A 72,089-nucleotide genomic window follows, 5' to 3' on the forward strand; every position below is an offset into this window, starting at 1 on the left:
CTTTGACCGTAGTGTAAGGGTAGCTTTTGCAATCCCTAAACTTGTGACGGCTATTCCATGTGATATAGGAACCTGTACCTGAATTTCATACAGTTGTGGCTTACCTAAAAGTAACCACAGCCCATAAGACATGACATTAGTTGTGGCAGTGCAATCTATCTCTGCTGTAAAGTTGAATTTCAGTTTCTCATACACATCCAACGAGAATTTAATCTTCTTGTTGGCTGCCAAGTAGGTGATTTCTTTGTTGCTTTCGGTACTTTTCTTGGACTTTTGTGCCTTGAAGGCTTTGTCATCCTCTTGTATGTTGAACTTCTTTGTCATTTGACTGGTTGTAGCATGTTCCAAGTGCTTACTATCTTCTGCTGTAGCTGCTTGTTGGTGTTCATTGCTAGTTTCTGACTATGAAGCCTTGATTCTTGATTCTAGAAGCTCTTTGTCACTATTTACTTCTTCTAGCACTTGAAGGTCATTCAATGGTGACTTTTCTTCTTGGAAATGTTTTGAAGCTTGTGTAGCAGGATGTTGAGGTTGACTCTCTTCTTCTGATGCAATGGTCGCCGTGGCCTTTGGTTTCCATTGTTCCATAGGTTTTTGTAGAGTCTCTTCTCGAAAATATTCATTCATATCCTGTATTGCTTGTCCTTGGTAGTCAATCTTGGACTCAGTCATTTCCTGTTCTTCTGTGCATTCTATGTCTTCAGTTACATCTTCTTTTAGCTTCTCATACTCTTTGATTTGTTCAATCACCAATGAAGAGTCCACAGTAGAGAATTTATTTGGTAGACTTTCAGCTTCATCCATTGATTCTATTTGCATGTCTTCCACTTGTGACGTGGCACTAAGATTTTTTGTTACCTCTGCCACCTCTTCTTGTGTTGGCTCACTATCGTCAGAATCTTGGCTTCTTTTGCTCTCGAACCTTGAACTACGAGCTTCATCTTCATCACCTTGTGGATGCTTTGACTTGTCCTCATTGAGGTTCCTTAAACGATCTTGAATCAGCTGATTCAATTGATCTTTTTTGAAAGCTTGATTCTCTATGATAATGTCGTTGACACCCTTGACTTCAAGAAACTGTGTCTTGAGCCTATCTTTTGTGCTCTGCGACAAGATCTGCTTCTTTTCTAGAGATCTTGTTGGGGATTCTTTCTTCCGCTCGCTTGTTGTCACTGTCTGAACTTTGCTTTTGGCTTGTTGCTTCTTCTTTTCCATGTAGAGCTTTGCTGGGCAGTCCTTCACTAAATGACCGATGGCACATTGGTCGCAATATGTTGTTATCTCAACATGTGCACCCTTTGGACGAGGCAGATCTCCATAATACTGCTGATCATGGTTTCCTGTGGTATCTAGATACAGATATGACCTCTTCTTTGCATGCATGAACCTGTAGATTACGACTGACTTAGGTGTATCCACTGGCTTTGTCTCTTTATCCTTCATCGTCTTGTCCTTGAGAAGCTGAAAATAGCTTCCATTATTGCTTGCATACAAAATCAAATCACTATCCATGCTTTCTAGCAGTTGTAATGCTAATTCTTCCATCAGTATACGGTCTTTGACGTGGGGCTTCTGCATAGCCTTAGGGCTATGTTTCCGAGTGGATTTTGGCGAGTTCTGCACCGAGGGTGAAGATTGAACCGAATCTTTGTTTTTCGTTTCCCTTGATGGTGCTTTTGGACGGGGTCCAAGTATGTGACTTATAGGTTGCCCACAATTGCTAAACTCATCCATATTTTTCACATCGGCTATTTCATAGTGCCTATCGTATTTGTCGACCACAATGACATCTTGAACTGACCTTCTACATTGGGCATTGTGAATTTCCAGTGGTCTCGCCTCCGGCTGGGCATCTTCCAATGCTTCTTGAAATTCCACTTGGGCTCCTGAAAAGGACACTGCTTCTTGTAAAGCTGGACTTCTTAATCCCACTCTTGAAGAGATAGGGTCTCTTTGTTGAGCTTGAACCCCCCCCATCTGAGAGGGTTCCATATCCGATGTTGGCATCTGTTTAATGCCTGATGATATGACTTCTTGTGCTCTATTAAGTAGCTCTTGAGACCGAGCTAGTTCTTTTTGAATTTGTGCTATCTTCATAGCTGGTACTTCCGGTGTATTCCCTGTTTGCAATTTGGTGTGTTTGTGCTTTGTCTTGTGCTGGTGCGGTGCACGAGACTTGTACCGTGTCTTTCCATGTTGTGCCTTGTTGTGTGTCATGTGGTGTGTCACTCATTTGTGTAGTGACAGCTATAGGTGTCAATTCTTCCAGGTGCGTAGTTAGAGGTAAACCCATGACGAGATGGTATACATTACCACCTTTAGACATGTAGTCTTCTCCTCTTGAGCCAAATGCTTCTGCTGCAAAATAATGATTGTTTTCTACAGGAACTTCATGACTTGTGATAGCCCTGTAGTATTGACCGTCTTCGTCTCCATAGAGGGTACCAATTTTCCGTTTTCCATCTTGTGCTTTGTACAGAAAAATACTTGGAGGATATGCGTAGAGTTCTGTAAGTTGATCCTTGTACAACATTTCTATCTCATTGTCAATGTATGTTCCGTGCCTCATGTAAATTGATCCCAGACAGTCTTCCATGAAATCTGGATGTGGGTGTAGTACATTCTTCGCTGTTTCAACTTCCACATATTGAGATGTCCGAGTTTCCTCTATATCTTTCTTTGTCTTGATGTACAAATTCCGATTGACATCCTCATAGCATGGCAGTCCTTTGTAGTGGCCAATCAGATAGATCCAAATTTGCTCGCTTGTAATTTCTGTGGATGTACTTGAAGCTTCATTTCGGCTGGTCTGATTCCTTTGAGACGCCATTGCTTTCGTCTTGACTCCCTTGTTGTATCTGTTGAGTGATAGCTCTAATTGCTTGCCTCAATGCTAATAAAAATTATTACCACCCTTGTGTCGGTCTTTTTCGCTTGAGGTCCTTCAGCTTTTGTGGATGCCTTAATCTCAGAGTTTTCTGAACTAGGCTTTGCTTGAAATTCTTGAACTTCTTAGCTCCCTTGCTTGCCAAGACTGATACTGACTTGTCTGCCTGCTTGCTTTGCCTAGAGCTTTTTAGCAGGCCTCGATCTAGTGGAAGCACTGTGATAAGTTATGCAACTTACCACTATACTACAACGAATGCTCCCTTCGTAGCGATTCTTGATTCGAGCTAACCTGTGTTTACTTTAGCACACAATCTGCAAAATTCTATTCAGCTGGCAAACTTTTTCACAATGAATGCAAAAATTCTTGATGTACCTTTGACGGCCACACTTGTTCCTTGAGCTCGGAAGTGACTTTCAAGTTTGCTTTTAGCTGAACTAAACTTAAGCTAGCACAAGAGAATTATGCACAAGTCACAGTGATTTGCTAGCAAAAATCTTGTGTTAAAGTTCTCCAAAACTTGCGACTGTTGTTGCAAAATCAAGAGTCCTTGTGTATGGTCTTACTGCTACCAGATTTGTGTATGGACACTCAAATTTTACACTAGGCCGTAGTTAACTTTTACACCTTCCCGCGGGTGACCAATGGTTTTCCCAAAAGATAATTTCAATCTACTAACTTAGCAGTCTTCAAAACCGTGACCGTTTTCTCACAATTCTTTCGAACTGTCGGTTTTAGACACTCCTGACTTCTGGATGCATTTTGAGGCCTTAAACGATGTTTTTTTCAAAGTTGAACTAAATGGTTGTCGTAGGCATACATTTAGTTCAAGTTTTGCTCTAAGATCTGTAGAGTCGCTCTCAGGCTACGTTTTGATATAAAAACTTTTTCGATCCGATACTGTTTGTGAAAGTTATGGCCAAAATAGTGAAATGCAGTTTAGAATGGTCAAAATGAGTCCAAATTCAATTTTAAAAGAAGATTTGGGATCTCTGTGACACTGTGAACACTCTTGTATGGTCAAAATTACAGTTGGACCCTAAAACTGGCCTAGAGACATCCTACGCGTAGGATGTCTATATGCTCAGAATTTAACAAAATTTGGTCCAGAGACTCCCCTTAAGTCTGGCAACACAATGGTATGCTCAGAATTTTTTTTGGACCTAAAAATGGCCTTGAGACATCTTGCGCGTAGGATGTCTTTTTGCTCAGAATGACTTGAAAATTTCACCCCAGCTTCTCCTTGATGTGCTGATCACAGTGGTGTGCTCATAAGTTGGTTTGGAGTCCTAAATCAAGCTGGAGACATCCTACTAGCTGCTCAGATTTTGTCCAAACTTGATCCCAAGATTCTCCTAGTGCTCAACAACCCAATGGTATGCTTAGAATTGAATTTGGATGCCAATAGGTCAAGATTTGGGCTGCATAAGCTTCTAGTACACTCCAAGAATAGGATGTCTGACAATTCTTGTCTTTGCTTGGTAAATAGGCCAAACAAGGTCCAAATTCACTTTTGAAAAAAGTTCTAGAATCCTTGAGGCACTTAGAACCTCCCTATATGGCTACAATAGAAATTTGACCACTTTATGACCCTGGAGACATCCTACGCGTAGGATGTCTTTCTGCTCTGTTTCAGCTCAAACTTGCACTATGGCTTCCCCTTGATGTGCTAAACTCACAGCTACTTTTACTTTTTGATTCTGACACCTATAGGTTTGTCAAATGATCAAGAATCTGCTCCAGAAGCCTGATGTCTGTTCTGATGAATTCCCAAGTCAAATCAACTCCAAATTGGACCAAATTTGCCTACGAGGCTTATCTAAGGCTATATGACAGCATGGTATGGTCACATTAGAATTTTGGTCTCAAAATCATGCAGGAGACATCCTACGCGTAGGATGTCTTTTTGCTCAGAATGAACCCAAACTTGGACCAAAGATTCCCCTAGTCTTCAGCAACCCACTAGTATGCTTAGATTTGAGTTTGGATGTCAAAAGACCCCAAAACTAGCTATTCTTTCCTTTTTCAGTCAAAAATGCTAAAGTCTGTTCAATCTTCCTTTCACTGACCCAAATGAGATGAAATTTATCACATGCACTCAATACAACATTTAGAACATGCCTGTGGAGTCATCCTATGGTTTGGTCTCAAAATTAGGCCTTGGACACAATTTGGGTAGGATGTCTGGCAATTCTCATCTTTTGGCTTTAATCTGTCAAAATTTGGTCAAATTTCCACTTTCCAGGTGAAAATAGGGTAGAACCTACCTTCTAAACACATTGGTAACCTCAGATTTTCCAAAAAGTGCCCATATCACCCTGTAGACATCCTACGCGTAGGATGTCTACTGCTTATTTTTTCAAACTGAAGTGTCCCTGATGCTTCCTTATGCTCTCAGCAAGTGCAAGTATGCTTCACAATTGCAAAAACATGCAAAAATCACTCAATTTAAGCCTTTTCTGAAATTTTACGTTTTCTGACTCTGCCTTTTGGCTTTTGGTCAACAAAAATAGGAAAAAACCTCAGTTTTCCCAAATTCCCTGCCAAAAGTGCCTTGGAGACATCCTATGCGTAGGATGTCTACTGTCTTAAAATGCAATTTTTTTTGGCAATAGTATTCCCTATGCTCTGTAGAGCTCTTAGCAATAATCACAGAAAATTTTGGACTTCAAATCAGCTTCCAAACACAATTTACCGTCTTTCCTACTTAGCGTTTTCCACTTCTCTGATGAGCCTAATAGCAAATAAGACATGCATAAAGTACTCTAGATCAAAAATCAAGATATCCTACTTATGCTACTCCTACTCATCAATGTGAGACGGTGATTTTAATGTCTTGGTTGCTTCCTAGCCTCACACGGACTCTCAAGTCAACCTACCACCACAGCTACCACTCCAACTCCTACTCTCCTACCTAATACTACCTAAGTCGAAGGATCTAGGCCAGACACACGCTCCCTAGACTCCTCCTAAGACCTAGAGAGTCCACCACCCTCTGATCCTATCTAAATGTAAAATAGTACTCTGGCAAGCCAGAGAGACCTCTATCCTCAAGGACTAGTCTCGGTCACCTACTTAGGGCCCTCGTCCCCGGCAGGGCGCCAACGTTGGACGGATACGCCGCGATGGACGTCAGCATAGCGAGAACTCACCTAACATATAATGTCAACTGAGGACGGAGCTCGACCCGCAGGCACGTGGAAGCAAGCAAAGGCTGTCAATCTCTACTTGACCGACTAATGACTACAGAGATATCAAATCTACATGCCATCGGTTCTGTGAATGTGAGAGTCTCCTATGATGCTACCGCAAGCCAAAAGCCCATTAGACGTTCTCGAAACGTTACAAAACTTGAGGGATATCCTATCAACACCAATAGGCCACCCTCCTTAAGGTCCGTGACCAAAAAAACCTACCCAATACCCTCCGTGCAGAAAACGCAAAGGATGTCTGGCCGATTTTTACAGGTCGACGTTTCCAAAAACTAAACTGCCTAATGTGTAGCTCTACTCGCTCTGATCGCGTGGATATGCTGAAATGCAAAAACGGACAACAGTTACTCACCAAAACTCCAAAAGTAGCTCGCGGGTGAATCTGCCAAAACACAGACGAACGCGCGTGATGTAAGCATCAACGCGTAGCTCTCCTCGTGGGCAACACGCTGCTGCTCTCCATTTGCGATTCCGACCACCGTAGCTCCTGTAGCACACACACACACTCTCTCACTCTTTCGCAGTCTTCCAACGGCAGAGAAGATCAGATTATTAGAAGTCTCTTTACAAAGCTTTAGGTTTTGGTTTATATACTAAACCTTAGAAAACCTAATGTCCGACCAAAATGACCTGATTTGTCCCTAGGCTTCTATAGAGCTTAATTACAACACCGTGAGTTGGCTTTGCTCATCCAACAAGCATCTGTGGCCTAAATACAATTGCCGACTTAAAATATGAAGTTCCCGTAAACATTACAAAAGTGGTAGTAATGGCTCAAAATAATAATAACGGGATATTCGATGATGTCCATGAGCTTGTATCTTCACATTACAGCATCCATCTTCGTCATCATCATCTTTATTTGGAATCTTTAGAGAATCTTTGAGGAATCTTTATGGAATCTTTGTGGAAGCGTTGTAGAAAGGTTGACCTTTCAACATAAGCATACTCCACTAGAGGTAAAAATTGAATCCATCAGTTAGGCTCCCTACTATAATAAGCTTTGAGGATATCTTTGATGACTTACTTAACTTGCTATGTTTGTCCATATGATTGAAAATGATACGTAATACTAGAGTTTATTTCTTTTCCAATCACCTTGAAGAGTGAGGTCCAAAAATTTGAAGTGTACTTCACATCTTCATTGCTTAGTATTCATCTGGGAAATCCATACAATCTAAAAATCTCTTTAACAAATAGTTGTACAAAGTCTGAGGCGGTAAAGGTTGTCTTGATTGTTATGAGATGTGCAACCTTGATGATTATGTCAACGATCATCATAAGTGAATTGTATCCTCCTTGTATTGTAGGTAATCCAATGACAAAGTCCATACTCATACATTCCCACTTCATTTGGGGTATGTCAAGTGGTTGAAGTTTATCGAGAAGTTTCACTCTCTCTGCCTTAATCCTTTGACATGTCAAGCATTGGTGAATATAGCATAGCACATTTGCCTTTTTCCCAATCCAATAGAAGGTCTTGTGTATCGCGTTGAGGGTCTTTGCATACCTTTGGTGTCCTAAAGTAGGACTATCATGGGCCTCAACCAAGATAGCCTTTTTGAAGCTAGGATCCTTTGATATACATAACCTATCTCTGTAATAGAGACAAGGTTTACCACATGAGAATTCCTTGATTCTCCTAATCAAATGAGGTTAAGTTGCCTTAGATAGTTTGGATTAGATGATGAAACTTCCTTAGTCCTTTAATGATCGGGTTGCTAGGTATAGATATGAGGCTCAAACAGGGTTTTTGACTGCATAAATACGCAACCATGTTTTCTTTTCTAGCGCGATAAGTAGTGTCAAAGTCACATTCTTGCAAAAGTTCTATCAATCACCTTTGTTGCATATTCAAGGTTGCTTGGGTGAAGATCCACTTTAAGCTCTTATGGTCGATAATATGTCAAAACTTCCTTCCCAATAAGTGATGTCTCCATAGTTTCAGAGCGTAAATGACTATCAATAGCTCAAGGTCATGAGATCAGTAGTTATTTTTATGAACCTTAATCTTATGTGAGGAAAGCTATTGGTCTACCTTCTTGAACTAATACTCTTCCAATTGCTATACTAGTAGTATCAAATGTTCGGTTGAAATTTGGTAGCTTTAGGCACGATGTTGTAGTCACATATTGCTTAAATTTTTCAAACCTTTCTTGGTGTAAAGATTCCCAATTTATCCTTCATACCTTTCTTTAGAAGGCTAGTCGAGGGTGAAGCAATCATCACATAATCTTTTATAAAGATTCTATACCAGTTTGTGATTCCCAAGAATCCTCTAAGCTTCCTTACATTAGATGGCTCGGGCCATTCAAAAATGTCTTGAACTTTAGTAGGGTCCATTGAGATTCCTTCATGCAAAACAATAAATCCCAAATATTCAATCCTTGGAGAGAAGAATGAACACTTACTCGTCTTTGCATATAGCTTGTGTTGTCAAAGAATATTTAGCACCTTCCTTAGGTGGGCTTTATGTTCTTCTTTAACCTTTAAGTAGATTATAATATCATCTAAGAAGACAAGGACAAAATAATCTATGTTGGGTCTAAAGATATCCTACATCAGTCTATTGAATGTAGCTAGAGCATTATTCAGACCCAATGACATTACTATAAATTCAAAATGACCATATTGGGTATTGAAAATTGTCTTTGGGATATATTATTCCTTTATTTTGATTTGATAGTAACCAGATCCATCAATCCATGGTATAGAATAGTTTTTCTTAATTGTAACTTGGTTTAGTCCTCTATAGTTAATGCAAAGTTACAGAGTCCCATATTTCTTTTTTGGGAAGAGTAATGGTGCTCCCCAACTTGATTTGCTTGGTTTAATAAATCCTTGTTCTAGAAGTTGACAAAGCTTCTCCTTTGATTCAATGGCCTCTAGTAGTGTCATTTTATAAGGTCTTTTTGATACGGGTTCATTTCCTAGAAGAATCTCTGTCTCATGGTCAATTTCTTGATTATGAGAAGCAGTGGTGAGTTCTTCAAGAAAGACATCTGAATATTCATGAAACCAAGAGGGTATTGTATTTCTTGATTTTGGATCAACCTTATTCAACTTGACCACAAATATTTGTTCTCCAACTCGTATACCCTTGAGTAGATGGTTTACCTTAAATAAATGAATCTTTGGAATCCCATTCTTCCCTTGCACTTCAACTTGCCTTGCTTGATTATGTCTAAAGTTCAAACTACCTTGGCCACAGTGAATGCAAGCTTGATTTTTGGATAACTGATCCATCCCAAGAATCCCATCATACATCCCAACTGGCAAGGTTGTAAAGAAAGCCGATGTAGCATGCCCTCCTAATTCAAAATCAAGGGTTCCCACAGAATGTCAAGATACCATGATTTTTCCATTAGCCAATTCTACTATCATAGGTTTAGCTTGGATTTTATCTAGGTTCAACTTTTGCAAACATTTTGGGGATAGAAAGAATGAGTACTACCACAATGGATGAGTCGAGTAAAACATTTACCTTGATAGGTGGTTAAAGTTTTTGAATAACAATAAATTGTCTTTGAGCTCTCGGGTTGTCAATAGTTGCATAAATAATTTATCTCTCTTCTCCTTCCTCACCAAGAGTAGGCTCTTCTATAGCCGCATGTACATGGGGGTCCTTACCTTGACCTCTTCCAAAGGCCCTAACTGCTCTTTCTCATCCTCCTCTACCTCCTCCACCATTTCCTCCATTGTGATGTCGAAAAGGGTGGTGTGTTTGGTGTGCCTCACTTGCTAGTATTGCTCTATTAGCTAGATGTGAGCATTTATTCTGGTAATGTCCCAACCCACATTCAAAGCATTGAACATCCAATCATGGAGCATTTTGGCCATTAGAGGCATAAGCTATTTGTGGTTGTTTATCATCGAAAAATCTTCTTGGTTGCCCGGCACCATTGAAACTCTGATTCTATTCGACTCTCCTTCTAATCCCCTGCTCCTTCATTAAGGGCTTAACTCAGAGTAATGCATCTTGTACTATTGGGGTGTGTGACACATCCGCACCACCACAAGTCAGAACACTCTCTAGTTTGGAAGCCTACACATTTGACATAACTGATTAAGTCATAAGATGCCCTCTCTCAAGTCTATAAAAGAATAAGCTACACTTTGTATCCAAATTCCGTCCATGCACTTACCATCACTCTAACCTACTTTATACCCATTTGCATATTAATCTACTTATGATTTGCTACTTGTATTAGTATCAATCTCTCTCTAATCTCTCTTGTAATTAACACTCTAATCATATCATGAATATCTTGCTAATGTTTTTGCCATAACGCCATTCCCAACATGTGGTATCAGAGTCGATGGTTCACACCTAGGCCTACTTATTTCTCCATTATCATCTTTCAAGTTCTAACTAGCACCTAGTTAACTAGTGTGGGCACGTTGGTGGAGCCAAAGTTGGTCCGTGCTAGGAAGTGTGCTATGCAGTGTTATGTATGCTGACATGTGCATGGTAAAGGGCTAAATCTAGTGTGGGAGACTTGGGCAGGACATTGGCAGTGAAAATGTATGCTTAAGGTGGTTTTTTTAGGTCAAGAAGGCCTTGCAAAGTGGGCTAATTGGAATAGCAAGTCAAAGTGCTAGAGATGCTAAGTTACTGCTCTAGAATTTGGTCTCCAAGATGCTCTAGGAGCCCCTCCAGATGGCTCATCACAAACGGAGCCACGATGTGCGAGATATGCCTTAGAAGGTCTTGTAGATTCCCCACGGGCAAGGCAGATGGGGACATGTAGCTCGAGTTGGAACATGCAAGTAGGTGTGTAAAGCTTGAGTTGTGGAGCATGCCGGTCTTTCTGGATCATCAATTGTAGCTCCAAAGGGAACGATATGGCCAGTTGAATGTTTGATGGGGGACTAGTTATGGGCCAACAACTTGCCAGCACTGTAAGGCATGCCAACTGGGAAGCTTTGGGCCTTGACCAGATTCCAAGATGTCATATGCACTATGTGGGATTATTTACAACGGACGGTATGTCAAACGGAGCCGAGACCATGGGGATATTAAGGATTTAAGTTTGCGCCATATCACGGCAGTGTAGTGCCAAGTAATTCTTTCCAGTTCTGGTTGTAGCAGAGGAAGGGCTTGGAGAAGTCGAGATACGATGAAGTTCTCACAGTTTGGAACCGATAGGATGGAGTTTCGATGTGGCTTGACGCAATGGGTACTCGGCAAATTGACATGGAAGCATTGACAACATGGGAAATGGATGCTAAGGAACCCCTTAATTACAAATGGAAAAGGAAGTGGTGGTTGGGGTTTGGAAAAGGAAAGGGAAAAAAAGAAGCCACCATTTACGGAAAAAAAAAGGGAGAAGAAGGGGAGCAACGACGCCCCCCTTCGGAGTAAAGAAATAAAAAGGGTGCATGTGTGCAAAAAGAGAGCGGAGGGCTTCCTATTTTTGCAAGGCGAGAGCTTCTTGATCTTTTTTGGATTGCTTTGTTGAGGGTGAAGCGAGCCCAAGGAGGGGCTTGGTCTTTTGGCCGACGAGAGCTCAAAGGAAGGGAGAGCTCGGATGCGTGTGTGCTTCTGTGACGAGGTCAAGAGGAAAGCTCCATCATCAAAACGACGCCAACGAGGGCTATCGAAGTTCATTTTTCATGCCCGTTCAGTTCATGCCGATGGAGCCATTTGTATTTGGTTGTCTTGAATAAAGAAAAGAAAGATTTCCCTAGTCTGGCATCGTTTCCTCTTTCCTCGCTCTGTTCTACTCTCATGTGTCCGCGGTGTCAGGTGTGTGTGTAGGCAAGTGTGTCCCCATTGAACTGGCAATGCCTTGTTGCAAAGAGAGAGAAAGAGGATCTTGGTGCGTGTGAAAAGCTATTGAATGTTTTGTGTGAAGGTTGTGTGTTAAACGGTGGTCTGGTACAGTGTGGTTGAGTTGAGAGGTGTGTAGGCAGTGATCTACTAGCAGGTATGTGTCTTTTGAAGATGTTTTCCAAGAGGACAGGGGTGATGTGAATACATTGAGATGTATAGGGGCATTTGTTTGTGTGCTAAGCGTGTTCCCCATTCCCCCTCTCCAACATTCTTGAGTTGGTCTCTTGAGCCAATACCCATGTAGTTAATTAGGAGCTGAATTAGAATTTAGCATTCTCCTAATAAGCTCACTAAGTGAGCACATTTGATTTGCATTAGTGTGTTTGGCATTTTAGTCGCGTTAATAATCATTTGGCTTTGGTTTTGCCTTTCAATTTAAGATTAGAGTAAACATATGCATGAATGCTTATTTACTATAAATCTTCTAGTGTGCATAAGAGTTCTCAATCATAGCTCTCCATTGAGTCCACTTGAAGCCAATTTGGACCTCATTTGAGCTAAGTAAGCCAAGGCCTACTGCTTTAGCAAGATCAACTACTGCAGAAGTCGCATTGGTGACAAGCAAGCAAATTTGTTGGAGTGGTTACAAGCCACACACCTAAATTTTGGTATTAGGGGTCACGGGGCCAGCCCTTGCATACCAATTTTGAGCATGGATCCTAGGTGAACTTCATATTGGTGCTCAACTACAACCTAAAGTGTCGATCAAGTCCGTAAGCTAGGCATACCACATGCTTGAGACGTGCTTGCAGATCAATTGGGGCACACCTGGATGTGACTTTGTGCTTTCACCCACTGGGGGACAATCCCACATGCCGCTTTGAGCCAATCAACATCCACTCCACAAAGGTCCCTTCCCACCACAAGCCTCGACATTGGGCTTTGTCCACTTGGTGGTCTTTCCCATAGCAAAACCTTCTACTCAATATTCTCAAACTGTCACGATCTACAAAAGATTATTGTCAAGGCCAAACAAAGCAGTTCATGATTTCATCCGGACACCAAAAAACTTCAAACTTTTTTTGTAGGGGAGGGTTTTGCCCAAAACATAATGACATGTAGAAAAAAAATTAACTCTCAGATTAACAAAGGCCCACAAGCCTCACACCATGCATTTGCACACACATTTTTGCATTTTACACAAACATAAATCACAATCAATTGGCTTCCTAAGAACAAACTTGCATAAGACTTAGACACTACGCAACATCGGGTAAGACCATCCTCACACACATTTGCATGTCATGCCCCCATCGGCATTCCGTATCACTTTGAAGACATATTTGGAGGGGAGGAGAAGAATCAATAGACATGACAACGATAATTTGCAATCGATATTGGCAACAAAGCACTTTGAATATTTGCAGTAGCACTTCACCTTTGACAAAGCCCTCTTTGTATTTTGATTTGGCCTACCACCTAGTTGCTTACAATTCTCTAGGAGAGGTACACATTTGGTCCTACACCTAGTTGATAATTCTCTGGGGAGGATGTTTTAATCTTTGGTCTTACACCTAGTTGACAGTTCTTCGAGGAGGACACCTTTGTAGTTTTGGGTGCTACTATATCACACACAAGGAGTCTTGTTGGGGTGTGTGACACATCCGCACCACCACAAGTGAGAACAATCTCTAGTTTGGAAGCCTACACATTTAACATCACTTGGTTAGGTCATCAGATGTCCTCTCTCAAGTCTATAAAATAAGCCTAAGCTACACTTTGTATCCAACTTCTAGCCATGCACTTACCATCGCATCCTACTTTATATCCATTTTCATAAAAAATCTACTTATGATTTGCTACTTGTATTAGTGTCAATCTCTCTATAGTTTCTCTCATAATTAACTCTCTAATTGCTTTATGAACAACTCGCTAATGTTTCTTCCATAACGCAATTCCCAACATGTACAGTGGCAAGTTTCATGATTTCCAATTGTGAGCTAATTGGTTCCCTTAAGCCTTGGTAGAAGCGAGCTACTTGCTTTTCTATGGTCATCGGCGGTGCTTAATGTTGGGGGTCCCATCGTTGTATCAATCCGGAGGGATGAGCTACCTGGCTAGGGCATGGAAACACTCACACAATTAGTGAGCTAATCATGGCAACATGAATGGTTAACTCTACGAGGTGAGCTTCTTGGCCTATGGAGGAGCTAAGCCACAATGAAGGGCAATCTCCACATCCACTTCTCTTCACCTCCAATCAACCCAATCACACACACTACGATTGCAAGATGCACACAACACTAATCCTATCATGCAACACACTAATCGCAAGCACACACACATAGATCTATCGAGCACCACACTCCAATTAAACCTACATGCACACACAAGCAAAAGAGGGAAATCACACAAGATTAAAGAATGATTAACCACTAATTAGTTAAGTTCTAGTTAATCTAGGCATCATAGACAAGCATAAGAAGCATGAGAGAGGCATAGTAAAAGAGAATGAATCATTGATTAGTGTTAATCAAATCTCATGAGCAAGGAGAAGCTCAAGGACTCCATAGACACACACCTCAAGAGCTCTCACCAAAGAGTGATCGCAACAAATGAGCTTGAGAACCCTAATTTCTTGTACACATTGCCTTATATACCTAGGGTAAAAATATGCAATGTCTGGGCACCCAAGGCCTTTAGGGTTCCACCACTTATTGAATCTGCAACCTAGGCACAACAACTGACCTATTCTTTACAGCTTTGAACTCTCATTGAGCCCATAACACATTAGAAGTATTACAATGGCTTGAAATAAATCAGGAATTTACAATACGTGACCATTTTGGGAAAATGTGGAAAATCATCAGGAAGGGAATGGGGTCTAAGGGGTCCTCTTTATTTGCCATGGGATTAAAAAGGAGATTATGGAAGGGGCAAATGGGTGGATGCCATGTGGACTGAAATGGTGGGTATGGCAGGGCCTAAAAGTAAGTGGTCAAACTTGTACTCTTTTATAAAATAAATAGAGAAAATCTCTTATAAATTCAAAAAAATGAACTTTTCTCTGAAAAGTTGAGTAAAAACCAATCCTTTCTCTCTCTACTGGCTGCCAGTTTCTCCCCCCCCTCTCCTAAAAGAGGTCCCCTCCAAAAACGTGTTGATCATTCCCTCCCTCTCTCTCTACTGTACCATCTCTCACTTCTCTTCACTTCACCTTGTTTCTCTTTCTTTCCTTTCAGTTTTCCCTCCCAAAAGCTCTGCAGCAAAAGTTTGAACCTCCTTTCCCTCCTCAAGCTTACTGCATTCTTGAGGGCTGCATTCTCCTCAGACTGAAGTTCTCCATTACTCCATGGGCTTCACTAAACACCTTTAGCTAAAGCTAAATTCTACAGCATATCCTTCTGCTACATCATCCCTCTTTCTGTCCTCAACATGTTTCTTGCTCCTTCTCCATTAAGCTCTCTAGAGAGGATCTACTTCCCTCTCAACCTTGCAACATTTCTTCCACATTAAGACAACAAGTAGGTGGAACAGTATAGAAGTAAGTGGCATCCTTCACCTTTGTGTACCATCAAGATTCTTGCTGTTTATACAGCTGAGAACATGGATGTTCAATGTCTAATCATAAGTGTTTGTGTGCAGATTGTGCCACTATTTCCCATGGCATCATCAGGTACTCGATGACCTAGGAGTGTCATTGTCTCCATTTCATGCAGCAATGTACAAGACGACAATGGATATTGGGTGACGATGGAGTTAAAACGAATGATGTGGGTGACAATGCAGCCCAAATCAAGAGGTGCACACAAGGTCTCAAGGAGACACATGGCTTCTCGAGCACACCATTGGAAGGGAAGAATCATGGAGTTCAAGCAAACACAAGACGGCAAGAGGCTTGAGAAGGTGCAACATGTGTATGTTGCTTCACAACTGAAGCTAGAGACAGTAGTGGCTCCATCGAGGTTTCTTGCAAATTGTAATTTTCATTCCTCTTGCAAGTTTTTCGGTTATCTATTTAGTATTTCTGCCTTGTATGTTGCTTTTGATGACTGTAAGATTTCCATTGCTTTTTGTTCATGTTTACAGATGTTTTCCATCCGATTTTGTAGAGTGGTAGCCAATAGAGTCCTTCACTGGAACTTTTGAGGCCATCCACACTGAGCTTGACATATTGCTCTATGTTGGTTGTCAGTCCTCTGAGCTTGCCACGTGACATTTTTTTATATGATCGTACTTATGTCACACCTAGGTGAAAGACCTCTTGTGACCATTGTGGAGGAATCAAATGAAGTTATCAAAGAGATAGATGAGGAGGCCAAAGCATCTATGAGATTCGTACTCATGCAAGATCCCAACGCCACTGAGGAGGAAGATCGAATGATAGAGGGAGATGAGGTGTTGGAAGAGATCCCGGACCTCCAAATTCTCACTTTGCATCCAGTGGTGGTGGATGATCGTCAGTTTTTGTTCCTTGACGACATTGCCAAAACGTTAGGACTCAGAGAAGATGAGTCACTTGCAGTGCTTGCTATCTATGCGGTGTTAACCCTCACGGCTCACGAACACCCTATCACCTACGACGGACGTTGTAACCTACGGCGGACATTGTATTATTTACTTGTAGAGTCAGGTACCGGGCTTGTCGGTCCAATAGGAAAAGGGTAAGAGTGATCGTCGATGAGAGGCGCACTCTAACTGAAACATTCAACGGATTAGTTGGCTAAGCATGGGCGCCCAAGTGTGAATGGGGCGAGCTCATATAAAAGTCAACTAAACCTAAAATTCACGCATTCTCTCCTTTGTGCAATAGAAGAGTGCTCTTGCTCCATCTCCATCTCCATCTCCATCTCCATCTCCATCTCTATCTCCATCTCCTTCTTCTTCACCTCCTTGTGTGTGTGTGTATGTGTGTGTGTGTGAGAGAGAGAGTGTGTGTGGGCGATCGAGCATTACGAAGGCACGACGGCGGTGAAGCGGTTGAGCGCGGCGTAGCGGCGTCTCCTTCTTCTTCGCGGCAAGGAATCCTCCATGAAGCAAGCGTAGAGCGGTGAGTGACACACCATCGCCTTCTTTGAGCTTACTAGTTTAGGCTTGTTGTGTGCTTGGAGCCATATGTGGCTCGCACACGGTGTATCGGCAAGTTCCTTGCATTGACATGTGCGACATACACACATTTTTGGCGCCGGTGCCGGGGAGTGCCATACATGAAGCTCGAGTAGCACTCTGTGCTTCTCCGTGGTGCAATTTCTATTGTAGGAAAGGTAAGGAAGTAGTGTGTGTGTGTTGAGAAGAGGGATTTGGTGTTATACTGTGTGTGTTTTTTTTTATTAATAGAGTTTTTAAAGGTTCTGTGTTTATTCTCTGTGTATTAAGGTAGTTAGTTTTCTTTGTTAATAGAGATTTCAAAGGTTCTGTGTTTATTCTCTGTATATTAAGGTAGTCAGTTTTCTGTGTACAGTAAGTAGGAAGTAGATTAGTGAGCGTTAATAGAGTGTGTTAGTGTGTAAGAGTAGGTGTATTAGTTAGAAGTAGGTAGAGAGAGAGTGTGTGTGCTCTCGCGCAGGCCGCGGCGGCCTTATCCTTAAAAAATAAAAATAAAAAATAAAAATAAAAAATTAAAATTTTAAAGGTAGGACCGGGATCGGGAATACCTCCCAGACCCAAGCCCAAGCTCACGCTCAGGCCTAGGCCTCAGTTGCCTTTTAAAAAAAAGAATTTTAGCTTCACACGTAGCTAAAAATCGATTTTTTTGAGGACCGACGGAACGTTAGATGCCCGAAAATTGTGCTGTAAAGCACACAACGTGATACGCTCGTTTCGAGCTATCACACAGTTTAATCAAGAAAATCAAACATTAAAAAACATTCAAAAAACATCAAAAACAAGAAAAAATCAAGTAGAAAACGGGGTGCAAAACACCCACAAAACAAAGCAAGTAACCTTTGAGGGTACTTGCCGACACTTGTAGGGCACCCAAAGCACATGTATCTACGCTCTGATCGTGTGCTAGAGTCCGAACAACTAGCTAGTGCTTCGATTTACGGGGGTACTCACTATCCTTCCACGCTAGGATCTACGCTCTCGGCGGGGACCCAAGGTAGTGCAACCCAAGACCCAAATATAGCGGCTAGCGACTCTTCCTATGACTACGATATTATGGAAGAGCATCTTACACAAAGCCCCGGGGGAACAAATGAAACTGTGCCTAGCTAGGCCCAACAACCTGGAACTAGCGTTTTTAGCCGTTTGATGGAAACTTTTAGTAGAGCTACGCGCTCTGAACCTATGGCTAGTGAAGTAAACGAAGGGGGTGGGGAAGTAGAATCACCATTCACATCTCCTGTAGACCTCACACTCCCTCAGAGTTTCCACGTGGACATTCTACCTACCTCATTTAATGAGGGCCCTATCGAGCTACCACCTTCCAAAGTCGCCTCTAAGGTAGCGGTGACTAAAAGTCAAAACACGGGAAGCAACATTGCATCCACCTCACGGCAACCCTCTAGTACACCAAGTTTGGACGGGGTCTTTCTCAATGAAAATTGGGAATATGACCTACACACGGAGACTTTGACCGACCTATACATGGGCTACACATACCATGTGGGTTGGTTAGAAGTTGTACAATCCACATCTAGTGCCACTAGTCTAGAGGAACAACAACACATGATCTGCAATGTCATCCATAGGATTATCCAGTCCGAGAGGCAAAATCGAGGAATAAACATACCTTTGACGGGTCCTATGCGATTTTTAGACAAGGGCAAAGGGAAACAACCCACTCTATCATAAATGGAGACTCCCCCAGCGAGTCCCATTGATCCCCCATATGTTGTTTCGCCAAGGGTCTCAATGCAATCTGAGCCCACAAGTGATAGCTTTACTTTTCTAAGTCTAGCTCATCTTTCCCTGGATGACACCACAGATACCATGCCTACCCCAATGATGGGCATGCCAAGAAACACACCATGGACCTCGTTTGTTAGTAAAGCACCACTACATGGTAGCTCAATGCCTGCAATAGTACCTACAAGTGCGTACCAATCGTATGCACCTATGGGTCCACGTACTCATGTAGTCCCTACCCCTCCCATTGTTTCAACTACCTATGCTCCACGACCACAACACCCAAGTTCTTATTTCCATGGGACTATACCGGCTAGCATTAGCATGTCACATCCGACGTCTGCTATGCCTAGGGCCACTCATATGAACTATGGACCACCACATGGCACAACATCGTACCCAACGTGGAACCCAAGGGCTTCCTATGCGCCAAGCCCAATGCCAATACCTACTCCACATGTAGTCTCTGGAGCGCCTTCACCCACGGTGCCTGCTCACTTAGGTGACTTGGCAACATTTGCTCAAGCTATTGGTCGATCTATTGCTGAGAATATGCGCAACACGCCTGATAGAGAGCCTAGAAGTAAGGCAGTACAAATAGCCAAGCTCACACAAAAATTTAGTGGAGACGGGGATGTGAGAAAGCATATCGAAGTGTTTGAACAAATATGCGATTCTCTAGGAGAACACAATGACCTACATAAGAGCAATGCTTTAAGCCTAACCTTAAGTGGAAAGGCTAGGGATTGGTATAGAACCCTAAGGGTGGAAGAAAAAACGATTTACCCTACTCTTAGGAGACTGTTCTTAAAAGAATACATACGAGAGGGAGTGCTTTGGAGTGTAGCCTCTCAGCTTCAGAAAGCCCAACGAGAGGAAGGAGAGTCGGTGAGAGACTTTATAAGTCGCTTGAAGCATTTGAATTCTCGTTGTAATCCAAATGAGCGCTTCAACAATAACCAATTGCTTGATAGATTCATTAGGGTATTACGACATGAGGATATCTACAATGGTCTAGTCATTAGAGGTATCACCACTTGGGAAGCAGTCACCACCAATGCGATCCAATTGGAGGATAATTTAATGATTCAAGGAGAAAGAGTGTCTGTTGAGCCTAAATCTATTAGCTCGCAAGCATCAGGGCATCAACCAATGACCCTAAAGCCTATTGCTAAGGAGCCAAAGATATCTGAGATGACTTTAGCAGATCTCACCAAGGCTATTCAAGAGAGTCTTAGAGACAATCGTGCTCCGCAAAACAATCATATGTATCCAAGAAGGGAGCAACAATGGTGCTCAATATGCTATGGACCGCATAGTACCAGTGAATGCCCTACTTTTAGAGTAAAATTCAATGGGAACTGCAATGCATGTGGAAGGTATGGTCATCAAGTTAAGGATTGCATAGTATTTAAGCGCGCGATGGCCAATAGACCAACCTTAGCATGGATAGACACACCTCAAGTGCCTGCATTGATGCCGGCCCCACCTCTTGAACAAACAGCACAACACATGGTCCCTAGGGCCCAAAATGTTGTTCAAACAACACCCTTACCACCTCCAGTGCTAGGACCGCAACCACCACATCCGAGAATCACTTCTGTGAATCAAGTGGGTTGTGAGTCATCTATTTCTTGTTTGGAAGGCTATGAGGAAGATATAGATCCTAATATCTTGTTTGGAAGGCTATGAGGAAGATATAGATCCTAATATCGCCTATGGGATGGATGTGCTTGAAGAAAGTCCACAATACTACATGGAGGACTATTGGGGACAAGTCAAACCTGTATATCAAGTAGCTGCTCTTGTGGTAAGAGGCCAAAATATCAATTACACCGCTAAGAGACCACCTCTTCAATGCTATGAGTGTGGAGGTCCACATCGTGTAGCCGAGTGTCCTATTAGGCTACAAAAGAACGCCGCACTAATGCAAACCAATCAAGCGAGCACGTCTACAATGCCGATACTCATGTGTAATCGATGTGGCATAGATCATTTGATTGCCCAATGTCCAAATAATCCAAATGCACCGAAGATCACACCATTAAACTTGATTGAAGTTACCAAGGAGCCATCACCAAGTACACCCGTGGTACCAGTAAACGTACTCACACGATCGATGCTCCAAAAACAAAATTATATTCTTGAGGAAAGAGATACGGCATCAATTGCCCAATCTCAGAAAAAGAAGAAAACACGAAGAAAGAGATCGCAAAAAGCAGCAAAGTCAGACCCCAGTTCAGACCCAGTTCAAAGACCAACATAGGAACTGGTGACGACCCCGTATATATGAACGACGCTGAAGAAGATTCTGATTCAGGTGAAACCATGGAGACCAAAACGACCACTAACATAGAAACCAACAAGGAAGATCTTCATGAGCCACAATGGCCAGGATCCAAAAAGAAGATAGGAACTTACCCAAACCCTACAGAGGAGATTGAGCGAGTCAAACAATTAAGAAGTGTGGTAGAAGATACCCAAAGGGATCTAGAACCAGCACCTAGGAAGATCCAGATTACAGACACCGTGTTCCCTACGCAAAAACAACCTCACCAAGTCCATAGACCCTTGGACATACCTAGTGTCATCCAAGAAGAAAGTGACTTAAAGTCATGGGAAAGTGGGCGTACTCACTTCTTGATGGAAAGAATGTTTATAGAGGGACTACCTGATCCTATCGAAGAAATGGAGATCCCATCTTCCCCATGTCAAGGGACTCAAGGCCAAAAGGTGCCGTTAAACATTGCCAAATTGATGGATTTCATATCTTCAGAAGTTAGAACCACCATCATGTCCAAACTATATAAAGACCCCGAGCTAGTCTCAGCTCTTCGAGCCTTCCTCAATGGAGAACTGAAGTTTGGGCTACCACAATTTGCACAGATGGATGGAGCTGGGGAGATGCCAATAGAGGAGGAACACTTAGATCCACAACCCAACTTAGATGAGAACCTTGTTATAGAAATACATGTTAACAAGTTGCAGGGGCAATACTTTGAGGGTGATGAATCCAATGCGACTATACCAATCACTACTAAGGGATTAACTGTGAAGGGAATCCTTGATGGTGGCGCTGGGGTTAGCATTGTGACTAAAAATTGATGGAAAACTATGGGAAGACCTCACCTTGCGACCACAACCATAGTAGTGAAGATGGCCAATGGGTCTATTGTTAAACCTATTGGGATGCTAGAAGATCTCAAGATCAAGGTCTTTGGACATAAAATAAGGATTACCTTTATTGTTATGGATTTCTCCAAACACACTATGGCATCGGAGATGATCTTAGGACGTCCTTTCATGAGGGAAGCAAAAATGGTGCATGACTGGTCTAAAAACCATGTCTACTTGCAGTTCCAAGATTCTGTCATTCGAGTGGATCTTGTGACGGGTCGAGCACATCCTCTAGGAAACAGGTTTATAATTGATCATATATCTGACACCACAGTTCACTCGGCCCCATTGCAGTATTGTTACACGTGTAAAGCGGACATTGATGTTGGGGAAGATTCTCCTTATATGGATGACAATGTGGATTGGGTCCACCTAGCAGCAACCATAGACACTTGGGGAAACAGGGGGACGACCTGGGTAACACCTGAGGGGGATGAAATGCCCATACCCTTAAATATGCTACAAGCAATGCATACAGCTTCTGACAAGACTCATCCTAATGTAACGAAGAAAACATTCAAGTGGGTCCCTAAAACTTCTTTAGCAACCATGGCTAGTGCTGAAAAACGAAAGCCTTGTAAGAAACGTTCCACTCGCTCCAAGAAATGTAAGAAAACGTGGTGCTGGGTTCCTAAACGACTATTGGAAGCCCAAGGATACTATGAAGGAAATGATCAAATCTGGGTGCTCAAACGTAAATTGTGTTCTTACCTGTCACCTGACCCATGTGAGCCCAATCCCGTAGCTCCAAAACGAATCGACGATCGAGGAAAGAAAAAAATCACAGAAGGCTACACACCCGCTCCAGAGCTAGTTTGGGTACCGAAGAAAGAACGATTTGTTCCACCTAGCTCAGGAAGGGGGGAGTCCCATGAAGCTTCTAGCTCCTCATATAATGCATCCATAGAGGTAAAATTTTCTCCACAGCCTCCACCTACAATAGTGGACCTCCATGAAGCTACAAAGGAATCCACACCTCCCTGTGTTCAAGAATCACCTGATGAACCACTTCAAGTTCGATCCTGGGAGAGTACCTTGCCACCCTTGCAACTCGATGAGGCACCTAAGGTAATAGAAAACTATTGGCAAAAATCCTCACCTATTACCAACTGGAACAATTGGTTTCAAAGGGTGACAAGCTCATTTCAAACGGTATGATCTACCCAAGGAAGGGGGGAGTGTTTGCTGACAGTCATCATTCACTCACTTCCCTCTCAACCTTCCTTCCCAACCTCTCAATATCCCAATCTTAGGGAATGTATATATATAGCATCATACTCACAAAAAACAAAAATAATAAAGAGCAAGAGCAATTAGCAAACGAGTATGCACAATAAAAGTCAAAACATTGACCCAGACCTACACATTCACATCCGGTACACTGAAACAAAAACCTATGTCATAAAACACCTTTGATCCTCATCACTTGAGTGATGGAGGGTAGGTAGGATTAGTACGATACGAGTGTTTCTATTTTAGAGTTGAGTGACTAGCAAAGTTCTTTCTTCCCACTGATGTGCCTCCTAGAGGTGTTCTTTGTGTTTCCTCGTGTGTACAGGAACGTGTTGCTGTGGTTAGGATTTGGACCTTCATGGAATATTTCTCTCATCCACTTCAAATCAAGCGTGACCATCGACACAAACAGGTGTTTCTTGTCCATTAGCATTGCCCCTTATCTTTTTTGCATCCATGTTTGTCTGCTTTAATTGTGATTGGTAGCATAATATTCAATGCATTTGCTTAGTATCAAACATTTAATTCAATGTAATCTTTTGTCATAATCACTTGTCTAGGTTTAAAAATCAAGTAGTCCGACTAAGCTAAATTGACCAAGTTAGGTGTTAGATATCTTCTCTTAATACCATGGGGAATGCCTTCGTAATAATTAATGGTTACTTAGGTTCTTAATCCGATTTAGGCAGCATTGTGTGAAATGTAATAGGGCTTTCTAGTCGGCTTGACCCTATTGACCTTTAGCTTAAGTATTATAAAGGGAGTTTACTTGTGTGATGAGCCTGGGGAGGTGTATCAGTGTTATATGACCCCCCAAAGTTACAAAATTAAAATGCTGAAAATGAACAAACAAAAAAATCAAAGTGCCACAATGTAAAATCTTAAGCTGGAAGAGAAATCTCAGCTTGATTGGGTACTTCACTCACATGTATTGCCTATGGTACTAGATCCCTAGAGGTTCCCAATGTGGGCGCTTTTCCTTGAAAAGCAAAAAACCCAAGGCATACAAAATAAGCACACACATCAAAATGAAATCACTGTGAAAAAACTTTGGGAGGTCAAAGAAAAAGTAATCGGTTAGGCGATGATTTCATGAGAAATTCCTTTTATCGTAGCTTAACCACAAGGTCTTCTAGGTATAGCCTCTAGTCAGTAGCCTCTAGTTAGCCCTCGAACATGAAATACTTGGCTCTCACGATTAAACAACTTAATTGACCAGAGAAAATTAAGAAGCTTACCCATGGTATTAATAGTCGATCTCTAGTGCCTTTCAACTGTTAAATTAGCGATCCCAGACTTGTTTAATTTTTTACCTTTACATCTGTTTATGCATTTGATTATATTGCAATTTAATGTTTATTGCTGACACATTGTTTAAAATTCTGTTACCAATCAATTTGTATGCCTCAAACTGCATATGCTTTTTAATCGCTTATGAGAATGCAATTACTGTGCCAATGTTGTTTGATTTTGCAGTGACTGAAGAAGGCTAAGGACATTCATCTCAAATGCTCTTCCACCTCGACCAACGAGCTTCAACTCAATAGCTTCCGAGGACGGAATCTACATTAGGAAGGGGGGCATGTTAACCCTCACGGCTCACGGACACCCTATCACCTACGACGGACGTTGTAACCTATGGCGGACATTGTATTATTTACTTGTAGAGTCAGGTACCGGGCTTGTCGGTCCAATAGGAAAAGGGTAAGAGTGATCGTCGATGAGAGGCACACTCTAACTGGAACATTCAAGGGATTAGTTGGCTAAGCATGGGCGCCCAAGTGTGAATGGGGCGAGCTCATATAAAAGTCAACTAAACCTAAAAGTCATGCATTCTCTCCTTTGTGCAATAGAAGAGTGCTCTTGGTCCATCTCCATCTCCATCTCCATCTCCATCTCCTTCTTCTTCACCTTCTCTGTGTGTGTGTGTGTGTGTGTGTGTGTGTATGTGAGTGAGTGAGAGAGAGAGAGAGAGAGAGAGAGAGAGAGTGTGGGCGATCGAGCATTACGAAGGCACGACGGTGGTGAAACGGTTGAGCGCGGCGTAGCGGCGTCTCCTTCTTCTTCGCGGCAAGGAATCCTCCACGAAGCAAGCGTAGAGCGGTGAGTGACACACCATCGCCTTCTTTGAGCTTACTAGTTTAGGCTTGTTGTGTGCTTGGAGCCATTTGTGGCTCGCACACGGTGTATCGGCAAGTTCCTTGCATTGACACGTGCGACATACATGCACATGCGGGCATGAAAGATCCCAGTGGGAAGGAAGAGAAATTCAATTTTCAAATTGATTTTGAAGACCAAGATCTCCCAGAAAGCCTTTCCTTCCTCCTCGGTGAAAACGAACAACAGTTGGTGCAAGCAGTAGCAACTACACTAGTAGAAATAAAATCATGTGCCTCTTTCTATGAAAGCGTACGAGAGAATTCATTTCATCCACACAAACCACTGATTGCAATTGGTAGAGATGATTGATCTAGCATCGATCTTACAAAGAAAAATCTTGAAGAGAGGGATGAAGAAACTGAGGTAAATAAATCTAAACCTGATAGAATTTCTAGTATTCCTTACTACAAGTGTTAATATCAATTAAAATGCTTTGCAGATGGCTTATCATGTTGAGATAAGTTCGCAATGCGTACTGGAGGTTCGTGCAATGTCTCCACGAGTAGAGATAGTTCTCTTTGGCACTACCTGAGCCATCTGGGGCCATCGATTCTTAGAGTTGCTCACATAGAGTTCTCCAAGAATGGTTCTGCAGAGTTGCTAAAGTGTAAAGCATTAAATGGCATACTCGCTGAAGATTCTCTCACCTTAAACGCTCACAAATGTATATTGGTGGACCGAGAGGCAGCATCGTATGCCTTTACAGGCAAACACCCAGGCTCGGTCCTCTCCCACTGCGCCTTGAGCCTGGGTCAAGGGTTGACAAACCTAGAGGAAATTGTAAAATCCCTTGGTGTCAAGTCAACCATTTGCCCATTACCCAAAGATGTAATTCATAGAAAAACCAATCGACCATGATGTAATATTCGAATCAATAAAGAATAAATGTTTTTGTCACGATTCACTACTTGTTTTTTAATTCATATTGTTCAATAATTTCCATTTTTGCCCGCCAAGGCACACACGTGCACAGAACCTCGAACATGCAGCCACCGGTGGCCGGGGGGAGCGTCTTGGAGATAATTTTGCGAAACAGGGCGACGGGGTCAATAAGGGCATGTGACGTGTCGGCGGCGTCGGGCGGGGTCGGAGGGTGCAAAAAAGTGGCGCACTGGGAGCAATTTTGTACTGGCACCGGGCAGGGTCGGAGGGTGCAAAAAAGGCCCCTGTGCGCCACGGCACACAGGGAGCAATTCTATCAGTACAAATCTCATGAAGAGAGAGTACATGGGATAAACTACATCTTATGAAGGCATCCTTCATTTCTTAAATTTAGTGCTAAGGCTAAATCCGTATTTTTTTAAAGTTACACGCTTTGCATGCGCCATACATGAGACGCCATCTTGAAAAAGCTGCACCAAAATGTCTTCAGCAGCATCCTGTAAGGCCAGTAAAGCTGCGCGTTGTATTCTTGTAACAGAATCACTGTATCATCTATTATCTCTCTCACTACCCGAGAGAAGGCCGCTTTGGTATGATTTGCTCAGTGCTCTTTTGGTATTTCCTGATCTCACCCAGAGCCACTGTGCCTGGCCTCCATCTCCGCTTTTTCTGTGTTGTTGGTGGTGGTGGAGGAGCCGCTACCTAGCCCATTAAGGAGGATCATCTTTGTATTTTTTCCTCCTCTCCTCTTGGGTTTGCTGCTCTTCTGGTGTCACCTTGTCCCTTTTTCTTTTTGTACATTGCTTGGCTCTCTGAGGGATTTTTGAAGGCTTTGAGCTCCCAGCCTTTGCTTGTTGGGTGGCTTGAGCTCTATCTTTTGCCGCCTTCTTCTCTGCTGCCTCTGCTCGTGCTTGTAAGTTGGCCAAATGAGCTCTCTCGGTCTCAGCTCTCTGCCTTTCCTCTTGCTCTTTCTGTCTTCTCTGCTCTTCTTCTACTCTAAGGGCTTTCTTTTCAGCTGCCTCTTTCTTTTCCCTCTCCCTTTTTCTTTTCCTCCTCTTGGACTCTTTTGCTTTAGATACCAGATCGCCTGGTATTACCTTGATTACTCTTTCTTTGATTCGCGGTGGAAACTTTCGCGGCGTCGTATGTGGGGTGGCTTGAGCACCAGCAGTTATGGCAGGAGGCGATGGCGGTGGATTTTGAAGCAGACCTCGATAATCATCTTCTGTTTCTTGCGTTGCTCTGCGAAGAGGTGAAATCGGTGGGGGATCTGGAAGAGGTGTGCGAGTGGCATGGATTAAATCGTTGAGACCTCCAAATATTTGTCTTGCTTTGATCATCTGGATTTGATGGTTGGGGAGGCTCTTGGGTGTTTGGAGCAGGATGGGGCACTGGGTTTTCCACTTGTGGTCGAGGATGTGGATTTGAAGCCGTGGATTCTGCATGGATTTCCGGGTGCGGATTTTCTGCGGTGTGAGTGGTTGTGGTGGTATTGTTGTGCGTAGTGCCAGCCTGCTCGTGTGAATCGTCCATGTGGTGCAAGATATGAGTGCGTGTGCGTTTGTGCTCGAGTAGATCTTCTAGAATGTGCAAACAAGAAATGAACTTTAAGTTGTGAGTTTTGACTTATATAGTACTATTTTTTTTAAAAAAAACTAAAAAACTCAATAATACCATTAAAAATCCAAAATAACTCCAAAATTGTCAAAATTTGTTACATGAAACCACTGATTTGGGCATCAACAAATCACGTGGCATTACAATGTAAGCTCAATATGGGAATGGTTAGTGTCAGAAATTTATTGATTTTCCACCCAACGTCGGCCATTTCGTCGCCTTGTCGCCAACCACCGTCGAAATCGATCTTTTGCACTAGAAGGATGATATGATTGCGATCGCCTCACGCTAACCACTTTCTCTATTCTGCATTTCAAGCTTCTTTGCACTCTAGTCTTCTTCCTTTCTCTTCCCGCTAAAACTCTGTGGAACCAATTGAACATTTCGTGGAGGGCATTGCTCTTTTTCCTCCCACCTCCATGCCTTGTATTTTTAAAATACACTGGTTTTGCTTGATAGTGTGAGCGCTCCATTCCTTGGCTACTCCAGATGCCCAATGAGCCGAATGTGTCAAGAAAAAATGAGGTATGAGAAAAAACAATATGTTGCAAAAATATAAACCTTTAGTTCAAACACTGATGTTTTTTTTAATCCAAAGACAAAGTGTTCAACCCACCATGTAATGTGTTATGTGTGTCTCCCCCCAAGCATCCACCATTTGCGCTATGAAACTATTGATTACAAAATTTAAAGTGGATATCTCAGCAGAAGTTAGATTTGCCTTTTCAAGAAAATGAAAAATATCATCTACAGACTGCCACACACGAGCACGCTTAATTCCTAGGGCTGCTTCGTTACCTCTGTAGGTAGTAATGTCACACACCTTTTCCACAATTGAAACTCATTGGGTTTTTGAGAGTTAGAATAGCCTGAAAGCATAAGCCTAGCTTTACTACTATCCATACATATTTTATTAGGACGATCCTGTGTACTTCCAGATGCCTTCCTATCCTTTGATAGCTCTACTGCACCGCCATGAAGGCCAACGCTTGATAGAATAGATTCAAGTTCTCTGATACACTTTTTGTAATGGGATGGAACATGCATTACATCCTTACCATCCTCTTTCATGGTTTCCATTTTAGTTGTGTATATCTCCTTTAGAGCTTTTTTCAACTCTTGATATTTCTTTTTCCACTCGACTGTGGTTATGAGTGGTCTCTTTTCCTGTGATTTCTCTCGAGTAACCTTCCTTGTATTTCTCGATGTCTGAGACATTTCTGAGTTTTTGTTTGAAGGATATCTGCCCGTTATTTTGTCCTTGACACAATCATTAGCATCTATCTGCATCAAGAATTGTGTTTTACTGGAGACTGATGGAATAGGTCGTGTTTTCATAATTTTGGTGTTTCTCTTTTGTCTATACCACTTTTGTCTTCTTGATTTCTGGTTTGGAAAGTCAAAAAACTTTTCCTCCCCTCCCTTTAAGAGTAACTTAGCTCTTGTATGCTCTTTTTCTGACCCCGAATCTTTTGAGGTAGCTGAGTGTTCATCTAACTCATCAGTTGCATCGTAATAGAGGTCTGAGAAGACTTGTTGAACTTTCATTAATTATGTCTTAGCCATCTTCATTGAAAAATTGAGTAGGCATAGACGTATTCACACATACATCCATTGTCGCAAAAATTTGAGTCCACTTGAATGGCTCAAATAAATGTTCTGGAAAGGGTTCAGGTACGTAGGCTTCGTATGTGTAGTCCCTTTCTAGGATACATTCTTCTCGTCTTAAGATTTCGTTTTCTGAAGCTCCACACATCCAAATAGGAGTGTCTTTGTTTAACCAGGATGGGAGTTTAGTTTCAGCCGAAGAGACTAAATCAAACTCTTGGATGGGTGTTTCAAGACATCTCTATAAGTGTGATCTTTTAGATTGACTCTTGTTATAGATCCCGCTTCAAGTACAGATAGTTGTTTCCCCAATCTTGGATAAGTTGTACTTGGTCTTCCCAATATGATTTCATAGTTGAGTTTTTTCCCAAAGTCTACTATGGAAAATGTGTGTTGATATTCAATTCCACAAGAATTGACTATCAATTTTTCAAGCAGCCCCATTGGTCTCTCAATGTGTCCGTCAACCAACTGCAATTTCATTCGAGTTTGTCTAATGGCTGGATGTCCCCAGGATTCCCATACTGATTTTGTGGCTATGGCTATGCCAACTCCACTATCCAATATTGCCATGGTTTCAATGTCATTATATTTCACTGGGAGGGTGGTGTTTCCTTCTTTCCCTTCATAATATTCTCCGACTTTGTTCATGGAACTGATCGAATCTCTTTGTTTTCCATTTCATTTTTCAATTTTCCCGAATTCTTTGAGATTAACTCCGTTATCCCCACTTTCTCTAGGGTTTTCTGTAAGTCGTTCCACAAGTAGGGTCTGAGTTTTAATAGTCCTCCCAAGGTAAGAGTGCATTGGATGGGTGTAGACGTGATTGAATGAATGTTGTCTACTTCTAGGGTCTGTTCAGCTCTTTTTACTTGAGTGTTCTTGCACACGATGGATTCATCTTCGTTATCTCCCAAGTAAGAAGGTAATGTTTTTGATGTCAATCGTTTCGACATTCTTGAAGCTTCTGATCCGCAATCCCCGTACAAAGGATTGTAAATCCATGTTCATATCAGAAGGTAGGTTATCCAACTAGACTTCCTCTATACTAACCTTAAAGTTAAGCTCCCATCATTGATCTCTCTCACTTTTTCCCATAAGTGTCATGGCCATTCTTCCTCTATGAATGGAATTCCTTCTAAGGCATCTTCGCTGTCAGGCACCATAAGCTCTGGTTCATTTGTTTCAAGGTGAGGTTCTAACACCACATTGGATTTTTCTTTCACTTCTTCTACCGCAAGCTCTTCAGGTTTTGCAATACTTTAAGGCTTGGGTTTTTGTTTTTCCAGCATTTCTTGCATGATTTTTACCAAGTTTTGATAAGCTTCCAGCTTTGCTGCTTCCATGTCTGGAGATGGATAGTTTTTGCACTTGTTTTCCATGTTTTGGCCTGCTTTAAGTCCTGCTTGGTAGGCTTCCAAGGCAGCATTGATAGGCTCAAAAATTTTATCAACTAGAATGGATCCTCCCGATTTCACGGTTGAATTCACTGCCAGTTTCTTTCAACTTGTCCAGGGCTAGCATTTTTGCTTTCTCTTCGATTTCAACCCGTTGTTTTTGTTTTCTCATCTCGTATCTTTTGCTTCTGCTCCTTTTGATTCTTTGAGAGGAAACTTTCGTGTTCTCCAAATCATCAGAGGAGTTGTGTTTCTTTTTCTTTGCCTAGGCTCTAGTGATTACCTTGATTGGAACAATCGGTTCACTCTATGATGAGCTACTAGGCATCACTTGGACTATGTTTACGACGGTTTTACCGTTGTTCAAAGGATTCTTAGGACAATCTTCCGGAAAGTGTCCTCCCTTTTTGCAGCATTGTATGCAATAGGATTCAATTGTTTTGAGGTTTTTGTCAGGCTCTAAACATTTGTTTTCCTAATGGTCATCGACACCACAGTTATGACAGTTTCCTGTTCTTGGCTTCATCATGGGTCTACCCACGGGAGGTCTGACACCTTAATTAGCTACACAATACATCAGTGCTAGCTCTGGTGGAGCATAAGTCACGGTTTCTTCCATTGGTGGTGGATGTGGATTATACCAATATCCCTCTACCATTACTGTAGATGGACTAGGCTCTGCATAGGGTGTAACAGGCACTAATGCTTGTTCATCTATGACTCCTTCAGAGTGCATGTACTTTACAGGCACTGCATTATGTCATGGATACGAGGTTGTTGTCCCAACACAGGTTGAGGTCTTTCCATACCCATTGGTGGTCTTTGAGCTTGTGCCATATTAGGTTGATATCTATACGTGGGTTGTCCTTGTGGCCTCATGGACATATACTGAACATTTCCATCATACTTTGGTCTGAAGTAGCACTTGTGGGTCTAATGGTTGGTCCATTTACCCTTGATTGCACACCATTTTTGTGGCCTAATTGGTTGTCCCTATGGAGGTATCCCTTGTCCTGGTCCTCTCATAGGTGCTTTTTGCATATTGTTCATCATGTCGTTCATCCTTTTTATCATATCTTCTATAGCTGAGAGTGGTGCCGCAACAGCCGTCCCATTTGTGCTGGTTTTGTGGACGCTGTCTTCTCGCTTTGGTTATCCTTAGGGACATCTTCTTCATTGAATATCTCGCAATTGTCTCCTAAGTCAATAGCATCAGACACACACACTTCTAAGGTTGTATGATTCTTACTATAGAGCATAGCATGAAGTTCTTTGTTTAGTAGTCCCTCCAAAAACAAAGATACAAGTCGTTCTTCTGCAGGTATCTCCATCTCTGGGCATCTGGCAATGTATTGTTTCATTCAAGTTGCACAATCCCTAATAGACTCACCATGTTTCTGTTTAAAGCTGTAGATTTGAGCTACCGTATTATGTTTGATCCCTGTTTTGGAACAAGCAGCTACAAATCCTTGAGCTAATGTGTTCAAGTCCATGATTGGCCTTGGTGGAATTTTTTGGAACCATGTCAATGCTTTTCCTTCTAATGTCATTCCAAACCCCTCGAATTGAGTATAGAAATCGAATATACGCTCTACTCTTAGCACTTGCTTAAAGCTTGCTAAGTGGTTGTATGGATCCCCTGATCCACTGTATTTTCTGACCCATTTCTAAAAATCAGCTGGTCTGACGAATCTATTTGGTTCAGCTCCAGGTCTTCTGGGAGTTGGTCCTGTTCCGAGTCCTTCAAACCAATCTGTTGGAAATAGTAACTCATGTAGCCTTGGACTGGCCTTAGTGTCACTCGTTTTTTTACGTGATGAGGTGGTTTCTGGTTTCTTCGCATTACTCTCAGATGATTTCTCACGGTGTTCATCCCTTGGAATTGTGTCTGGTCCTTGCCCCAATATCCAATCTCGTATGGAATACCCTTGGTATTTGGTTTGTTCTACCTCCTCAGGAATCATCATAACAAAGTTGTTGTTATAACAATCCCTAAACCGGTAGGTTGGTAGGTCTGCTGATCCCTTATCTTTGATCTTGAAGATATAGATGATCTTCATGGCCGTTAATTGTCCTGGTTTGACATGATAAGTCCACAAAAGATCTTTTATGTTTCTATCTTCCCAACGATAGACTCCGATCCTAGAATTATCCGTACTAAGCCGTTCCAAAGGCTTCAAGTCTACTTGATCGTATCCCTCGAATCCTAAAGTTGCTGGTCCTTCTTTTGCTGACACATCTGGGATTATGGTGTTTACTTCTAACCCCCATTTGTCTATCACATCAGGGTTTTTGACTTGTAAATACCGAGTTCCATTTCGATCCATGTACATTTTTCCTTGTTTGTTTTCCCTAACCTCTTCTTTGAACTCAATACCATGGTCATCAATGCAATTAGCATACTCCTCGTTAGGGTCCAAGTAAACGTGGGCTCCATGACGGTTAGTCTTGTAAAAAGATAGTATATGCTTATAGCGCACTGTCGTTCCGATTTTCGAGTGAGTCAAGTAAGAAGACTTTTCGGATGTTGAATATGAAAAAGTGTCTGAGACTTCTTCAGGAATTGTGTGCAAGGAATTGATTTGATTCACGCTTTCTTCCGTAGATACTCTACTGGAGGTTTCTCCGAGTATGCTTTGATTCCTAGTACACAACCAGATATAAGGTTCATATAGACTTATGAAGCCCCGAATAGAGTACTCACCTTTGGATTGACTTGTCGTCAATTTTCACTCGATTCAATTGTAACTTTGTGTCAAGCCACGGATTCCTCGTCTGCACCCTGATTCCTGTACAAAATTGATCAAGTTAGCTATTCTTCTATAAAGACAGTAGAGTTTTTGCTAACTCTTATAATTGGTCTTTGTGTATCACTTCATATCGAGCTATGAGAGTCAAAATTTGACTTTAGCAAAAATTAAAGGTCTAATCTGCAACCTGTAAACTGAGTGTACATGTATCAATTTTGATCCGATTGAATCCAAATTTGCCTTGTGGCTTTATTTTATGTTGGTCTATCATTGTACAAGTTCAAAAGTAAAAAATGATGTCTCTGGATAGCAGAAGTAAATAATCGCGATTATTTACTTTTGTCAGTTTTTTGCAACTTTTTGACAGGTTTGGCAAGTATACAACTTGTTAGAGTCCCTGGAAAAGTTTGAACAAGTTTGGACAAAATCTGATCAAGTTTATCAACTGTTTGGTGCCCGTAGACTCTGATTTTGAGAATCTAGCTTAAGTCTCACTTTTGGGATCCAAATTTCACCAAAACTGATTTGTGATATCTACTTGATATGCTTGACCTTGTGGTATACTCAAATTTGCAAAATCATTTAGTTTTGAAGCAGATGTAAATAATCGCGATTATTTACTCCAGCTAGATTTTTGTAAATTTTTAATCAACTGAGCATATACACATGTTTATCACATCAACATAAGATTATGAATCAAATTTCAACAAGTTTGGATAAATTTTCCCTCAATTTATACTCAAGATTCAAAAAGTCAATACTAACTTTAGTTTTTACCCAATTTTTTGCCAGTTTAGTGATCCAAATCTCTTGGGCCTTTACAAAAGTTGTTTGTACACATGCAATGAGTCAATGGTATGAACCTTGCTCAATTCAGAGCAGAAAGTTAATAATCGTGATTATTAACTTTAGGCTTGAAATTAGCACTTTTTTGCAATTTTCTCAAAGACAATCTTTATATGATGTTTTTTAAGCCTATGAATCAAGTCAAAACTTAGTTTGACCTAAAATGTCAAGAAAAAAGTAAATAATCTAAGTTTTGGCCAACTCTTGAAATTTTTACCTCGAAGTGTCTTTGAGCTTACCCACTGGTTCGGATAACTCTTAGGCTTACTCTCCAGTTGGATTGAGTGGATTCGAGTCTTTTCAAACTATTTCTAATCGTAGACCTGAAATTCTGTAACTTCCAATAACAAATCACACTTGATTCTTTCAGAGAGAGGAATGTTCTGAAATCCACCTCGGATCCTACTAACCCTACTCCTAGATTCTCATGCAATGGGGTTGTGGAAAGTGTTCACAAACACTTGTTTTCTTGTGTTTTTTATGTTTTTCACAGTCCTGATCTTAAGAATTGTCTCATCTACCAATCATTCTCCAAATCCTAATCTAAATCTACAATCCTACAGTCCTAAAGGTACTCAGCAAGTACGATTACTTCCAAGCTACCTCTACACAGCAAAAGACGACCATCTTAAGCTATGCGGTTTCCAAAAGAAAGTTTTGAACTCTACGCGAACTTAGAGGAAGTTAAAGGACAACTACACAAGACGCTCGTGTTTTTTCCTAGTTTAGTACTCTTCAATCCCCGACAACGGCGCCAAATGTGGGACGCATGTCTAACCTCACCATCCTATCTTATTACTGTATTGGCGAGAACCACGATTAAGTTGTCAAACCATGGGACGAAGCTGACTCGACTAGTGCATAGAGGCTACAAGAGGTTGTCAATCTCTTGGAAAACAACTAACAACTTGCATCTAACTCAAGCTACACTCAAGTGACTGAAATCACCAAAAGCCAATTGCTCATCGGCAAACAAATCACATCCGTTACAGCATTAGATGACATCCAAACGTAACGAAACTTCTAGGACAAGTTTATAAGACCTAAACACACATGCTTATGGTCTCAAACCCCACTTTAGGTCAAGTTCCAAAATCGCGATTATCAATAGCAGTAGATTTTTGACCTAGTCTTTTTCGACCTAGAATGCATCTAAATGCTTAGCAATGATGCCCCAATACCCCACCTATGCTTAGTTTTTGATTTAAAAGTATAAATTCCTAGTTATGATGAAATTAGGCCGCGGGTCTCGGCGACGCCAAAAGCTACGAAATACTGTGAATGGCTTACGTCAATGCGTAGAGCTCTTACGTATTTATTATAAAAAAACTTACAAAAATTGGCTTTAATACCTTAGCCAAGGTTTTTGGGTGGTCAAAACTAATAATCTGAAGTTCTACCAAAGTTGAAAAATGACTGACTGATAGAATCTGGAAGCTTGTAGCCCAAGCTCATTAATTACAAGGTTTATTCGAGAAAATAGGAGTTACAATATTCTCGATTTATCAAAATAATAAATGTTTAACAAGGAGAACTCCAAAAAATGTTGTTTGTGTTAGCTTGCTAGTAACATCCATTGCCTCCGTATATGAAACTTTCTAAAAATGAGTGTCCTAAGTCTAAAGAGAAAAAGATTGAAATGGCACAAGTACCTTTCTCATCTATAGTTGGAAGTTTGATGTATGCTATGATTGCTACACGTCATGACATTGCTTTGTAGTGGGAGTTGTTAGTAGATATATGTCAAGTCGAGGCAAGAAACATTGGGAGGAAGTGAATGGGGTTATGCAATATTTGAATGGTACAAAAGACATGTGCATTTTCTTTGAAAGAAAGGAAGCGTGTGTAATGGGTTACACAGATGCAGATTATGTAGGAGACTTGGACAAGAGAAGGTCCACTTTAGGCTATGTTTTTGAATTCACTAGAGGTGCAGCTTTATTGTGATCTCGTCTGCAAGATTGTGTTACCTTGTCTACTACAGAGGCTGAATATGTTGCAGCTTCAGAAGCTTTCAAGGAATCTATATGTCTTGGTCAGCTGGTGGGAGACTTGGGAATCAATGTTGAGATGTCTATGCTACATTGTGATAGCTAAAGTGCTATACAAATGGCCAAGAATCCAGTGTTTCATGCAAAGACAAAGCATGTGGATGTGAAGTATCACTTCATTCATGAGATGCTTGAGGACAAGTGATTGTAGCTTGCCAAGATTCACACCACTGAGAATCCTACTGATCTTTAACAAAGGGCTTACCTTCAGAGCGGTTTGCACATTGTCGGGCACTCATGGACATTAGGTAGATAATTATGGTCATTTTCTACCTGTATTGTATGTATATATACATTTTTACCCAAGCTTAAGAAGGCACATTGTCCTTTAAGTGGGAGGTTGTTGGGGTGGCAAAGCCCAATGTGCTGTGCCTAAGTGTTGGGCGATCGAAACTAACCGGGAACTAACACTAACCATTCATTCTACATAAAACAATAAGGGCTCATAACCCTCACACTATTATGTTTGGAGTCCACCCAAACCTGTGTCTCCTCTCTTATTCTCTCTTCTCCATTGTTGCACACACACACACACACACACACACACACACACACACACACACACACACACACACACACACGCACGCTCTTGCACCCATACTTCAAATTGAGAATTCATACTTACTATCTTTTATGTGGTTTTTTTTTACTCCATCTAGGTAGGTGTAGTACACACTTACTAACATCTCTTTGTGTTACAGGAAACTCCAAAGTATAGATTGACTGCATGTATGAGCATTATTACTGACCCAAAAAAATAGCGGCAATTAATGCCAAACTCTCTAAAGTTAAGAAACATGTATATGTGGCCCACTTCGGGGCTAAAATGCCTCATAAAAATCGTTTCCGGCATTATCTCATGAGAGCTTGCAAAAGGGGCTCCACTTGCAATGCTAACTATATGTTGTGTTGTTTCCATGGATGTAGGTGAGGGTTACTTTCTCAACTATGGTTTTCAAAGTTCCTTGGTTTGAAGATGGATGACTTATATATCTTCAGGCTCTTGATTCTCTTGTACTTGTGTATAAAGATTGTTCTCTACTATGAATGGGAATTATACCACCTTTTCATTGACATAGTTTCTAGTGTCTTTTGTTATTTGAAAGGATTCTTTGGTGTATATGTTATATTGTTGTTGGAACGCGCGTGCACGCGCGCACGCACGCACACACACACACACACACACACACACACACACACACACACACACACACACACACACACATACCTCCTTCTCTTTCCTCTCAAAGTTTGCCTAACCTTCCAATATTGACATGATAGAGCTTATAAACTAGTTTACATCTATCAACATTCTTTGCTATAACTTGTAGGTTGGTGCTTTCAAATCCATGGTGATTGGAGGTGGGTTATCTCACAAAAATGTATATTTCTATATCTTTTATTCCAAGTTGGAAAGAAATAGTTTCAAAATAGTACACCATATACTCATAAATCTTGTTTATCGTACAACTTGCAAATGTCATGTTTTTGTTCGAGAAGATCTCTAACAAAAAAAGCATGGCACAAGGTGGGCTCGTATAATATTGTTTGAGTGGTCTTCATGACAAAGGCTCGCATAACGTGACTCCCACAAGGCAACAAAAAACCTCTCCTCAAGCAATGTGATTGCTTAGTGGAATGTGTCTCTCACTACATCAAGAACCACCATGCTAACATGGGAGATCCCTAGTAGGGCAATACAAAATCTCTCCAAGATCAAGGCACTCTTTCTTATCATGTAGGCTCCCCTAATAGCGCTAGTTTTATGTGCTAGGTCACATGAGCACACCATGTCATGGAATGCATGCAAGAACTATCATCACACTTCCCCTCGTAAACTCTTCATGAATGTATCTTGATCAAAGTCAATGTGAAAATTTTTGGACTTATTGTTTGTTGTTGTGCAAGACCACTCTAGCTCTACCATATTTTGAGCTTCTTTGTAGCTTAAATTAGACTTTCAAACATTTCAAATGTAAATTTGTTTCCTTTTTTTGGAAATATTGTACATGAGAAGACATGATAGAGTAGAGGCCAATCTACAATGATGCCCAAGGAATAAGACTTGGTGAAATTGCAATTATGGGATCAAAATTAAACATCATGTTGCTGAAATAATGTTGTTGTGCTACCACATATCAAGGTCCATTTTCACCAATCTCTCCTTGAGCCTTTTGATTTTTATCACCATGGGGGTCCGCACCGGTGTGTGTGTGTGTGTGTGTGTGTGTGTGTGTGTGTGTGTGTGTGTGTGTGTGTGTGTGTGAAGTCCCCACCCCTCAAATGAGGGTGTTCGGGTGTAGCACCCACGAAGCCAAGTATTTGATGCATATTGCATGTAATTTTTATGTAAATATGCCTCAAAATCAAAGTGAAACTCATTGTGTGTCGCATGCCACATTTGGCTGTAGAAAACAAGGGCTACAATGAACAATAGGCAATGCAAAGGCTTTGCTTTGATAAGGAATATTGGGTTATTGATGAGGCCGCTCACGGGAGATCTAATCACATACCAAATGGTTATGCATGAAACCCTTGCGACTCTTTGAAATTGAGATTTCTCAGGTCGAAAGTGTGCTCTATAGGCATCCATGAGGCTTGGAGAGCTGATGCAAAAAAAGGCCCCAATTGGTGCCACCTTGTAGCGAGGGCCCTTAAAACTTTGCAGTCTATGGCTCCATATGAAGCATGGAATGATAGAAAGCCTTCTATTGATCACATCCATGTTTAAGGTTGTTTAGCTTATGCTTTGCTGCCACAAATGCAGTGCATCATAAGGCTGTTAAATGCATCTTTGCTGGTTACATACTAAAAGAAAAGGTTATAGGTTGTACCATTCGCAAACAAAGTGTATCTTGGTTTCACGAGATGATGTGTTTGTGGAAGATTCTTTTCTGTCCTTGTTGTCATGTACCAGAGAATATAATGTAAGCTCACATGACATTTATGATAGTTTATTACTTCTTTTTAATGGTGGATGAATGTAAATTGAAATGAGGCAAATGTACACCCTATGGGGGTTTCAAAAAATTCTACGAATCAGCCTATTACTGATGCAAATGTACATGATGTGGAAAGGGCTGAGAATGAGCAGGCTAGAGATATGCCAAAATGGCTAGTGTATACTTTAGGAAATTGGATGCACCTTTGTCTAGACAATATAAGAAAGCTTTGTATGGGTTGAAGCAATCTCCTCGTGCTTGGTATGAGAAAGCTGACACTCATTTGGGTAAACGAGGCTTTCAAAACCTGGCATAAATGGCGATGATGTGGCTGGTGTGGGGGCGGGCAAAGAAGGGGAAGGTAAGGAGCCTCGTCGAATACGAGGCGGTGTTAAGGCATCAGCGGCGGCATCCCCACAACAAACGTCGCTGCCACACTAGAGCGATGGTGCTTAGAAGAGTGTGAAGATCGTCTCGTTGACACCGAAGTCTCGGAGCACGCTGAATGCTCCAAAATAGAGGAAGATGCTGAAGGAGTGGAACGACGTGATGGTGCTGTAGAGCGATGACGCTGCTCATACCACCTCCTCTGTTGGGGTGACAAAGAAGAAAGAAACTCATTATCATCCATACCTGCATTAAACACACAAGCATTTAATCTTAATATTGAATGGAGAAGAAAATATGGACAAAGTTATAATGTATACTATAGATAAATACAATTGCATGACGATAACGATTAAACACAATTTAAATTGCTCAAGTATAGCATATAGACAAGAATGGACAAAAAGATACATGAATGCAAAATAGATTATAAAACGGAGCAAAATTGTTCAAATACAATGTTTATGGCTTTAAGAGGTCTCTCTCTCGTACTCGCATAGCTCAGCATAACTCCCTATGTCTATATAGAGCTCTCCATTTAGGCAGATGTCCTCCGTTTCATTTTGTAGATCCTCTGCATGCACCCCATAGAGAGTAGCAGCTTGACGCTCGTTTGGCACCACCTCAACGGCTTTTGATTGAGCATCCTCTCCGATCTCCTCCACGGATGCCGCTGTGGTTGGCACATGGTAGCCCTCATATGTCTGTGCACGATGAGGGGCTACCTCTATGACGTACCACCAATTTGATGCAGATTTTGTAGGATGAAATACCACCTGCTAGAGCCACATAACTTACATGAGTGCTTCCAGGCACTTAACTTCTAAAATTGGACGTTAAATATGTACAAACTTACTTGTTCACAATGCTCGGGTAGTATGAAAGTGTCTCTTAGGTCGGTCCATTTTTTAGTTGAATCCACCTCAAGGAAACCAGACTCTCCTCTACGCACAGTAGCGTTGCGACCCTCCATGTTTATCTTGAACCATTGCACGTCGAACATGTCCACAACAAATCCTCTATAATCAATCCTCAAAATCTCATGTAGCGTGCCAAAGTAGAAGAGTTCTGCCACCACAGGATCTGCATCAGAGAATCGTCGTCGACTAGACTGCTCAAATTTTTCCATGATTCCACGATCTTGTGTAAAACGCTTTTTGTCGATCCGTTCCACCCTAAAATGTCGACCTTTACACCATGCTGATGTGTATGATTTATACTACAACCAACAACGACTCCGAGTGGCCGTTCAAACATCTAGAAAGTTATGAGTCGTACATTGCAAACTTACCTTGGGTTGCGCAACCCCGAGAGTACTCCCACTCCTCCTCAATCACTTCTTCACCTCACTGTTGTGCGCTTTTCAATTGGTTGTGCAACCATCTTAAGCTCATGAATGTTGGTAGGCTCTCTAGACCTGCCGGATAATGCATCAGTGGTCGTCTTCCCCATCTCCACTCGATTTGTTCCCTTTGTCGCTCTTGCTTTGCATCCTCGTATTGTGAAATCCACTTTTGCATCACTGAATTGTGAAGCATGCAAAATTGATTGATTTTAGCCTCTAGATCTTGGTCATCTTCTTCTCAACACCGAGATTGCACATGACAATCCCAGATATGCGCTCATCATCTATGGTTTGCCATAGCGTGTCTCGGACTTTATCAAATCCGTTGGTGCAACCAAAATTGGTCTGCATTGAGAAGTGTGCTATGTAGTGCAAAGGGTGCTACCAGGCGCATGGCAAAGGACTAAAGCAGGAATGAAGGCCGTGGGCGAGCAGGTCATGGCAGAAATGTATGTCTTATGCCGCTTTTTAGGTCAAAGAGGCTCTAGAAAGAGCCAATTGGAATGGCAGGTCAAAGTGTCCAAAGTGCAAGGAATGTGCCCTATAATGAAGTATTTGAGATGCTCTAGAAGCCCTTCCAGATGGCTCGTCAAACGGGGCTTTGGTGTGAAAGATATGCCAGTCCGAATTTAGAAGGCTTTGTAGATCCCGACGCACAAGGTAGGTAAAGACAAGTAGACAGAATCCGGATCAATGGATACACGTGAAGTGTTTGGGCTGTGGAGCATGCCAATCTTTTCGGATTGTCAATCAGGCTTTGAACATGCAAGTTATGGCCTGTTGAATATTTGTCAAGGGTCGGGTATGTGCTCATCGGGCCACGTTGGTAGGTGCACTGACAGGAGTTTCTTTGAGCTTGCCAAGGTTCTGGAAAATTTCATGCGATGTGAGGAGTCAACCGAAATTGGCAGCTTGCTGATTGGAGTCATAGACATCAAGATAGGCCCCAATTCAAGTTGGTAGGCAAGCATGGAGAAAAGGGATCGGGTGGTTTTCCCTATCTTTGGACGTGTTTTCGAAGGCCATGGTACCAAATGGTGGGGAAGCGCGAAGATTTTGGGGCCAGCAAGTGGATCTCCCATGCAACATAGTCGGAAAATTCATACGGCAAACCCTGGTTGTGTTGTGAGCATCGACAATATGGAGGAACATGTGCCAAATTTTTTCTTGGTTGTGAATGCAAAAGGAAAGGTGGCTGGAGCTGGAAAAGAAAAAGAAGGCTAACCTCAATAGTTAAGCAAAAGGGCAAAAGCTTGGGATGAGGCTAAGAAGAGCAATAGCTCCCGACGCTATTGCTAAAGGGGTCTTTTTAGAAAGTAAAGAAAAGGAGGAAGAGAAGAAGGAAAAAGGGCCTTCGAGAGAAAGGGGTTTTTTTCCTTTTGGGAAAGGAGGGGAATTGATAAAAGAAGAAGAGGATTCGTGTGCTCGGCAATCAAAGCTGGTGTAGAAGAGCGTCGTCTGTGAAGCGGATCAAAGAGGTCGAGTACCTTGCGAAGAAGGCGGCTAGCGAGGGCTATCAAGACGCGAAGGTACTACCGATGTGAAGCTAGTGGTGAATTTTCTCATCGAAACGTGTGTCGATGTAGTCGAGTTTGGAGGGAGACGTGTGACCCTCTGTATTTTGTGGCGATGGCCATGGTGCAGCCAAGAGCAGACTACATGGGTCTTGTACATGTGTTTTCTGTTTGAAGGAGAATCTTTCATTGTCGATTTTGGCGTCCTCTTTCCCCCCTTCCCGGCTTTCTTCTTTGTTCGTCTCCAGTGTGTGTGGTGCCGGTGTGTGTGAGCGTGTGCGTCCCCCGGGCCCCCCGTGTGTGTGAGACAGAATGAGAGAGAGGTGTTGAGTTGTGGAAGAGCTGGAAGCGTGCAAGATTGGTGTGGTTGCTGTCTGAGGATTGTGCAAAGCGTGTGTGCGTTGGGCGAAGTGTAGGCAAGGCCTTGCTAGTGTGAATCGTCTTTTTTGAAGGTGTTTTCGAGAGGACAGGGGTGCTGTGGATATCTTGAGCTATATAAGGGCCATTGCATGTGTGTCGGGTGTGTTCCCCATTCCCCCTCTCCATCTTCTGATGCCCCCATTGAGGAGCTATCTGGTGCTCCTAGTTGATGTTGAAGCGGTGATTTTGGTGATGCCAAAGGTGTGGCCTTTGAAGAGCAGGTGCTGCTAGAGAAGCAATGGTTTGGATGGGATTTCCCATTTTCACTGGGGTCGAAGATGCGCAGACCTGGCTCCAAGACTACAAACTGTTTGTGTTGGAAAGCGGTTTGTCAAGGGCAGAAGGTGCGATACAGGTGTTTCTGCTTCTGGTTTGTGGTAAAGCGAGGCTATGGTTTGATGGCCTACGTGATGAGGAAAAGGTGGATTGTGAAGTGCTGAAAGCAACTTTTCGAAGCAAATATGTAGCAGATGCTAGATGAAGTAAAGAGAAGGCTGGACAATTTGAAGCAAGTCTTAGAAGCAGATTTTCAAGCGTTCCTATGGGAGTTCGAAGTCCTTTGGGGAAAGCTAATCAAAGTAATTGCTGCTGAGAATGTTGGGTTTTTAAAATTGAGCAAGTTTTTGGATTGCCTGCATGAGGAAGTGCGCGACAAGGTTGATATAGATGGCCCGGTGTCATACGAAGAAGCATTGGCTCTAGCGAAAGGGCGAACCAAGAAGATTCTCAAGAAGCGCGAAGCTAGGCAAGGTTTGCAAGGTGCTGTGATGCCAAGATAGTGCGATGTGGTGGTAGCCAAGCCACAGGTGGTACAAAGAGAAGTGCATGAGCGAGAAGAACCAAGGGTTCTTTGGCTACAGAGAGACAGGGTGGTTCCTATGCCGAAGATGCCGACTCGAGCGGCTCCATTGTGGAGGACGTGCAGGTGGTTCCAAAATGGACAAAGGAGGTGTTGCCAAGTCAAGGTGCGGTTGTAGAAGCTCCATTGAAGTGTGGTAAGGGCCAAAGAGTGCGGTTTGCAGACGAGGTTGAAGCGATGAAGCTAGAAAAGATTCTTGAGGTAGAGATAGAGGAAGAGACTGGGTCGAGTGATAGTAGCTCTATGGATGCAGACACGAATTGGGAGACTGATCCGTCTCAATCCAAGTATGATGAGTTTGACCTCTTGCATGTAAGTGAAGAAGCAGTGAATGTGTGCGAGGAGAAGCATAGAGTGCAAGCTGAAGTGCATGATGGAGACAAAGTGGAGCAGTCTAGGCCTACATACGATGATTAGCAGGTAAAACTGACGTGTGTTGCCATGTTGATGGCCATGATGATGAAGGTAGCGATAGAATATGCCATGGTGGTGCAACATGTGCAGAGTTTTGCCAAAAATGATAAGGTGGGCTTGCTTATGGATGAAGATCAAGATGAGGCGATAGAGAAAAAATTTCTCTCCTCCTTGATGGAGCATGATGCAGCAATAGAAGAGATGCTTGAAGGACAGGTGATGGAAGCCGACAAGCAAGTGGTGCTTATCGACCTTGAAGGGCCGATTGATGAGGGATATCTTGATGATGTTGGGATTGAGTGCAATGCAGGTATAAAGGCAAGCATGGAGCCAAATATAAAAGTGCTTCCAATGCTGCAAGTGAGATTTGTGGAAGATGATACGGATTCCCAGATTGTGTCTGAGATTTCTAAAGGGGTTTGTGTGTGGTGGCTGAAAGGTATACTCATAAGTGCGGCTATGCTGTGGGCTGTTGAGCAGACACAGGATTTGCTAGATGAGGATCTAGCTTTACATGGTTGGGAGGGTGGGTTAAGTATGTCAGGTCTGTTCGATGTGAGCAATGGTGAAAGTATGTCATTGGATGGTGAGCAAGATGGTGCTCTATTTGATGTGTTTAGAGATGCTTTGTTGTAAGTGGGCAGTATTCCATTGGGTGCATGGAGTGGTAGGAGTATACTATTGGCAGTTTGGGTGTGCGGTTGGCTATGTGCCTTGGTGTGGCACTATGCAAGGGTATTACAGGTGGGTGAAAGAGACCAATGTAAGGTGTTTGACCCAGGTCGATGAAGATAGGTAAAGCAGGGGGTTGGGCAACCCGCAGGAGCAAATGTGGCGGGTGACAAATGCCAGGTTTTGTACATATGCTAGGTGGTTTTGTGATGTGCAAAGAGTTTGTTTTGGTGTGGCAGTTTTTTTAGTGCAATAAGCCTGTTTGTGGTTGGACATAAATGTTCAACAAGGGGGTGGGCAACGATGGTGCAACCAAAATTGGTCTGCATTAGGAAGTGTGCTATGTAGTGCAAAGGGTGCTAACAGGCGCATGGCAAAGGACTAAAGCAGGAATGAAGGTCCTCGACGAGCAGGTCATGGCAGAAATGTATGTCTTATGCGGGTTTTTAGGTCAAAGAGGCTCTAGAAAGAGCCAATTGGAATGGCAGGTCAAAGTGTCCAAAGTGCAAGGAATGTGCCCTATAATGAAGTATTTGAGATGCTTTAGAAGCCCGTCTAGACGGCTCGTCAAACGGGGCTTCGATGTGAAAGATATACCAGCCCGAAGTTAGAAGGCTTCGTAGATCCCGACGAACCGGGCAGGTACAGATAGGCATACATAATTGGGATCAGTGGGTATACGTGAAGTGTTTGAGTTGTGGAGCATGCCGGTTTTTTCGGATTGTCAATCGGGCTTCGAACGGGCAAGTTATGGCCTATTGAATATTTGTCAGGGGTCGGCTATGTGCTCATTGGGCCATGTTGGTAGGTGCACAGATAGAAGTTTCTTTGAGCTTGCCAAGGTTCTGGAAAATTGAATGCAATGTGGGGAGTCAGCCGAAATTGGCAGCTTGCTGATTGGAGTCATGGACATCAAGATAGGCCCCAATTCAAGTTGGTAGGCAAGCATGGCGAAAAAGGATCGGCCGGTTTTTCCTGTCCTTGGACGTGTTTTCGGAGGCCATGGTACGGAATGGTGGAGAAGCGTGAAGATTTTGGGGTCGGCAAGTGGATCTCCCATGCAACATAGTCGGAAAATTCATACGGCAAGCCCTAGTTGTGTTGTGAGCACCGGCAATATGGAGGAACATGTGCCAAATTTTTTCTTGGTTGTAAATGCAAAAGGAAAGGTGGCTGGAGTTGGAAAAGAAAAAGAAGGCTAACCTCGATAGTTAAGCAAAAGGGCAAAAAAAAGCTTGGGATGAGGCTAAGAAGAGCAATAGCTCCAGGCGCTATTGCTAAAGGGGTCTTTTTAGAAAGTAAAGAAAGGGAGGAAGAGAAGAAGGAAAAAGGGGACAGCGCTTCGAGAGAAAGGGGATTTTTTTCCTTTTGGGAAAGGAGGAGAATTGATAAAAAAAAGAAGAGGAGGTTTTTCGTGTGCTCGGCAATCGAAGCCATCATAGAAGAGTGTCGTCTATGAAGCGGGTCAAAGAGGTCGAGTACCTTGAGGAGAAGACGGCTAGCGAGGGCTATCAAGACGCGAAGGTATCGTCGATGTGAAGCTAGTGGTGAATTTTTTCATCGAAATGAGTGTCGATGTAGTCGAGTTTGGAGGGAGGCGTGTGACCCTCTGTATTTTGTGGCGATGGCCATGGTGCATTCAAGAGCAGACTACATGGGTCCTGTACATGTGTTTTCTGTTTGAAGGAGAAGCTTTCATTGTCGATTTGACGTCGTCTTTCCCCCCTTCCCCCTTTCTTCTTTGCTCGTCTCCAGTGTGTGTGGTGCCAGTATGTGTGAGCGTGTGCATCCCCCCGGCCCTCGTGTGTGTGAGACAAAGAGAGAGAGAGAGGTGTTGAGTTGTGGAAGGGCTGGAAGAGTGCAAGATCGGTGTGGTCGTTGTCTAAGGATTGTGCAAAGCATGTGTGCATTGAGCGAAGTGCAGGCGAGGCCCTGCTAGTGTAAATCGTCTTTTATGAAGGTGTTTTCGAGAGGACATGGGTGCTGTGGATACCTTGAGCTATATAGGGGCCATTGCATGTGTGTCAGGTGTGTTCCCCATTCCCCCTCTCCACCGTCTAGCCACTCTCCAATGTAAACTAGGGACTTTGATACTGGCCAACCTTCCGCCATGCTACCCTCTAGATGTGCCTTCTGACGCACATATCCCTTGAGCGTTTTCATGAAACGTTCTAAAAAGAACATCCATCTGGAATGTACTATGCCAATTGTTTCCACCTCATCAACTATGTGAACAAGAAGATGCACTTGAATGGTTAGCATGGTAGTAGGAAAGTGTTTCTCAAACATGTACACAACCTCCATAGCATTTAGTTTGGCGAATGGCATGGAGTCTACGTGGATCTCCTTTTGTGAGATCCATTGCACCAACTTCGTAAGTTTGTAGATTGTGGTACGGACGTCAGGAGACAAACATCCCTCAATGGCCACCTGTAAAATAAACTGCAAAACACGTCTAGCAATGATATTAAAGTCCACACACAAATTTGTTATACATTTCTCACTATGATATATTCCACTTCAAACATACCTAGCACATTTTATGCCAGTCGGTGTGACTTCAAACCAATAAGCTTCCCTTGTTTAGTGAAACATGTTTGGAGTGAGTGCATTATGCTAGTAGGGGTCCACACAGATCGAATGGTCTCTTTTACTTTGCGTTCTTGGGCTCTTGTCAAAATCGATGGCGCTTTAGGGAGTTTACCGATCCATCGGGTGCTGTCTGCGGCCAATATTACTCCATACAATCCACATTTCTAAGGTCAACTCTGTCCCAAAGTATCTGTTTTGCTGATCAGATGGTCCCACGGAAGATTACCCACATTCTTGAATATGTGCATTGGATTGAGTAAGTGATTGATCATGAGTCTGGGCCAATATGGTAACTCGTACCATAGAGAGAGTCTCTTCATCCCTGGGTCACACCGTCATCACACATCTCCTTCAGCTCTAACCATGCTTGTGCAAACATCCTCGGTGGCTCTCTTCCCAAAAAACCATCGCGTAACTCATGATTCTCTAGATGATGTGCTTGATGACCTTCGTAGATTTCCTTCTTCAGTGAGGGCACCTGACGTGCATTAAGTCTAGATCCACATGTGACACATGCTCTGTATCCACTTATTTGAAGCCCTGCATGTATACACATGACAATAGATAAGCTTGAGAAAAACCAAGATTTATAGTGTTTGAGTTTGAGTAGAAATCACATGAGCATTCTGTTAGTTCGAGATAGTCATGCATGGTCCACATTAGAATGCCTCTGATCAAAGCATTCCGTCAACGTGTGTGTCGGCTCATATCCACCACTTCTATGCCAATCCACAATTGTTGTGCTCTTCCAATAGTGGACGAAGATACACATCCATATTCTTCACTTTATACCGCCCGACACAATCAAGCTTAGAAACAGGTGCCCCTTCTTGGTAGTCAACTACGGGGGAATATTGTAGTTGACGATGACAACGGGCCATACACTTCAAGATGTTGACCTCTGACCAAATGGATTTACGCCATCCATAGCCAGCCCTAAGCGCAAATTTCGAGCTTCCTTGGCAAAATCCGGCCTTGTGTCGTCTATATGTTTCCAGGCTGCACAATCTGCAGGAATCCGTAGCACACCATCCAAAGATCTATTCTCCTCGTGCCATGATGCTAGGGCGCCATGGACTTACATTCAAAGAAACGCTTGATGTGAGGAAGCAAAGAAAAGTGTTGCAAAACCTTTTGTGGAATTTTGTGTCCATAGAGATCTACTCAATATCTCTCGGAATCACATTTCGGACACTTTTCCATGTCTATGTATTCCCCTCTAAAAAGAATGCAGTCGTTAGGACAAGCGTGAATCGAATTGTAATCCATTCCCACGTTTTGCAAGATCTTTCTTGCTTTCTCTCTGGAATCTGGCATCACATTATCAGCTGGCAGTATGTGCTCTTTGAGCAATCTACACAACGAAAAAAATGCGGTACACTTGTGTAAGTAATCTGTCAGATCATTATACATCTAGAGTTTTTTATTGAAGTAAACACATTGTAATAGAGAACCTTAAAAGAGTTGTGACGCTAGTGTCACTCCATCCAAACTTTGCCTGCATGTTGAGAAGAACCAGGAGCGCCTTCAATCTAGACACACGTGCTCCATCATATAATGGCGTATCGGCTTCACTTTTCATATCATCATAGATAAGCCTTTCTAAATCCATAATCATCTCGATCATTTCATCGATCTCGGGCTCAAACATAGCCTCGTTGGGAATGCGGTCTGCATGATCATCCTCCGAGCTGTCAGAGGCTTCATCTTGTGCTGCTTGACCGAAGCGCCTGCGAATATGTCTATTGGGTTGCAAGATTGCTGCCTATTGGCCAACGTCAGAGTCCGACGAGTTATAATTGGCAACAACTCGATCTATAATAGATGGATCAAACTCGCCAAATTTTTGAACGTGCTGCAAAGAAATGTGTCTTGTCCGTCGCACAGCATGTTTGCATTGATTACAAGGACATAAGATCCTTGTTGAGAGATAGTGTCTCGATTGGACATCCCCACATCGTTATCACTACTCATAATGAATGTAAAAACCTTATAACCTGGACATAAATTTAATCTTCTATTGGGATCCTCCGTCTTTTATCTGTCTCTCTCTCTCTCTCTCTCTCTCTCTCTTTGATCACACTATAAACTACCTCACATTCTAGAGGTGCACGGAGATCAGAACCACCGGGTTATAATCTCATCTTTATTGGTCAATGCCTATATTTGTGGGTACGAGAAATCTACACATCCATGTCTGCATGGCAATGCATGTAGTGGACAAAACCACTTTGCCTCTTCTTTAGCTATAGCAATTCAGAGCATCTTAACATCTCTTCACAACAGATCCTTGTTCGAGGGATTATTGTGCACATTCATGTTGGCCTCCAATCCGAGTATCATGCCGTTGAAAGCTTTCCAACTTAAGGTCGCATCCGTAGAGAGGAAGAGAGGGATCACCGTTGGCCTAACTCCAATTTTTTTTGTAATCCCAAAGGTAGACTTAATATAAAAATCAACTCCAAAATCTAATCTTAAACCTAACCTAATTGAACATATGGTGAGTCTGAGCTAATTGAACATGGTTAGTGGGTGATTAATAGGTGTCAGATTCTGATGGGACAGTTCATTGCATTGTGTACCTAGTGTTTGTTCTTTGGGCAAAGTCTTGAGCGTAGTTGGAACTCCCCCTTCATTGACAAGCCCTAAAATCTAACCTAAATCTAAATCTAATCTAACTTTACATCTAACTTAGCTAATCTTAAATCTTGCCCTAATCTTAATTCTAACATAAATCTAAATCTTATCTAATCTTAAACTCAACATAAACCTAAATTCTAATTTAATCTTAAATCTAACCTAAACCTATATGTAATCTAACTTAAATGTAATCTAACCTAATCTTAAGTCTAACCTAATTTAAATCTTAACCTAATCTTAAGTTTAGCTTAATTTTAAATTTAGCATAAATTTTAAATATAAGTTAAATGTAATCTAACCTAATCTTAGATCTTAATCTAACCTAATCTTAAATGTAAATTCAAATCTAACCTAACCATAAATCTTAATACAACATTTCATTACTTCATATTTTCTCTACTTTTTTTATCTATCTCTCTCTCTTTTTGTTTTTTCCCCTTAAATCTCTCTTTTCGTCTTCTCTTCCCTCCCCCCCCCCCCCCCCCCCCCTCTCTCTCTCTCTCTCTCTCTCTCTCTCTCTCTCTCTCTCTCTCTTTGTTTTCTCCTCTTATCTCTCTCTCTCTCTCTCCTCTTATCTCTATCTCTCTCTCTCTCTCTCTCTCTCTCTCTCTCTCTCTCTCTCTCTCTCTCTCTCTTAATGTGTGTGTATGCATTCTTTGTTTATGCATGTGCTCGGGGGATTCACTCTATATATAAAACAGGATGCCACCTGCGAGCGGACAGCTTTGATAAACCCCTATATACGATTCATATTAGGGAATATGACCCCCCTTTCTACACTTATACGACAATTAATGAAGAAAACTATCATACCCCTATCTTACATATAAAATTTAGGTCTCACATGATCTAACTACGGGTTTGATTAATCTCAACATCTTTGTGCATGGATTTCTATGCCCACACACATTTATTTGTATTCTTGATGAGCATATGAACGAAGATATTGTACTTGGAGTTCCATGGATGAGAACTTATAGAGATGTTCTCGATTGGGATGCTAAACTTCTTGAGTTAACACTCAAAGGTGGATCGTTGTGTGTACCATTTGCTCATAGTTATGAAGAGTGGAAAAACGCTCTCAAAACTCTACAACTAAAAGAAACCAAGAGCATCTCAAACCCAATGTCCACTATTCAACACCGAATAATCCTCATAACACGGGCATGCAAGGAACCAGGCAATTTTGGTACCCAAAATCCAACTCACCAACAATCCTAAGAAAATTTGGGTGCCTAAATAACTGTTGAACACTTAGAAGAAGTACTCAGCTACACCTCCCTATCAATTGCAACAATGGGCATCAAAGTCACAGCTAGCTCAATGGATATGGAAACCCAAGCAACAACCTAAAGCCAAGCCCAAATCAACAACTGTATGCAAATGGAAAATTAAGGAAAAGCCACAAGCAGTCATATACCAATGGGTACCAAAGCTACAACCATGACCAACAAAACTAGCATTATAGTGCTACATGATTCCGGAGCTGCTAATACCGATTGTACGTATATCACAATCAAGGAAAGAGTGCAATTAATTCAAGATCTACTCTTCAAGAGAGCCAAACAGTAGGATGCTTTGCCATTGACAACCCTTGAGCACTCAAGACTCACCTCTTGCACAACATAGTTTTCAAATCGCATTGACTTCAGTAGCATGGTAGAGCCAACATCGACTATGCATGGACACGCCTTTGTTACCCATGCACTACACAACTCGTGTAACACCCTGTTGTCTCGAAAGACTCAAACAAGGAGGGGGAAGGCAGTCTCATTGCGGACCTAGATATCTGTAGTAGCAGATTAGGAAAAGGGCAATGTTTTGAAGTGCTTGAATGTTAATGTGTGGATTTTTGTAACTCAAAAGTAAAATGCCCTTATAAGTAAATAGAATAGGGAATATGTAATATGATAATCCCTAGGTGTGCACATATATAGTGTAAATATTTTCAAAAAGGTTAGGAATGGGGACGGGTGCAATTGAATTCAAGGAGGCTTGAAAGGGAGAGCAACCATAGCTACACAATAGAGAGAGAGATGAAAAGGAGAGAGAGATGAAAAGGAGAGAGAGATAGAAAAGTAAACACTTTTAGTACTCAATAATACAATATCTTTAGTATACCATAGGATATAATATATACATAAAAGCCTTTACATATAAGGCCCAAAGGCTATTCGGTTGAGAGCCTTGACTTTCATAAAGGCATGCAAATATCTTGCCACACAAGCACTTATCCTCACATAGGATTTTAAACAACTAAGAGTCGTTCTCACTCCAATTGTTGGAATAGCCAAAGGCCACAAACCCCAACAATCCTCCCCTTGCCCGTGCCGAACTGTACAAATATACCCTTAGGCATCCTTTGATGTTACCTACAAAATAGATACATACCTTTCCTTGCTAGAGCTTCCAAAAAAAATTTAAAATCTGGTTTATGACCCCTTTTTTAGCTTTCTTTCTATTTTCCTCTAATTTATGATGATTTATCTATTTTTCAGACTGATTCCTTGGCCCTTGGGTTGGAATTCCCTATCAAGATTACTTCTTCTAAAGCGAGTATTTATGTTCTATGTTGCATTGAAGATGCAACTGCATCTAAACTTATTATTAATCAACAAATGTTGAGAATTATCCTCATGGTTCTTTACTACGACTTCTTTCAGTTAACGATTGGATCAAATTTTTATTTTCTTTCATGTAGATTAGGTAAGCAATGTCTTCCATTGCACCATAATAAAGTTCCAATAGTATTTTACAATGAATGCCTCATTCTATCTCATGCTATTTGGTGTGTTTCCCTTCGCGATTTATTACATAGTCAGCTATGTTGTGCATGACCAGGTGATAATATATGCAATCCAGATACCATCTAAGAAATCATGTGCAAGTAGATATGTTGCATACGTTACTTTCTATAGTTTCAATTAATATATGGCTATATTATTCATGAATTACTGAGTAAAAGAATATTCTTATGCATGATAAACAATTTATATAAATTGAAACATCAAAATCTCTCCTCATAATTGAATACAATTGACACATTGCTAGTGACACATTAAACAAAACTACAATTTGATAAAGATAGAACATAACATTACATATTTGTTCCATTATTAGAATTAGAACATTGAGAAAATTCACATGGATTTTGCTGAATTAATGTAGCCAAAGCACTTAATTTATTGTGTAAGTATCTCAGATTTTAGACAATCTTGAACCTTGGAACTTTGTAAAAGCACCCAAGTTGTTGATCCTAGCACAATGTGTCACAAAGTATTGTTTTGATTTTTACCTTTTGGTTTGCGTTAACTCTTGAAGCTGCTTTTCAAAGATTCTTAATAGATGCCAATATCATCTTTTGAGTATCCTCAACTTGAAAAAGTTTCTCTCTCGTAAGTATGCCTCACTCTCTAATCTTTGCATGCTTGTTGCTTTTTGTCTTTTCTTGCAAAGAAAACCATGTTCAATCTCTAATATAGAGCTAAAAGTTTCAATCACATAAGAGACATTGGCTTGCATTATCTTAATCCTATTGCAAGAGACTTTGATCTCCTAAAGGATTTCAACAATCTGCCTTTTAGAAATCCTCCCGAAATTTTGAGATTTTCTCTTTGCCGCACCCACATTACACTGATGTAGTCTATTTGAGAAGATATCATGCCTTTGGTAAAAATATAGCAAGAGGTATGGCAAGACCAATCTCCATTTTACTGTACACAAAAACTACAGCGGCTGTAAAGAAAAATGTGACAATCAAAGGAGTAGGTTTTAATGCTTTTTATTTGTACATCATATCTAGCCATCTATCCATGTAGATAGGAAATTAATCCTCCTTGAATATTCACTTTGTAAGTACTTACTTTAAAAAAAATAAAGAGATTAAACAATCTCTACCTATTTTTGCGATATAGCAAGGATTACACTCATCATATTTGAAAATCAAATAAATTTTTTGCTTAATACATGATCAACCAATGAGCCACCAAGTGAATTGAAAGATTGAACAAATTGCATCATGTTCCAAATTTAGATCGTATTGTTTTAGAGTGTTTGCAGTTGATGATGCATAGAGTAAATCCCTATGCCAATGCTCTACAATCTGTTGCTTCTTTGTCTGGAGATGCTAGTGTGCCCAATATTAGGATGGTTATTGTAGAGCACCACTGTAATGGTTGGCAATATCTTGCTCCAAGGGATTCTGAAGTTGTTTCCATTATGGTTGGACATGGGGATTGGCCAACAAAAAATTGTGTTGAATTTTCAATGTAGGGCTTGAAAAGAATCTCTAACATGCATTGATCTTATATGTCCTTGTATGTTTTGTAGTTTCTAAGTGGAGAAGATGGCTGGCATCCTTATTTAGAGAGTAGGATGAAAAATTTATGAGTCAAAAGTAGTATTATGGCTTTCTCTTACAAATAGGAGATGATACAGTGGAGTATCTTTTTTGAGGTGGTTAGGCTACTACAACAATATTTCATTGATGCTTATAGTACTATAGAGGAGTCACAACTATTGTGGTTAAGAAGTAACCAAAGAACACCACGTGCTGAGTGTACCAAGGATTGGTTGACATGGTTGAGGCTATAGATCACTTAGAAAGGGCCGAAGATCAAAATTTTGGATGTAGAATTGTATTGCCTCCTTTTGTTGGAGTTCCAAGATATATATAACAACTATTATGGGATGCAATGGCAATTGTTCATATAGTAGGGGTATACCACATCTCTTTGTCACATGCGTATGTAATCCATGATGGAAGAAAATAGATGATGCATTACTAACTGGAAAAACTATTGTTAATCGCCCTGATGTGACCGCACATGTGTTTTATCTAAAGCTCCAAGATATGACACATTTTCTAATCAAGCAAGCCGTACTTGGGGAGGTGGCTGGACATGTATCAATGATAGAGTTTCAAAAGCGAGGTCTTCATCATGCTCATATATTGTTGATATTTGCATCCAAATATAAGCTCACGGATACAATCCACTATGAAAAGTTGGTTTGTGCATAGCTCCCTGACAAGAATGTGTTTTCAAAGTTATTTGATGTAGTTAGCCGTTGTAATGTTCATGGGCCATGTAGTCCTTTGAACCCAAGTTCTCTATGTAATGCCAAGGGAAAACCTAGGGGGGTCACGGACCAGGCCAAGGGCCAATTGATAAGTGTGCACATGGGATTCTATAGAAGATGGCAAAGGGCCTATATAATGGGTGGTAGGGTGGAGAATCTCTTAGCGTAGTTCTCAAGATTCTTACATTGGTATTAGAGCTCAAGGCTCAGGGAGAAGGGGAGCTAGGGAGGAGGAGAAATCCTTGCATGAGGTTTTGCATGAATGGATGGTCTCTCTCTCTCTCTCTCTCTCTCTCTCTCTCTCTATATATATATATATATATATATATATATATATATATATATATATATATATATATATATATATATATATATATATATATATATATATATATATATATATATATATATATATATATATATATATATAAAGCCGTGGGAAATATCCATGAGGAGATCAACTTCTTGTTGTTGCAGGGAGGGCATGACCCCTTGAGTAGAGGAAGAAGAATTGGCAGTCGTTAGACGCCATGGGAGCGGCCGCCTGCACATAAGGTGGGTAGAAACTCACCAAATTGCTTCCAAACGCTATTAGTGTGCTTGCATCATCCTATTGGCCTTTTCTTGTCACTAGACTAAGGGCCAATTCACAAGAGATTGTCATCTCTCTCTCTCTTGCTCACTTAGCGCTACCGTTATAGCCCGCCATGGAAGCTTGGCATGTTTTTTTTAATGTTCACACGAGGTCGCCCAAAACAGGGCCTTTTGGGTTGAACCCATTGAAGGGAGGATTCCCACAAGAACATACACCCCCCTCCCTGTATAATTAGCATTTTCACTTTTCACCTAATTGCAAGCCAAAATGTTAAACTATTCACATAAATCTAAGAGCTAGCACCATCACTAGGTCAATTTGGCCAAATGCAATCCAGAGTGTAAGTTATTGGTAAACAAAGATAAGCCCCACAAAAAGTAACCAAAACCAAGCTCAAAGCTTCTTATCCATCCAAAACTAGTAAATAGGGCTTACTTGAATCAATTAAGGTGAAAACTCACTCATACTTTGCATTCCTTTTTAATTGTCATTATCAAGCTTATCAGAGTAAGGAAAAATAAAAGCAATTTACTACCCAGAAACACCAACAAGTCTTCCAACCTGGATTAAAAAAGAGCAAGCCAATATTCCACTACCAAGAAATAAGGGATGAGAACTTCATCAAGTGATAAGCAGCCTTGTAAACCAATTATTCATTCTTTGAAAGTCATAAAAAGAGGATCTTAATAGATAAATGCCAGAGCAAAACATAAACATCAAAGTGAACATTAATTTTCATTAAAAGGCTTTATGAGAGAAACTCATGCCAATACCAAATCAAATCCTAGTAGGACAAGAGTTTCAAGAGCAACACCTCTTTCGTGAAAATTTTTCAAAGCAATCAAATTATGAACCAAGATATTTAATGTTGGAAGATTTCTTCAAGTATAGCTATACTTGAAAAACAGTGAATGACCTATGTAGAAGAGGCTCCCTCTATGATTTCCATTTGAAGTGGGGAGAAGCTACTATCAGCAACAATTACCAGTAAAGAGGACGATAGTTGAACTGTAGACGATGGTAACAACATCTAGATGAGAAGTCCAGACTGGCAGTTAAAATGGTAATTACCAAGGCCAATTATTGCAATATTTGTATAGGGGATAGTCAGTCAGAGATCCAGTCCGACAGCTATAACTAGGGTCCACTAATCATTTTGCCGGTTACAAACATACACTCACCATTCACTATCACATAGTCTAGTGTCTTTGCTCATATGCTCTTGTACTCTTTTATCATTAAACTAAGAGCACACTTTGGCGCATACTCTTGTATCCCAGTTGTACTGATCTAAATATAATTTCCACTTCATCTCATCCCAGTCCCATTTCAGTTCCAGTCTCTGTATTTCATTTCAATCTTTGTATAGTCTGATATGTGAAGTCTATATGGAATTGTGCTTGCCTAATCTGAACTAACTCTAAACAAAAAAATTAGAATAGCTATCATAAGTGATCATCTCATTCCATTTTGGCAATCATGGTGGCTTGAGCTAAGTTGCTCTTAACAGAAGAACTGTCTCCCAATTGGTGTTAGAGCTAGCGAAAATTCACCATGCCTCCCATATGAGTTTCACAAGGCAAAAGGCTAGCAACGAGATTCATGGATGATTCGAATTAGGTAAGCCCCATTCCAGAGGAATTAGATCAAGGATCTAATACTTAAAGAGAACCTGGGAATGAGACAAATGTTCCGTCCAAGAATAATAGATGAATCAAAGGATTCTCAGCACTCGACTCATTTCAACTCATTCCAGAAGATGTGAAGGACTTAATCTATTGGATCTCATCACAGTAAGAAACATACTAATGACAGTGAAGGTAGTAAGCGAACTCATAGATCAGCAAGGCAAAATTCAACAAAGAAGTATGAAATGGATACAATAATTTAGATTGACAACAATGATAAATGGGAAGCAGACATAGATCATTACAGTAAAAGATGGTCCAGAGAAAGGAAAACAGTTCAAAAATCCATATCTACTCATCATGAACTTTCTACTGATCTAAGATTTATTTTCTAGTCTTCAAAGGGGGAAGGAAAGAAGATCAAGACATACACATTCACGTGTTCGAGCACAGTATGTTGAGCTGAAGGACATAGATGAGGATGAATGGGGAGAGTATTTTCCTCAAACTTTGAAGGAGGCATCCAAAAAGTGGTATTATCATTATCCAATGTGCCAACTCAGTTTGTACAATCAATTTTTTACTGGAGTAGTGAGACAATAGAGGAGATGAAGACATATTGTGCAAGCTAGACAAGCTAAAGAAAGGAAAATTGTAGTAGCCAAGATTATAGAGAACCTAACAAATAAATTGCCAAAACAGCCAAATTGTTCAGCTGTTAGGGTCATTCAGAAACTATAGCCTTAGCCTTCAAGGGCTCAGAAAGACAACAAACTTGAGCAATCGAGTGAGGAGAAAGCAACAATTGGACTGAATGAATCTATTGTTACCATATATATGTGGTAGTGATGTGTGTGAACACACTTAGGACCGTCGAGGCAGTATTCCCTCACTAGGAGGTTTTTCTCATGTGCTTTGTATACACTCCCATCACTCTAGGACTAACTTTTCTTTCCATTGTGCACTAAGAAATATACTCTGTGCTGTGTCCTTGAGCTCCTTCATCTTCTCCAAGCTGTGTGTGTTTTCTTGAAACCCTATTTCCATTAATCGGTATCAAGTGTCCTCTTGGGCATAGTTGTTCAACATCACCATCACCCACCTTCTCACTTTCTTCGATTTGGGTAAGCATCAATAGGTCAAAAAATCCTTCAGGTGAACTCCAAGAGCTTGATCTGCTCAAAATTTTGATTTGGGCTCATTTCGACCTCCATTTCCACTATACGTTAGAGATGTTCAAGCTCATCCATTAATTGAATTATCTGTGAAGCATACTATTACTACTCAATTTTCTCAGCTAAATCAGCAAAACAGGCTTGGGATATTCTAGCCGGTCTTTATGAAAGTCGTAGTGAGGCTAAAATTGCATTGTTGTGTAAAGAGCTAGAATTGAAGATTATGCATGGGGAAGATGACATGGACACTTTCCTTGTTGGTATCAAGAATATTAATGAGAAACTCATTTTTGCAGGCAAAGTAATTTCTAACAGTTCACTTATGCTGCAGACTGTTCTTGATGCATTGTCAGATTCTTACAAGACTTTTGCTAGTACTTGGAGATTGATGACCCAAGGAAATCCCGATGACGTTGTCAAGTTTGATGCATTATGCACATTGTTGTTGCAAGAGTCACTTTCAAGAAAGAACAGGGCTAAACAACATGCAATTGGACATGCATTTATTGCTGCTCAAATAAAAGGTGGTAATAGCAATGTAGCCACTTCTCATGGTTCATCAACAAGTAGCAAATCACCTATTCCTAATTATTTTACTAACAACACCTCGTCTAGGAATTATGATGAAAAAGGCAAGAAGAAGATGCATTGCCATTATTGCAAGGCTAATGATCATTTGATTAAGAAGTTTCCTAAATTGAAGGAAAAAGAGGCAAAAAAGAAAGAGGTTGGTTCCACTACAAGTGTAGCTATTGTAGAATCTTCTATGAAAAGAGATTGTGATGTTGGTGTAGATGTAGAGTGGGAATTTAGTGCAAAGTGCACTTATGATCCTTCTATCAATGATGCATGTATGTCAATTGCTACAAATTCACATGTGTGGTACTTTGATAGTGGTGCTACAAAGCACATTACTTTACATCGTGACTTGTTTACCTCTCTTGAGTCTGTCCCTCATAGGAATACAATCACTTGTGCCAACAATGCCTCTTATCCGATCAAGAGGTAGTTGAAAAGATTGTGTTGACTGCTGCGACTGGCAATTCTTTCACACTTTTTGATTCACTTTATGTACATGGGATCAAAAATAAACTTTTGTCTTGTATCTACACCTACTAGACTTGGACTTGTTGTCAAATTTGTGGATGATAGATGCACAGGTCATGATCTCAATTTTGGTGATGAAATTATTGCATATGGTATTTTGTGTTGTGGACTGTATAAGCTCATTTTGTATGACAAGTGTGGAAAGAATTTGAAAATGCAGTTGTGGATTCAAAGGCTATTTTAAATGCAAAAATTTGGCATGTATGTTTTGGGCATCTGAATTTTGCTAGTTTGCTACATTTGCATAAATTTGATATGGTTGCTTCTTTGTCACCTCTTGAAGCACCTTCAAAGAATTTTTTTGAAGGCTATATTCTAGGTAAGATGCAACATTCAAAGTTTCCCAAGGATGGTTCAGTAAGGGCTACATGCAGATTGCAACTTATGCATGGTGATGTTTGTGGGCCTATGCAAACTCTGCCCTTAGGAAATTACCTATACTTTGTGAAGTTCATTGATGATTACTCCAAGCATGCATGGACTTCATGATGCCGGTGATTTTGTCGATGTTACTCTTTAGCAAACTCTTGTTGGATGCCTTATTTATGTGTGCAATATGAGGCCCAATACTTAGTTTGCAATCTCACAAGTTAGCAAATTTGTGCATAGCCCAAGGTCTAAGCAAGAAGATTTTTTGCTGCTTGAGTGGCACTTTATATCTTGGCTTGTTTTATCCCAAGGGGGGATCATTGACGCCACATTTACATGCTTTTTTGGGTGGGTTGGTTGTTATGACATGCAAGTGTTTCATGCTTGACAATTCATGCATATCATGGTTGAAATCTACTATGGCCACTTCCAGTTGTGAGACTGAATACAAGACAGTCTTCATAGCTACGATTAAGTGTGTATGGCTCAGACGCCTTATGGCTGGTTTGGGTGTTGGACACGACACTACCGACATCATCTACATTGACAGTCAGAGCGCATTGATAGTTGTGAGGAACACAATTTTTCATGATTGCACAAATCATATTGAGGTGACTTATCCTTATGTCAGAGAAAGACTCTCAGTGGGAGATCAATTGGGCTTATGTGTCAACACATGACAACCTTGCAAATCTGTTCCACAAAGACATTGTCTCGTGAGAAGTTTAAAGCTTTCCACAAAGCTTTGGGCTTGCTTCCCTTTGTGGATTGATCATGCACCTCAAGAGATGGCACTTCCCTATATCTCAGCTCTTGTTCACTGCATCACTCCCAGGGGGGATTTGTTACCATATATATGTGGTAGTGATGTGTGTGGACACACTTAGGACCGTCAGGGCATTTTTCCCCTCCCAAGGAGGTTTTTTCCCTTGTGCATTGTATATATGTCCATCACTCTAGGGCTATCTTTCCATTGTGCACTAAGAAATATACTCTTTGTTGTGTACCTTAAGTTCCTTCATCTTCTCCAAGCTGTGTGTGTTTCCTTGCAACCCTATTTCCAACATCTATGATAGCTACAATACAAAGTATGGTTGAAGAGGTAAGGCAAGTCAGATTAGACTTTTGACTGAGGCCAGAGGTCTTGATGAAGGATCAATCAAAGAGGCCATCATAAGATAGATAGCTACCAAACATAGAAAGTCATCTCAATGGAACTATGAAGATAGCCAGATGGAGGAAAGATCTTTCAGCTCAGATTATTGTTCTAGTAATAAACAAGGCGGGACATATATTAAGGTCTATGAAAGAATTTCAAAGTTGGTGGATGACATCAGATGCACATTACTAGAAGTTGCAAAGTTCATTAGATAGAAGAGGAAGGCACGAACTGAAGCAGGAGCGTTTGACTTGGAAGCCAAAAGGGATGATGAGGTTCCATTTATTCAAGTTGATTACAAGTTAAGGAATCACTGGAACCATTTTTTGGAGTAATACTGGATGGGGAAATTCGAGCTAAAATTGGAGATTTGGGATTTAACTCCAACACCATTTAGGGGTGAGAATGGTTGACCACAGGGTAGTCCAAGACATAGTACTCATTGAGAATATTCAAATCAAGATGGGCAAAGAGAAATTTAAAACCATCTTCTTAGTGTTGGATAAAAAAGGGGCGCATGAAATGCTCATAAATGTTGTTGCAATGCATGATTATTTCAACTAAACACTTACATGCCAATGGTCCACCATGAGAATCCAGATCAAGATGGACAATACAAGGAGCTAGAAGAATGCTCTCACACTAGAGGAACTTTGTAAGATATATGGCACTAATAAAATTGAGGGGATGTTAGCCTCAATGAACATTTTTCTCACAGAGATTGATTTGACTACTATATTGATGGATAAGGAGCAAGCTGAATGGTAGAGAAAGAAGTACCCAGACTAGTTCACTGAGTCAAACACTTGAGAAAGGATAGTTCAATTGGATAGGCGTACGCTAGAACAATTAGATCAGGAAAATTTTGATTTCACACCAGCAGCAGCAGCAGAACCCAGCCGGATGAATACAAAGAGTTCAGATCAAGCTGCTGGAAGAACAGAGATGGAGCCTAGATTGGCAAAGTTAGGCGACCTATTCAATGAATATCCATTAGGTATTTATATTGAAAGGAAGAAAAGTCATTGGCCAAACGCAAGGGGGGGGGGGGGGAATTGGTTACTCCCAAATGATCAGGAGGTGGAAGAATTGCATCTTGGTACATATGATGCCATAAAATCTAATATCTAACCAACCCAAATGATTTTCTCATATTAAACTTATCATTTCATGTGGGAGAATAGACGGGAACAAGGGTTAGAATATAGACATGTGCTTACGGGTTTATCTCAACACGGGGCCAATGGTACAGGGGTCCACATGAGAGATGATCCGTCAAAGAGCAAGACTAGCCAATGGAGCTCAAAGACCTTAGGGCTAGCTTCATTAAAGACCTCCAATGGTTAGTATTAAAAGTCCTTTGACCTTTTGACCTTAGCCAAGCTAGGGCTGTTCTTGAGAAGGGAACTCGGCCAAGCTTGAGGTGCTTGTCGTGCCTGATGACTGAGATGATTGAGGTGCTTGATGACTGAGATTCTTGAGGTGCTTGTCATGCTTGAGATGCTAGGGTTGTACTTGAGGTGGGAACCCAGCCCAATCTTGAGGGGCTTAAGGGCCGAGCTTGTGGTGAGAACCGGGACCAAGGTTGAGGGGCTTCAGGTGTCACAAAAGTCAATAAATATCCCTACAAGGAGGGGGCAATCCATGTGGGTAGGGGGATGGTTGCTCTCTCTCTCTCTCTCTCTCTCTCTCTCTCTCTCTCTCTCTCTCTCTCTCTCTCTCTCTCCCTCCAAAAGGGCACCCCTTGCTCAAGAGGCAAGTAGGACACATGTCAAGCCCCTAGCTAGGTTGCCCTCAAGGAGTGCCCAAAGCCTGTTGGTTGATCCTTAAAGACGTCCAATGATAATTTAGTTAATTTAATTAATTGTTTGTGCATTTATCAAGTCCTCTCTCTCAAAGGGAAAAGGGGGACACTTGTCCGAGGGCTACCCTTGTTGCTTGATATGCACCCAGGTTGTGATTGGCTAGGCTTGGAAAGGCCAATGAGCTTTCATCTAGAGCTAGAAGAGGGGGTCAACCCAAGCAAGGAGGGGGCCTACTTGCAGGATGTACTCCCACACACACACTCATTGTGTGAAGTGCAAAGTGCAAGAGCTCCATCTTCTTCTCCAAGCTAGTAGAGAAGTTGAGAGCCTACACCAACACTCTTGGCTATGGAATGCAAATCCAACCAAGAGACATGCTTCAATGATTAAGCTTGCAATCTTCTCCATCTTCATTACTATGCTATTATGTATGCTAGCAAGAAGAGTGATGATAAGTGAGGAACTATTTCTTTCTCCTATGAATGTTTCTTCTTCCTCTTCCCTACCCTCACTCCCCGCTAGCTATCTCCACCTTGAAGGTGCTTGAGTCCTTGGGACTGAGGCTTGGGATACTTAATGTTGTTTACAAATTCTATGTTATGCTTGTGATGCATGAAGTTTTCCATCTTTATTGCATCACCTAGGTCATAAGGAACACAAAGATTGTATTATACCAAGTCTCTCTTGATGGGAGAATCTGTAATACAAATGCCTATTGGAGGGGGCACCGACTCCACATAAATCCGGTCCTCAACTGTTGTCAAGTTCTCTAAACTCTCTCTCTTGCAAAAATATTGTTCATGCCAAGTTAATTAAGTACTATGATTATGTTGCAACCATCAATTAAGTTCACCCTCTATGTTCTCAAAGTAGTCTCACAAAAATGCTCTCTTTAAGTCTCCTAATTCCGCTATTCTCAAAGTTCATAGGCCATTTCCATTACATTGCTATCAAAGCTATTAGTTTCTTGTTTCTTGCTTAAGAAGAGAGGTCCTTAAGCTGTCCATGAAAGGTTGGGCATGCTAATTGCAATAGGGTAAGTGGGACATGCATCTATTATCTTAGTTTAGAAGGACTTAGTTCGAAGTACATCGTTGGGAGCTATAGTCTTAATAATAGAGCCTCTTGGGGCTAGCCTTTGGCTTTACCATTATTGAGCTACGAGCAAGGTCAACAGGAACCATAATCAACCGAGCAATTTTAAACCCTCTTCACTAGTCTTTGCAATCAACAATGTCTACTTGAGAGCTGATTTTCAAAGGTAAAGAAGAGTAGCGACTAAGGTTTTTGAGGGTACCAAAGCACAAAGTATTCTATAGATAAGTATAATTAGGATGGCTGACAATAACCAAGAGAGTAGAATGAACGTTGATAACTTTGATTCTTCACATGAAGGTGCTAATGGTGATGCCCCCATGTTTGTCAATTATCTTGTTACTAGGTTGTAGCAAGCTTTGGGCAACCCTGCTTTGCAAGACAAATTTACTCAACAACTTCGCGCTTATGGGATTTCCCTTCCTCTCGAAGACGAGAGAGAGCCTTAAGAGGCCTCTTGATGAGACCCCCAAAAGAAGACTCTCTCCCATACAAGAGGAGGAACCCAAATAACAAGAAATTAATGAATCCCTAAGTTCCTTTGAAGATGTGGCTCCATGAAGACGGCGGTCTAGACAGTCACCAACTCCTCCCAAGAGGAAACGGTCAACCCATAGTCCTTCTCCTCGTCACTGCAAAAGGGAAAAGAGGAAACAAGGAAGAAAAGGGCAAGAAACAGGTCACCTCTTCTCCTTCTTCTTCACCTTCCTCCTCTTCCGACAAAAGCTATGGCTATTCTCCTAGAGAATACAAGAGGGGAGGACATTGCAAATATTAACCCTCATGGCAAAGGTCCCAAAAGCTCAAGAAGTTCAAAGAGGGAGGAAAGACTATCTCTTTTCTCACCTATGATGGCACCTTTGGTGCTGCTAACAAAGTATTGTCCTTCATGCAGTAATTTGATGCGGCCTTTGGAGACGAGGGCTTCACGGAGTCCTCCATCCAGTAATTTGATGCTACTAACAAAGTATTGCCCTTCATCTAGTAATTTGATGTGGCCTTTGGAGACGAGGGATTCACGGAGTCCTCCAAGCTACACCATGTAGCTATGCACTTCCAGAAACCGGCTCGTCAATGGTGGCTAGCCTTCGTGGCAACGGCGAAGCCCCAAAGACGTGGAAAACTCTACGAGTCTCCATCATGAAGCAATTCCTTGCAAGCGATGCAAAGGACAAAGAGCTTATCGAATGGTGGAGTTTGAAGCTTCTCTGTCATGAGTCTATTCACCACAAATACGTGGACAAGTTTTGGGATTTATATCTCAAGGCTACTGTTTTTCAAAAGATAGACTTCGCCGAGCAAAAGAAACAATTTTGTGCAGGATTACCTGAAGAGATGACCGAGTACGTCAACTCCCAACGGCTTGATTCTATCACCGAAGTAATCCATCACACTATGGTTGCTTTGCGCATCAATTTCCAAAAGGGACTAGACAAAATTCCAAGCCCATGGAAAGCAAAGACAAAAGTGATGCAAAGGGGAAAACCAATGCCCAAAATTCTTTCCAAGGTAATTCTAACAACAACAACAATCGGTCCAAGGAGAAGGGAGTCTACAAAGGTAAAAAATAAACTCTCTCATGAAGAGCTTGAAGATTTTTGCAAGGACCATAAATGTTTTAAGTGTGGGGATCAAGGACATGGCGATCGTTCTTGCCCCAAGAGAAATACCCGCAATGAGACTCCTAGAGCTTCCATCATTGAAGCTCCAAAAGAGGATGCTCATTGCAAAGGATCACCTCTCTCCTATGCTTGGCGAAAGGTAAGGAGCATGATGCCTTCATCTTGTTTGACCCTGGCTCTACTTGCAACCTCATATCAGCACACTTGTCCACCAAGTTGGGCATTCAAGATTTTGAGATGGGAGATATTGTTACTGCCGATACCTCTTTCAAGGGATAGCAAGCCTCCGTTACTCCCTTAACTTCCCAATTAAGGTTTCATGTCTAAATCTATGTCGACAAAGAAGACTTTTTCATCTCTCCTCTCCAGCATGAGGATGCTATCCTAGGGACACCATGGTTCAATTGCATGGCTGCCAACATGATGTTCCCTGAAAGGAGACTCTACTTCACCCACAAAGAAAAGAGCATGTATATAGATGCTAGTGAGTCTGGTTGTACTATACCACTTGTAAATCCTCTTGCCTTTGATAAATCAATGAAGAGCTCAGTTTCTACGTACATGATTTTTGTCAAAGAGTCCCTAAAAAGTCCTAATGTTTCATCAAATGTGAATGGTAGGAATCAAGAAGAGTTAGACTTGTCTTCTAAAAGAATTCCAAGATGTGTTCATCGATGATATCCCTATGGACTTACCTCCAAAACAAGGGGATGATGACCATTGAACTGAGCTCCTACCAGGAATCTCACCACCTAACAAGCCTCCTTATCGAGTTTCCCAAGCTCAACAAGAGGAGATAATGAGGCAAGTACAAGAATTGGTAGACAAAGGGATGGTGAGGCCTATCTCCTCTCCCTTTTGTTTTCCAATTCCTTTAGTGCAAAAGAAAGATGGTACATACCGTATGTGTGTGGACTATCGAGCACTAAACCATATCACTATCAAAACTAGATTTCCCATGCCTTGGGTAGAAGATCTAATTGATAAGCTACAAGGCTCTACCTACTTCAATAAAATTGACCTCAAAAGTGGCTATCATCAAATAAGAATAGTGGATAAAGATATCCTAAAGACCACATTTCATACAATGTTTGGTCTTTATGAATATCTAGGCATGCCTTTTGGCTTGACTAATGCACCATCCACATTCAATCAATTAATGGAGAAAATCTTTAGACACTACTACAAATTCACTGAGATGTTATCATCATCTACTTTAACTCCTTGGAGGAACACAAGGCACATCTCCAAGTGACTTTTCAAGCATTGAGGGAGAATAATCTTTTTCTCCAATCAAAAGAAAAGTGATTTTTTCCTTCAAGAGATTCAATACTTAGGTCATATTATCTCTCAAGATGGTATCCGTATGGATCCATCAAAGTTAGAGGTAATAAAAGCATGGCTTAATCCAAGGAATCTACAAGAGCTAAGAAGCTTTATTGGTATGTGTGCATACTATAGATGCTTCATAGCAAAATTCTCTCAAATAGCAGGACCTTACATGGCTTAACAAAGAAGAACGTTAAGTACTCATGGACTGCCAAGGAGAAAAATGCTTTTGACCGGCTTACCTCCCAACCAGTCCTTATGCTTCCAGATCTCTCAAAGCCACTTGATGTCCAATGTGATGCTTGTGGTGACTGCCTTGGAGCAGTCTTGCTTCAAGAAGGTCATGCCATAGCATATGAGAGTCGAAGGCTCAATACGGATGAACGGGTCTTGGGCATTTGTTAGAAAGAGCTTCTAGCTATTCTACACGCCCTAGACACATGCAAGCACTATCTATTGGGGACTCCATTTATTCTATGAACCGACCGCCAAAATCTTAAGTACTTCATGATGCAAACCAAGCTTTTTGACAAACAAATGAGGTGGGCAAATTTTTTTTCGCAATTTTATTTTCATATTGCTCACATTGCCGGTAAGCACAATCAAGTGGCTGATGCACTTTCGTGATGACCAAAAGTTAATGCGGTGTCTATAGCAGCTCACAATTAGCTATCTTTAATGATAGATGAGTATGCTATTGACCCCGACTTTAAAGACATAATGTCAGCCCTTGCTTTGGGGAAGAAAGAGGAACCATTCACATTGTAGGATGGTTATCTTCTCCATGGCAATAGGCTATGTGTTACCCGCTCCCTTCATGAGAAAGTCATGTATGAATTCCATGCTCCTCCCTATGTGGGGCATAGAGTCATTCAACCTACTCTTCAAGGAGTAGAGACGTATTTCTATTGGCCTACCATGAAAGTGGACATACAAGAGTATGTTTCAAAATGTGTGGTATGCCAAAAGACTAAATATGATAGACAGAAGAAACGTGGATTACTCCAGCCATTTCCAATCCCTAATTCACCATGGGAGAGTATATCCATGGATTTTTTCTTTGGATTATCCAAGTCTATCCATGGAAATACGAGAATATGGACAATAGTTGCCAGGTTTAGCAAGCAAGCACACTTTATTCCTGTCAAAAAGACTATTAAGACACACCAAATGGAAACTCTCTTCATATCTCCTATTTTCAAACACCATGGATTGCCAAGATCCATCATGTCAGATAGAGATCCTAGAATGACCACTAATTTCTAGAAAGGTCTCTTTGAAAATCTAGGTACAAGATTGAATTTCTCTTCATATCACCACAAAGGGATGGCCAAAGTGAGATAGCCAATCTTACGATTCTTGATTTACTAAAGACTTATGTTAAGAAGTACATAAACGCTCACAAAATACTTACCTCTAGAGTATGTGTACAATAATACTGTCCATACTTGTATGGGAAAAGCACCTCTTGAAATCATTGAGGGAAGACCTAAAATTCCCTTGCTACTACTTAAAGTACATGGGAAGATCTTCGTTGCCGATGAGTATAGCCGTGATCTACAAGAATCTTTTCAAAAGATTAAGGAGGCTATATCCATCTCTCAACAAAGGCAAAAGGATACTGCTGACAAGCACAAAAGGGCCTTAACATTTAAAGAAAATGATTGGGTCTTACTTAAGTTTCCCAAGGCTCAATTGAGGCAAAGGACGGAAAAAATTCCTACGGGCCATCAAAAATATTATACTAAACTAGCAAAAAGATACTATGGTCCTTTCCAAATCTTGAAGCCTATCAATGAGATGGCTTATCAACTCAAGTTACCCAACCATTGGCTCATACACAATGCTTTTCATGTGAGCCTCCTTAAACCCTACAAAGGGGAGCCACCAAGTGAACCAATTATTGAAGACCCTCCCAAAATCGAAGAGCAAGAAGAGGGGTTGCAACCTGAAGCTATCCTTCAGCATGAAGACAAGGTACAAGACATGGTAAGATTGTCGGACGGTATCTTTTTAAGTTCAAAAATTATCCTTTTGAAGATGCTAGATGGATGCAAGGAATACAACTTAAGGATAGTATGAACCTTGTCAATGCTTACAATACTACATTAGATTAAACAAATGTACAAATTTCTTTCAAATGACCAATGTTTTTGCTGTATAGAACTAATTTTCTTTTCTTGTGCACAAATTTACATAGTATGCATGCTTAGAATCATGTTTGTGATGACGGCGTCTCTCAAACACCAAGTAGAATTTGTCACTCTACTTTGGGAGTATGAAATGGACTAAAGAGCATACATGCTTGCTATGTCTCCCAAGCACCAAATGGATTAGTCATCCATCTTGGGATGATATCGTAGGGTAAAAAGGGATCATCTACCCACTAAGAAACATTGAATAATGACTAAGGTTTTATCTCTTCTACCTCATAGTTGAGGATGACTATGATTTCAAGAGAGAGGTAATGTCATAAAATTTAATATCTAGACAACCCAAATGATTTTCTCATATTAAACTGATCATTTAATGTAGGAGAATAGATGGGAATAAGCATTAGAATATAGACATGTGCTTACGAGTCTATCTCAACACGAGGCTAATGATAAAGGGGTTCAAATGAGAGATGACCTGTCAAAGAGCAAGGATAGCCAATGGAGCTTAAAGACCTTAGCGTTAGCTTCATTTAAGACCTCCAATGGTTAATGTTAAAAGTCCTTTGACCTTAGGCAAGCTAGGGTTGTGCTTGAGGTGGGAACCTAGCCCAAGTTGGAGGTGCTTGTCGTGTTATCATTGAGATGCTTGTCATGCTTGAGATGCTAGGGTTGTACTTGAGGTGGGAACCCGGTCCAAGCTTGAGGGGCTTAAGGGTCGAGCTTGTGGTGAGAACCGGGCCCAAGGTTGAGGGGCTTGAGGTGTCACAAAAGTCAACAAATATCCCTACAAGGAGGGGGTGAGCCATGCAGGCAGGGGGGGTGGTTGCTTGACCTCTCTCTCTCTCTCTCCCAAAGGGCACCCCTTGCTCAAGAGGCAAGTAGGCCACATGTCAAGCCCCTAGCTAGGTTGCCCTCAAGGAGTGCCCAAAGCCTATTGGTTGATCCCTAGAGAGGTCCAATGATAATTTAGTTAATTTAATTCATTATTTTTTCATTTATCAAGTCCTCTTTCTCAAAGGGGAAAGGGGGACACTTGTCCTAGGGCTACCCTTGTTGCTTGTTTTTTCATTTATTAGTCCTCTCTCTCAAAGGGGAAAGGGGGACACTTGTCCCAGGGCTACCCTTATTGCTTGATATGCACCCAGGTTGTGATTGACTAGGCTTGGAAAGGCCAATGAGCTTTCATCTAGAGCGCTTGCAGGATATACTCTCCCACACACACACACTCATTGTGTGAAGTGCAAAGTGCAAGAGCTCCATCTTCTTCTCCAAGCTAGTAGAGAAGCTGAGAGCATACGCCAACAGTCTTGGCTATGGAATGCAAATCTAACCAAGAGCCATGCTTCAATGATTAAGCTTGCCATCTTCTCCATCTTCATTACTATGCTATTATGTATGCTAGAAAAAAGAATGATGATAAGTGAGGAACTATTTATTTCTCCTATGAATGTTTCTTCTTCCTCTTCCCTACCCTCATTCCCCACTAGCTCTCACCACCTTTGAAGGTGTTTGAGTCCTTGGGACTGAGGCTTGGGATACTGTTACCACACATATGTGGTAGTGATGTGTGTGAACACACTAGGACCGCCGGGGCATTTTTTCCCTCTTTAGGAGGTTTTTTCCCCCGTGCATTGTATATACGCCCATCACTCTAGGGCTATCTATCTTTCCATTGCACACTAAGTAACACACTCTTTATTGTGTGCCTTGAGCTTCCTTCGTCTTCTCCAAGCTGTGTGTGTTTCTTTGCAACCCTAATTCCAACAATTGGTATCAGAGCAGGTCACATCCTCCGGGCTTAGTCGCCAGCTGCTCCAGTACACGCCTGCTCACTTTATCCGATTTCAGTGAGCTTTGGCGAGCGTTCGCAGGTCGACCTCATTTCGGCCTCTGTTTCCACTACAGGCAGTATTGCACAGGCTATTTCGTCATTTTGTGCAGAATTTCTATTAGTGCCGTTTTCTGCATAGCAGGTGCCTTATAGTCTTCTACGGTTTGTGCTATATAGCATAGGTTGTTCCCGCTCCGTTTCTCCTATTTTCGGGCAGTTTTCACATCAGGTGCAACATTTACCATGGCTGACAACAACAACACAGATGTGTTCAAGATGTTTGCTGCTGAGGACAGGTTGGATGGGGACAACTACCCTATGTGGGCTTATATGATGCAACATGTTCTTGTGTCAAAGGGTGTCTGGAACATTGTGCAGGGCATTGATGTACGTCTTGGTTCTGAGGATGTAGGCGATGTTGAGGATGTTGCAGGTCTTGCTACAAGGATTGCAGCTGTTAGAGTTGTTTTGCCTACGACAAAACAAGCTCGTTGGGATGTTAAGGATGCGCAAGCTCATGCATTGATTGCGTTGTCTGTGAAGCGCACCATTGTTCCTCACATCCGTTCAGCAAAATCTACAAAATATGCTTGGGATATTTTAGCAGGTCTTTATGCAAGCCGCAATGAGGCTAAAATTGCTTTGCTGCGTAAAGAGCTGGAGTCGAAGATTATGCATGAGGAAGATGATATGGACACTTTCCTTGCTAGTGTCAAGGATATCAATAAGCAGCTTGTTTCTGCAGGTGAAGTCATTTCAGACAGTTCCCTTGTGCAGACTGTTCTTGATGCCTTACCAGATTCCTACCAGACTTTTGCTAGTACTTGGAGACTGATGACCTAAGGAAATCCTGAAGTTGTCAAGTTTGATGCATTATGCACATTGATTTTGCAAGAGTCACTTTCTAGA

The sequence above is a fragment of the Adiantum capillus-veneris genome, chromosome 18, assembly GCF_014529385.1.
Source record: "Adiantum capillus-veneris isolate H3 chromosome 18, ASM1452938v2, whole genome shotgun sequence".
Classification (NCBI taxonomy): domain Eukaryota; kingdom Viridiplantae; phylum Streptophyta; class Polypodiopsida; order Polypodiales; family Pteridaceae; genus Adiantum; species Adiantum capillus-veneris.